The 64,221-nt window shown below is 41.3% G+C and overlaps 1 protein-coding gene across 4 annotated transcripts; it reads right to left on the bottom strand.

The window, feature by feature from the left end:
- Positions 1-31,371: 31,371 nt before the first annotated feature.
- ADCYAP1 (adenylate cyclase activating polypeptide 1) lies at positions 31,372-63,893 on the bottom strand. Of its 4 annotated transcripts, none has more exons than XM_067547018.1 (5): positions 63,683-63,893; positions 37,124-37,231; positions 34,452-34,586; positions 33,851-33,946; positions 31,372-32,963 (listed from the first exon to the last, which is right to left on the bottom strand). In XM_067547018.1, the coding sequence occupies exons 1-5, from the start codon at positions 63,688-63,690 to the stop codon at positions 32,780-32,782; spliced, it is 531 nt and encodes a 176-aa protein (XP_067403119.1). In that variant the 5' UTR covers positions 63,691-63,893; the 3' UTR covers positions 31,372-32,779. The 4 variants fall into 4 exon arrangements, with proteins under 4 accessions (XP_067403119.1, XP_067403126.1, XP_067403134.1 ...); XM_067547025.1 differs by lacking the exon at positions 63,683-63,893 and adding an exon at positions 37,568-38,021; XM_067547033.1 differs by lacking the exon at positions 63,683-63,893 and adding an exon at positions 37,341-37,357.
- Positions 63,894-64,221: the final 328 nt, after the last annotated feature.

The raw sequence follows: 64,221 nt of genomic DNA, 5'->3' as shown, positions 1-64,221 counted from the left end.
AGCATGTGGCATTTCCTGAGATTCTTTGGGAAAAAACGGCCTTAAGACCCCAATTCAGGAAAGTATCCCTATTCAGGATGGTTGCATAGACTAAAGCACGTTTGAAGTTAAGAATGCATTTAAGTGCTTTTTCTGAATAGCTGTGGACTTCATCATGTGCTTACCTCAGTTGCACAGTATAGTCTCAGTGCACTGTTGATTCATGACTGACAGATATTAGGGACTTTGTGAGTAAGTAGCGGTGGGCTGAGAACCTGTATCTGTAGAGTCTGAGGCACAAGGAGGGGTTCTGAGCTAACAGCACTGGCTGCAGACATGTAACAGGGCACACACCTCAGGGACACACACACTGCAGAAGGTGTTGCCTACACAGGCCTGATGGGTCCAGACATACTATTTTAGCCTAAGGAGGCTACAGGCAGTTTCCTCATGCAGACCCTGATTCCTCATGCTACTCTTGATCCCTAGTTCCTGATCTTAGCTTTAGCTCTTGGCTCTATACCCAGTTTCTGACCTGGCTTTGTCTCCTGCTTCTGACTTCCAGTTCCTCACCTTAGCCTTACGTTCTGGCACCAACTCCCAGCTTGTGATTCAGCCTTGACTCCTGAGTCTGGCCCCTCATTCCTGAGCCCCAGATCAACCCACAACTCTGATTCCTGATATCTGACTCTGGCGTTAGCTACTAGGCTGGCCACCCATGACACGGCCCTGACATATTATGACATCAGTTTTTAAACAAAACTCCCCAGTGATTTCAGTGATCATGTCAATGGTGAGGGGAACCGTAGAAATGCTAATTAATTAATTAACTAACATATTCAGGAGAAATAAAGAAGTGTTGCACGTTGATTTTGAGCTAAAGCTTTCATCTTTATGTTCTGAGACGGTAAAAAATATATACTTTTCATCCAAAGCTTTCACTAACACTTCTTAAACAAAATTGGAAGATTTCCAGTCCCTGGAGCTATGAACTTTAATTTCTACTTAATTAAATATCCCTATCATATTTAATTCTAAATGGTTAAATCAATACATAAAGTCCTTCAGGGAGGTAGGACAAGAAATAATGGGCATAATCTCCAGCAAGGGAGATTTAGGACAGCTATCAGGAAAAATTTTGACTCTAAGGGTAGTTAAGCTCAGAAACAGGTTTCCAAGGGAGGTTGTGGAATCGCCATCATTAGAGGTTTTTAGGAACAGGATGGACAAACACCTGTCAAGTATGGTCTAGAGTTTTCTTGGTCTTGCCACTGCACAGGAGACTGGACTTGATGGCTTCTTGAGGTCCCTTCCAGGCTTCCATTTTTTTTGATTCTACGATAAGTAACTCAAACAAAGGATATTTGGAGGAGCAAATGTGGGCATGTTGTTAAAGTATAACCTATATACTAGGCTGCAATAACTCCTGAAGTCTGACATTACACCACTTGGCTTTGTCTGGTGGGAAACTGCAACATGGGCTTTAAACTGGTATTGGTCTCATGACAGATGTATGGAGAGTAAGAGGAAGAAGTGCTGCTGCTTTAGTCAATTTTTACTTTGTATGTCCTATGTTTTAATTGTCAAGCATACCCAGGGCTCTGTTTAGGCACCCTTTGATGTGACATTTATATAAGACCAAAATCATTTTTAAATATTCCCATTATGCTGGTATCTGAAGGCCTTATGCTCTTTGAAGTATTTATACTTGCAACACCCCTGTGAAATACTATTATTGCCTTTTTATAGATGAGAAATTGAAGCCCAGAGAGGCCATCTGACTTGCCCGTGGTCACGCTGAAAGTTTGGGGTAAATCAGGGACTTAAACCCAGGGCATCTAAGTGCTAGGCTAATCACCTAACTACTAAACAATCCTTCTTCTCGGTCCTGCAGAAAGAGAATAATCAGTATAGTCTGGATGAGGCTGAATTTCCCTCATAGCTTCTTATGAATCTAGAAGAAATTTAACAGTCTGCTACAAAAGGACATCTGAAATCTTGTTTACCTTTCCATAGAGAAGTCTTTCATGGTGGGTTCATCTTGGACACAATCCAACAAGGATTTCTGACGTGCTTTCCCACCTGTTAGAGTTTTAGTGGATAAATGAATGTGTGATGGGTGGATAGCAGATAGTCCAAATCCACAAATCTACTTGTTTATTACCTCTAGGATAGACTACTGTAAAGTACTTCCCTTGAAGAGCCCTGGAAAGCTTCCACTAGTGCAGAATGCAGCGCTTCACCGTCTAAGTTGTGTTCACTATTATGAGACGGTAACACTTGTACTTGCTTTCTCCTCTCTTCCAACTGCAGGGCTTTATTTTCCTCTCATTTACAAAGATGCAAAGCAGGAATAATTCCATTACAGCCAGTGGCGTTAGACTAATGTAAAACCAGTGTGAGTTTAGAATCAGGCCCACTGTATCTAATGTGGCCCCTTTGATAGTCACCATCAAGAATGCTATGCAATTGCATCTAAAATCTAGGCGACACAATGGACATAAGACTGGAAATCTGGCTGGAAAGCTTGCAAAACACAGGAGCCAAGATTTTCCAACTGTGATTTTGAGTGATGAGATCTTTGCGTGCTCAGCTTGAGATACCTTAAAGAGGCCAGATTTTCAAAAAAGTGCTAAGTGCTCTGAATATCAGGCCCTTTTAAAGAATCTTCAGTTGGGAATCCAAGAACTGTGGCACCTAAAATCACTAGTTGTTTTTGAAAAATCTTAGCCAGGATTTCTCATGATATAATGATTTCTGTTCTTATACCCTTGGACCGTGTGTGTGAGGATAGTGCCTAACATTGTGGGCTATCAAAGGACAAATAAAAAGTAACAATAGTAATAATTGTGTGAATACTGTTAAACAGCTTTCTCCTGATATTTCAAGAAGTCCTTCTCTCTGAATGCAGGCAGTGAAAGAATGAACCATAAATTGAACTTTTTCAAATCTAATAAAAGATTTAGATCAGGTCTGAGGAAAATTCAGGTCAATTTGCCCATCCATCAATATCCCCAGGAGGTTTGTTCAAAAAAGTAGAATGAGCTCCTGTCAATTCTGAATATCATATGGAGAGGGTTAAAGAAACTTTCACTAATTAGAAACTAGTAAATCTCTAAAATACTCCATAGGGATCACAGATCCTATACATCTCATGGTTTCTCTCCTAGAGATTGCATCCTGTAGAGAGTAAATGGAAAATGACAGTAATCTATCACTATATTTTGCCAAGAAAACCATTTACTTAATATTTTTATTACAGAAGAATTGGATATATAAAGAGAGAAACTGTCTGGCTTACAAGGTTTAGCCATAAAATCTAAATAAAGATGATGATTCATCTCCAAACCAAATGTTTGGCTCTAAAAACACACCTGCTACTACTGCTTTGCATGAGTTGCATTATCACCTCCACCATCATTGCAGAACTGATCAGCCGTGCTGGCCAGTGCATGGCTTAGTGAGCCAGGGCTCTGACACACCTTCTCTGCCCTTCCTGCCCTGTTTGGGGCATGGCACAACCCAGGGGAATAGGAACAGAGCAGCTCCTGTGCTCATCTGAATGCAGGTGTTGCAGTTTTGCCTGGCCTTTTTGCAGGCCTCACAAAAGAGCAGAGATTTATTATTCCTCTTTCTCCATGATTAAGGGTCAGGTAGACTCCAGCCTACAGTAAGAGATTGTCCCAGAGCCAAAGAGCTTAGAATGTATGAGCCTATTCATGATGATGAGTACCACTGAACCCAGTACAACTGCTTGCATACTAACAAAGTACATTTTTCTCACTCACAGAGGTGACAGAATCTGGCTGTATATGGCAGACATGCAACCAAAAAGGCTTAGAAGTTGTCATAATAATAATTTGTATTGCAGCAGCAGTCGGAGAACCTAATCAGAGACCAAGACACTAGACACACATGTAATGCAAAGTTGGTCCCTGCACCCAGGAATTTACTATCTAAATACGTGGCAAAAGCCAACAAGTGGATCCAGGAAACAGACAGAGGTGACAGTGAAACAACTGATGAGAACTAAATAGCCACTACAAATTCTACAGATCAAAATATATTTACTCGGTATAGTTTCAAAGCAAAACATGATGCACTCATCCCACACTCTATTCACGGCATAAAACCTCTAGGGGATAAATCAGGCTTTTGTATCCATACTTGGATAATGGTCCCATTGTCTTGGCACTTGAGCAATATATAATAACTACTGGTGGTTTTATATTAGCTATTGATTGTGTTAACAGATGGAAGTATTTTAAAATAAGACAAATCATCTTCCATGTACTAAATGGAACCCCTCTGTACCTCACTATTTCAAATTATTTATGGGCAGTCAAAGGTGCGAATGAAGAGACAAGTCATATGTTATGCCCAGAAGCTCCCCAAATTCAGTCTCTACTAAACTGCCAGAGTAAGTTATGAGTAGGGCTGGCTGAGACCTTTGACTAAATGTTTGAGTTGGGTAGGCCAGCAGAGGGGGTGGAAAATGCCAATTTGTTGAAACTTTTCATGGGAACATACCAATTTCAGCTAAACTTTCATTAGGAAGGTTTATCAGGCCCAGAATAGAATTTCTGGCCAAAACAAGGGAAACAGATCCACCTACAATACCCTGATGATTGGGGCTTTCTGACCCAATTATTATTTATACAAACAGGACCACCTCTAACAGAAGAGATTGAGAGAGACCTCTAAAATAGTCAATAAGGGCACTCACCTGGGATTCAGGTGCTCCAAATCAGGCAGAGCAAGGATTTGATCTCGAGTCTCCCACATGGTAAACCACCAGGCACCTAGCCACAGTCATAAGTTTGTAGTTTCACCTGTTATTGAACAGCTGCTTTTTTACTCTTGAAGATGTTTGTAGGACTGGAACTCTCTTTCCCACCCTGCACTAATAACTGCCTGCCACTGGTCCTGGAGAGCTGAGACCAGCACAAGAGAGATCTTATGGAGCACAGATACTAAGCAGCACTATAGAATGAGAAGCTATTTTGCGCTTTGTGGATTGTTACCATAGCAAAAGTGAACAGAAAGACAACACAACACATAGGCTGGAAAGCACATAATTCCAATAATCTATCAAAGCTCTGAATTTCATTTACATTAAAGATACATTTATGCTGCAAAAAAAAAAAAAAGACCCATGGCAGTGAGTCTCAGGACCAAGACCAACGGACTTTGGCTCGAGGGGCTCACAATACAGGGCTAAAAATAGCGGTGTAGAAGTTTGGACTTGGGGAGGGGAGAGCCTGAGCTCTAAAACCTGGTGAGGGTGAGGGTCTCTGAGCCCAGGCTCCAGCCCTAGAGGGAACATCTATACTGCTATTTTTAGTCCCATAACACAAGCCCCATAAGCTCAAGTCAGTTAACCCGGGTTCTAAGACTCACTGCTGTGGTGTTTTTTTGGGGCAGTTGTTTGGGTTTTTTTGGCAGTGTAGATATACGCTAATGCCTCTTTACATGATACTCGCAGTGTGAAGGGGCCTTGAAGTGAGTGTAAATGTAATTTATTCCCACTTGCTGAATATATCCACCATGTATTAACTTTATAGAGTGTTTGAGTCTCCTTTGCATTTGCTTTCCTAGTAAAAATAAAAACAAGTCCAGAACCAAATGAAGACATAAGAAAAAAATCTATTTCTGTTTTTAACATTATCCTTGTTCTTATAGCATTTGTAAGAATTTTATTTAGGGTTTCTGTTAGGAGACATATATATTAATACATGGTAACTATTTATTTAAACTCTCCTTTTTGATTGCTTAGCCACACACTAAAGACTTAAGCTAGTACATCATTCAGTAACCTCATTATTTTCAAGTTTTAAGGAGCCTATAGATATAAACAAGTATTTTGTATCCATTGCATTAAAAAGATTGCATTCTGAGAAGGAGATTAATGTGAGCCCCTAGAAAAATACTGTAATATATTATATAGGACCATTTTGAATTTTGGAAGGAAATCTAGGATACTAATAGGTAACATTAATCTAACATTATAATGAGACTCAATGATACCGAACATTCTAAAAGCCACCTCATTATCAGCTGATGTATCACAAAGTTACAGCCTTACTAAGAAAATATTCCAGCCAATTTACAAGTATTGCACTTGCATTGCATCTACCAATTCTGGACAACTTTCCTTTCAGATTTACACTCCTGGCTCTCTCTTCTTCTCCTTTCAATCCCCCTCACTCATCCTCTGTGACTTCAGCTTCCACACTGAGGACACATCCAACACCTTAACTATATGTCTTTTCACCCTCAGCTCCTCATTCAACCTGCAGCCTGGTTCAACATTCCGACTAACCAAAGGAGTTAGTCACTTGATTTGGTCCTCACCAAACACTTCTCTCACTCTGATCTCTGTGGATAAGCCCCATATCTTACCCTTCTCCTCAACCTCTCATTTTCCTCTGGTTCTTTCCCCTTGCAATACAAACATGCTTTAACCTCTCATTAAAAAAAACAAAAAACACTCTTGACCCCACTTTCCTCTCCAAATTCCATCCCATCTCCCTTTCATCTCTAAGCTTACTGAACTTGCTGTTTAAACACTGTCTTGAGTTCCCCTACTCTAGGGGAAGGTTCCAACCTTGACCCTCTTCAATCTGGCTTCCACCCCTTGCACTCCACTGAAAGCACTCTCACCAAAGTCTCTAATGACTTCTTCTTGGCCAAAGCCCAGAACCAATACTGCATTCTCATCCTGCTCAACCTAACAGCCACCTTTGACACTCTTGACCACAATCTCCCTTTTGAAATCATGTCCTCCCTTGGCTTCCAGGACTCAGTCATCTCCTGGTTCTCCTCCTATCCCTCCTTCAGTGGATCTTCCTTATCCCCTCTCCAACTTTCTGTGGAAGTTCCACAATGCTCTATTGTTGGTCCTCTTCTCTTCTACCTCTACCCCTCATCTCTGGCTAATCTCATTCACAGAACATAAATTCAGCTATCATCTCTATGCTGATAACTTATCCTTTCTACTCTGGACCTGTCTTCTTCTGTCCAAACTAAAATCTCAGCCTGTCTCTCTAATATGAATGAATGTCCAGTCATCAATTTAAGTCCAGCATAGCCAAAAGAGAGCTCTTAATCTCCCCCCCCCCCCCCAAGATCATCCACCTTTTTCAATCATTGAGGACAACATCTCCATCCACCCTGACACTTGGGCCCATAACCTGGCCATCCTCTTCAACTCAACCCTTTCTCTAGATCCTAATATCCAAGCTGTGTCTAAGTCTTCCTGCCTAACATCTATAGGATATGGCCTTTCCTATAAGTCCACAAAACTAAAACGCTTTGTCTAGGATCTCATCATCTCACATCTCAATTACGGCAATAGCCTCTTTTCTGACCTTGTTAAATGTAGTCTTGTCCCACTCGTGCCCATTCAAAACACTGCTGCAGGGATCATTTTCCTAGCTCATTGCATTGACCATGTCATCTCTGTCTTTGCATCCTTTCCCTTTTTCCATCATAGCAGCCATAAGCTACTTGTCTTTACTTTCAAGGCCCTTCATGCCCTATCCCCAGACAACCTATGTAATAGAATACCTCTATATTCACACTTTACACACTATGGTAATAATCTTTGTACAAGGTAAGCTTTGTAAGGTATCATTGGAAAACTCCTCATTTGCTGGTCATAATGATCCTAAAAAAATGTGTGGCAACATTATATGTGAAGTTATAAGATTCCCCTATAAGAAGTAATTAACACATGTTCCAAACCCCACAGCCCTGCCCAGATAGAAGTCGGCAAACAGGCCTATCCTAAACAAAGGAATGTGTGTTTTCCTTAATTTGCATTTAAGCAGTAAACAGAGTCATCAGGAAGAAAGGGAAAACAAAGGAAGCTCAAACAGGTGAAAAAAACCAGCAGAGAACATCCTTCCACATAGACTCTTTGCGTCCAGGTTCTCAGCTGGAAATGTTTTTCAAGAAGGGACTGAAACTATAAAAAGGAGGCGCAAACACCCCCCAGGCACCCCTCTCTCTATCCCTGGCCATCACATTCTCTGCCCCTGGGAAGACAAAGGAAACAGCTGTTGGACTCTGGGGGCAAGGTCCTGACTCAAAAAGTTTGGTCAGTAATCTTGCTGGAAGCATGTGGTGAGAAGTTTCACTTGAATCTAATATCGTTTGTTAAGATTGGCACTAGAAGGTGATTTATCTTCATTTTTCTTGTATCCATTTCTGACTCTTATGCCTTATTAGTCATTACTTGTACTCACTTAAAATCTCTCTTTGCAGTTAATAAGATTGTTTTATCTAATCCAGAGTGTTTAAAATTAGTGTCTGGGTAACTCCATTTAAGGTAATATGCTGGTGTATTATTCCCTTAAAAGAATATGGACTTTGTATGGACTTATTTACTCCATTTTGTTAAAACCCCCAAAAAGTAACCCATAAGCATACTCAGTGACGCTCCCCCATTCCCATATACTCCCTTGTACCCTTTAACGCCCACACCATCACCCCCCATCCAGGACCCCGCAGATTATCCGTCGTTATTCTCCCCGGACTTCCAGCCACTCCCCTCACCTCCCGATAACCTGCACATAGTCCCTGGATGTTATATTACTTCGCCCCTTTAAAAATCTATGGGTTACCTGTTTGTTATTTTTTCTGAAATATTTCCTCAATAAAAACTTCCCTTAAAAGAATAAGGGATTGTAACAGGCTGCTTGGAGGGCTAGGCAGCCTAGTAGCTGGCACACTTGACTTTCAGCATCTTGTTTCCCTGGGCAGTGAGGGTAGGTGGACCTATGCCCTCCCACTCCACCAGGTCCCAGCCCAGGGCCCTGGATGAGTAGATCACTGAACAGGGCACACTCCAAGTAGAGAGTGTAAAGCCACTGCCCTGGGCTACTTCCTACCAGAGTCCTTCAGTTTGGAGCATGGCCCCTATAGTCCATGTGCTGAGGTAGCTGGCCATCCATGGCACCCTCTCATGGACCTTGGGCAGCACCCTGCCACAGTCCCAGCTTCTTTGGGTGGGGGAGCGGTACATTTGATGCAGCTAGACCTCACAGTGTTTCTGGGCTGCAGTCAGAGCCAATCGATTAGAGCCTCAAGCAACTCAAGCCGGCCCCCTATTCACTTTTTATTATAAGAACTTGCCTGTTTTAGTATGGGGGGGCCAAAATATTCCTGCTTAGGGCCCCCAAAGAGCTAGCATTGGTTTTGCCCTACAGTCACTCATTGACCTCCATTATTGCAGGCTGCATTGGCTGGGAGACAGAACATGTTCCCTGGTGACTGTATTGCTGGCAGACTAGAAATCCTTCCTTTCCAGTTGGGCAGCAGATAACTCCTACCTCTTCATCAGTCAGCCCCGAACTGGGCCTGGCTATTTCCTTTTCTCCCCACTCCAGACCTGGCATTGGCTGCAGGTATAGGAGGGCGGGATAACTAGGCCCAAAGGCTCTTCTTAACCCCTGCCATGCTGGTGGGCAGCTTCTCCGCTTCATCACATGGACTTAATATATTTGGACTGTCCAGGAGAGGGCTGAGCAGCACAAGGCATACATTTCTAGTGGCAAGTCCAGGACTGGGCGTGTGTTGGAGTCACCTGCAATGTAACCATGGCTAATAAGAGCCAGAGTGTGACTGGCAGGCTGCAGTTACACAGATCCATCTGGGAGTAACCTGCATGCTGGTGGTTGTTTGTGAGCAGTCCAGGTTGGAGGCTACAGCAGCAAGGCATAGCAAGGCATCCCAGGTCACAGGGCAGGGTGACAGAGCCCCCCCACTGATCTGGATTATATCTCAGCATATCACAACCTATTGTCTCTCATTTGCTATCAAAATATTAACTCTTGCCTCCACTCTGTCAATGATGCCGGCCTTCATCACCCACCGGTTACATTTGCAAACGAGCACCATCATGCTTTCTCCTCACACGTGGAAGGAGCTCCCCATAAACACCCACCAAATCCCGATTGCCCTCCTTCAAATCCTTCCTTAAAACACTCCTTTGCTGTGATACCTACAAAACATGATTGACAATGATTAGGCAGCTGGTGTCGGACTGCCACCTATCATGCTGACAAATATTGCCCACACAAGAGAGTAATGGCTCCTCATGGCCCTTGCTCCCCCATGCAGACACATGACTGGGCTCATGACTGAGACCTTAATGAGTAAAAGCGCTCAAAACAAGAAACCTGATCTAGTGCTCTTTTGCTGAAACAAGCTTATGCAATAAGCGCCCTCTCACTGAAAGCAGGCAGCATTTCCCAGACCACTCTGAGCGCTACTCAAAGTCCGGCCTCCGAAGTTTTTAGCAACACAGTAATTACTCCACAAAGAGACTTTTATAGTGTTATTGCCCTCCAGCCCAATCCTCAGCTGGGCATTCCAGCGGTTCTCTCAGGGAGCTCAGGTTTCAAGCTTTGTCAATATCCCCTCATCAATGGACAGCAAGTGCAGCAGCCATCTGGGATTTGCTATGCACCAGTACCTTCCACTAGCATATGCATTTTTTTTTCAAGATATGTGACGATAATATGTGACAATAAATTCCACTGGCTAATTAGCAGGAACAAGGGCTCAAGGCCAAATTCAGAGGTGAAATTAATTCCTTGACACTAAATTAGATTGCCTTACATCTAAACTTCCTTAGTTCCACTTTTACTAACTCTGCTGCCCTGGAAAGGAATTTACATTGCTGTAGAGCTGAAGAGCCAAAAGTAAGCTTAAATCATGCAAGATAAAGTAGGCTGATAACACCTCTGAAATTGACTTTCAGCAAAAGGTAGAACACTATTAAGGACTGACTCTGCTGGTTGGAGATAATGAACAGTTGGATTAACATGACTTGAAGGTATCAGCCTTTGCTCAGTTACAAACTTTATCCTTCATGTATCAGCACTATCCCTAAAAGGCAAAAGATTAAAATGGATGAAACTAGAAGATCTTTGAGAAGTACATTTTTATATTAACATGGCCTCAGGTTAAGTGTTGTATGAAACAGGTCAATACAATGCTCCAAAGGATTTCCTACACCAAATTAACAAAAATCTAATAGATCAACAAGGTCAGCAGACAAAGTTCTCAGAGCAGGAATTGACGGAACACCACTATTGAAGAGTTATTCACTCCCCAAAAGCCTTTTTCCATTGCAAATTAAAATTTCAGCCTTATAGCTTCTTCATGTACATATTCTTGGGAAAAGTCTTCTTTTTAAACAATCCTTCTGTAAATCCACAGAGGATGACAGCCAAACAGCACCCATCATACTGCAGAAAAATGAGTGGAGGTGGGGGAAATTCTAACCCAGAAACATTTTCTCTCTTACAAACGCTGCCATAGGAATCTATAGGATCAAATTTTTGAAGGGTCCTCACCCTGACTCCTAATTTTAAGCCTTCAGATTTTGGGGAGTAATTAATTGCCTGTCTACTTGACATCATTTAGCCATCTAACTACCTGATCTATAGATGCATTCAGACACAACAGTTGGAAATTTAGATGCTGCCATTTGCCCTTGAAAATTTGAGTTGGTTTGTAAAAATGTGGGGCATAATGGCCACTCATAGCAAATGGTATCTTGGGTAAAAAGTCTCATCCAAAAGAGATGGGAGTTTTCTCTAAGTAAATACTGAATGAGGACTCTGGAGTTTGCCTTATTTTGGTGGTGATGGTTGTTTTTCATTCATTTTTTTTTCAATTAAAAGCCTTATAGTAGAATGCGGGGAAACCAGGGATGGGCATATGATTTTGTGGGTTCCAAGGTGTTGGAATAGATCAGCCTAATCTATCTGTATAGGTCCTCCCACTAAAAAGAGATAGAAAGTTACCTGTGAAAAAAGGATCTGACTTATAACAAAGAAAACTGAGAGAAGTTCTCTGATTCTCCCCTAGAGGAATGGAATGTCATGGTGTAAAAGGGAGCAGATTGTCTCATTCAGAAGTGTAAATATGAGGGAGTCACATTTCTCTATTGGAAAAGAAAGTATATCACATACTGAATGAAACATTTGACAGAAATAGGAATCTCTTGAACAACCTGTGTAATGCAATAACCCTGGATGAGTCATCAGCAGTAAGGGCTAGAACCCAGGACCTATGGCTCTAAAAGTTTAAGGCTTTATTGGCTAAACTCACTATTTCAGAATCCTTTGTTTCAAGGGCAGTGGTAAGGCTCATAAATGTTCCACGTGGACTAACCACTAGAGAGGGACAAAGAGCCACATGATAAGTGCATGTGGGAGCCAAGGCCCTTCAAGGCATCTCACTCCCAATGTGGAGGATCTGGGCCAAAGTATCTTTGAGTGGGGTGGAGTGTGCAGTTGGGACAGACCAATATTGACGGTAGATATCCGGAGAAGTGTACATGAGAAGTTTTCTTCACTGGGTGGAGTGTCTAGAGAAAGTGTATATGGGAGAAAGTTTCAGGGAGGTGTGACTGCACTGTACCACACCTACTCCACAAGCATAGTGTCTTCAGAAAGAGTGGAGATCCTCTCTGCAAAGATCACTGCCACAGCAGCGTTTGGTAGCGCATACCACTCCCATTGGGCTCTTCTTTTTTCAATATGATTCTTGAGTGCTGGGGGCCGACATCTTTTTAATATGTATTACATGTCTATTTTATTGTTGTAATAGGATATATAGTTTCATGAATGAAACAGACAATACTAGATGCTTTTCTTTTTCAAATAATAAGATACAATGGAGAGAGAGTGAGTACATAGAATTCCCCTTGGAGGGGATGCAAGAGAAATTTACAGAGTGAGAAAAAGCAATAGACAAAGTTATGAATCAACATTCTTTTGAAGTGAAGATGCAGACAACATTTAAGAAGATCACTGCTCTGTGTAATCTTCATCTGATACTGAGTCCTCCTGGGTTTCTCAGGCTGGCATTTTCTTTTGGAGGATCACCAACTTTTCTTCTTAATTAATATGAAAATTCCTGTAAAACAATGGTGAGATTATGCAGACAGAAATATTAATATTAATATTCTCCTTTGTTCACTTCAAATTCACTACTTATGCAAACATCCCTGCTAGTAAACTCAGTTACTAGAATAAGCATGGAAGGCAAACTCAAAAGGGATGGGAACACAGTTAATGGCTGATTCCATGGGGCAGTTAAAGTCAATTCATTTCAAAATTCAAACAAATATTTGTAGGAGAGTAGTTAGAAGCTGGACAAGTAATCAGGCCTAAGCTACAGGGAATGAAGTCATGGCACAGGCAAACCCTTGTTTCTGTTACTTGGTGTGAATTTTAGCTAGAGTCTGTTATCTCTCTTCTTTCCCTCCCTTCCTAGCCATTTGCACAAGGAATGAGACTAACAAATAATTATTCTCCCTTCTGTTCAAGGTCTTTGGTAGGAATACAGCATTATCTTCTTTCCCTCCCTTGCATACAGTATATTTTAAAGAATGCTAGTAAGTTTCAAGGTAATGTGCCTGCATTCTGTGCAATAATCCTGTAAACAACAAACAGGGGCAGGTATAATTGTATTCATTATGTAGTTATTAATATTCATTTTATAGGTGTCAATGTAACCAAATAAGGGTCTATGGGGAGTTGCTGGAAATGTATACAGTTACATACCGATATGGATAAAAGGATTGTAAAGAAACCCCCTCGTCGCTCACTTGTGGCGTCGAGGTGGAACGAGCAGGCAATAAAGAGATCTGTCTTCCCAATCCACCCCCGAGACAACCTGTTTGATTATTTCTAACAATATTAATAGAAAACTTTTTGAAGTACTTGCCCAAATACAGTCATGTGTAAGGTCTCTTAGAAGTTTGGCCCATGGAATTAGCCAAAACAGTTCATGACCTAAGTGAACTGAACGTTTGAAAGCAGCGTTTTATACTTTTTATACCAATAGATTCTAACTACTTGGGGAATGCACAGGTAAGAGCTTTGTGGAATGTGACAAAGTATGTTTGGTGTCCTTAAACTTGAGTACTATGGAAGTGCCAGGTCTGTAAGTTAATAAAAAGCCTCTCTGTTATGTAATGAAAAAACTTGTTTCTGCACTTTACATTGATGTAACTCCATCAAGTGCAATAGAGTTCCTTCCGATTTAAACCATTGTGAGTAGAGAACAGGGCCCTATGACTTTTTTTATCTTCATGGACACTGTGTGCAAGATCATTGTTCACTTTTCATAAGGCTTGTCGTATCATAAACATGAATTTACAGAGTAGCAATTGTGCTCCTTATATAACTGTATGAGCAGTTATACACCCATTATTGCCAAGTCCACTAGTTAAATCTTGCTTCTGCTAAGTCTTGTTGCTGATTTCATCATGCTGTACACCACGGTAAATTACATTTGGAGCAGTAGAATGTCATTCCTCTCACCTACAGAAATGATAAACAAAGACTTTCTTTGTGTTCCTTCTGCCTGGGAAGCAGACACCAGCTTGTGTGGGGCTTAGCTGGACAGAAAAGTAAAGCAAATAATTTGTCTACCAAACCATCAGCTGGCGAATACAATCATCATGACCCAAGAGATAAACTGGTAAGTGTAAAATGGCATAGTGCTGGCAGCCAGAAGTAAGGTCCATGTATATTTGCTGTTTTGAGGTAGATTTCTCTCTAGTTTTGCATGAAACTTTTCAAAAGGTCTCTGATGTGGAACACAACCAAATATCAAATATCAAAGCCACAACCAAATATCAAAAGACAAATATCAAAGAAATGGCCTGTTCTATTACGACATAATTTTTTATGAAATTGAATTCTTGCATCCGGAATATCCTCCACTCACTCTTGCACTGAATTCAACAACTTTGCATATCACCACACCCTGCTGCAACTCATTGCCACATTATGGCCTTGATCCTGCCAGTCTTTGTGCTGTGCACCTCTCCTCACTCAAGCAGCCATGACAGTTGCAATCCCCTGAGGCTTTCAAGTTAACAGTCCCCAAGGTGAAATGCTAGGAGGCTGGTGTCTGGTTTCGCAATAGGGTCCTTAATTCTGGAATTCCTTCCCTTGACAGTGTGCCATAGCCTAAGTATGTTCCCTTTAAGGGCCTGGTTCAAAGTCCATCTCTTTCCTCGGGTTTTTTCCAGAGGAGATTGGAAGGACTTGGATGGGTGAATATCCAATAATAATTGAGAGTCTTTTTTTTTTTTACATTGTAATTTATTTTACTTTATTTATTTATTTACTTTTGTTTTAAGAGGTTGCAAGCTACTAAAGTGTTGTATTAAATTGTATACATGCCCCTGGAGACATTTTGCAATTGGAATAAGTGTACTTTATAAATAAGTTTTTTAAGCTTCTTGTGTCACGGACCATCATTTTGTTCTGTGTTTGGACAGCACCTAGCACAATGGGAGCCTAGTGCATGACTGGGGCGCCTAAGTGCTACCATAATACAAATAATAAATCGATATAAAATTGTATGATTTTCTAAGTGTACTCTTTATGATGGTACTAATAGTGCTTTCTGTGGAGTGGTGATACTAAGCAACACTTCCACATTAGGGAATTGAAAATACTTGTCCATTGGTGTCATGACTTATTCACCCTATGGGATGGTTGTAATAATATAGCCTCACCACATCCATGGGTGAATTATTTACAGCACTGCACTATATCTTTGATTCTGCATCAAGCCTTTATTTGGGGAGTGGGCTGCACTGGATTTAGAAGGGAGATTAATTCAGACCTTGTATACATCCTTCTATGAGCTTCACAGGACTGCCTGTCTAGACCTATATTGTAACCTATACTATCTAAGCACATTGTGCTTGATTCCCGTTTACACTAAGGCCCGTTTACACTGCTCTAGCTGTGTAAGGGGGCCTTGATGTAAGTATAAATTACATTTACTCAATTTAAATTTAGTATAAATTACATTTAAATTGAAATTTAAATATACATTTAAATAGAAATATAAATTACATTAAATTGAGTAAAAATTACATTTATTCAATTTAAGGCCCCCCTACTTTGCAAACTGATATAGAGGGGCCTTAATGCAAATGAGAGTCAGGCCCATTGGGTATAGATTTTGTTTTGCTCTATTGTAACAGTGGACATTAACAGCTATATCTAGAACTTACCATTTCAATTGTTTCACACATTTTCTTTGTGTGTATATATGTATATCTTCTCTGTTGCAGCAGACTCTTTCCTCCAAACCACTACCATAGGCATATGACCTGCAATAACATACATTTTAACAATATATCAAACACTGTTTAAAAGGAAAAGTTACAGAGGAATAAGTTCAATTAATAAGGAAATTGGCAATTTGGCCGCAAGGAAAACTGGGTTCTGCTCTCACAAGTCCTGCAGGTTATTCACGTTTTTCTTTTTCTTTTCTTTTTTTAATAAGAAAACCTGAATTGAGGAACACTCTCCAACCTTTGCTGTTACTGTTGCTCTTCCGCCACCTCACCCCTACCTTAACGTCATGTCAATTAATTTTCAATAACATTGGCGTACAGATCTCACAAGATGAGACACTGAAAAACTAAGACCATCCTCTTCTGAAGAATTCACCCCAATGTGAATCGTAACCGCTGAGCAGAGAGATACAGTCCCATTAGGCATCACCAACAATTGAAGCCCTGGATGCCTATTTCCTTCTTCTCCTCTTTCACTGGGACAACTGTTATGAAAAGACTAAAGAGCTGCTGTGGAGAAACACATATCTGACTCCCGCTGCAGTTCCCCACTGAGACTTCTTACACTGTATGCCAAAGCCAAAATCCAGGGGAAAAGGAAGAGAACACAACTACTGAAAGAGGTATCTGCTGTCTCTGCCAGTGTCCTCCTCATCCTGAAGGGAAAAAAACATTCAGTTTAAAGGAAGTTAATGGAAGTTTTGTAAATGAAATGACATGTTCTATTATGACATAATATAATATTCAAAATATTATATTAATTTATTTTATTTTTAAACTCATTAAGGGCAGCTGCTTCTTAGTGCTGACTGAAACATCTTATCTTATTTTCTAGATTAAAGTGTCACAGTACCAAACTGCTTCATTACAACACAAATCGCAGAGGCTTTGATCTAGAAAACAGGATAAGATGTTTCAGTTCTAAGTAGTAGCTGCCCTTGAGTTTAAAAATAAAATAAATTAATAGAATATTTTGACTATTGTATTGTCATAACATGACGTACTATTGTGCACTGCTACAGATATGTTATGAAATAACATAAAGATAATGTAAAATATAGCAAAAGCAATATAATATAAAAAATAAAAGACATTTCAAAATGAAAATTTGGTTTTGCAATGAAATTTTGAAATTTTTCCAATGACATTTGGAATTTCCATTTCACGGGAAATTTCTAAACAGAATAAAAACCAATTTCAAAACATCTAAAATTGAAATTCTGAGTTTCCACCATCTCCATTTACACTTCCCAGGTTTGGTGTTATTTAGAATTTAACATGAAGTGCAACCCACACCTTCTCCCTAGGTTTGGTTGCTCCTTGGGTTCATTCCTGGGGACTGTTCAACCCAGACTCTGTCTATCCAGAGAGCCACTTGCAGTTCCTTTAGATCCCTGGTGGAAGTACTGAGCAGCTCCTGCTGCAATGAGTCATCAGAAATCCTTCAGGAGTTTCCTAAAGGGTTCAACCACTTGCTAAGAGGGTGAGTCAGCTAAAGAACACTGCCACCCTGTTAAATTCCATGTCAGCATCAACATCATGTCCACTTCTAAAAAGTAGTATATTTGCCACAATATGCAACTGGTTTCTAACCTCTGAAAACTAGTAACTGTCAGGAAAATCCCCACTATCACTTCCTTCTCTTCCACTGAGTAAACTGTAAGAAGACCAACTTGTGTAACGTGTGAAGCTATGGAAATTTGCTAAGGGGCTCATTAAAGAACTTACTGCAGCTGGTATCACAGTGCCTATCGTATTCTGTTCCAAACAACCCGCCACTTGGTTGAATTGAATTTGATAGTGACTCAGGATTGTCAGGTAAGGGTAGTGAAAATGGCAGCTTTGCGGCTCATCCATAGGATCTGTTTTGGGGCTCTGGGTCATTATTACAATTATTTCGTGGTGGAATTGCAACCCTGAGCCCCCACCTTTCGCTGCAACAGCTACAAGGAAATCCTCCCCCGCTGCCCCCAAAAAATCTGTCATTTTCCTGCTGGCTTGAAAATAAAATGGAATACCAGCTTCCAAGTTACCTCCATGTACAGTATGTGTATAACACGGCTGATTTAGCTGGTGTGTGTGCAAGCTTTCTAAAATATAAACATAAATCCATTATAGAAAATAAACCCATGTTGCTGTCAGGAAATATTTTATTAACAATGGTGTTGGCATAATAAAGGATCGTGGAACTCTTTGTGCCCATGAATCTGGGTGTTGCTTCTAAATGGTGTTCAGTACTGAAATCACAATACTTAGCCAGTCTTAACAATTTTATCTAAAGTTTTTCATGCTGATATTTCTTGTTTGTTGGTACAGCATGTCCATTGACTGGGTCCAGTTCTCTCTGTTGTTGAAGCATCAGCTCATCCTCCAGCATTATTTTTCTCTCTGAACACTATCATAAACCCTCAGAGTAATTAGCTAAATATCACTCAGCTTTGCTGGTGATCATCAGAGATCCTTTGTCATGGAACCTACGCTGGCACCAACACAGGTGGCAGGCTGTGGAAGCAGCTCTGATGTGGAGTCATTTCTCATCACAGGGAAGGACACAGCTCTTTTATTTTTAGCCAGACTCACTTCATACACCCATTTGGATATCTTCAGTTTACCAAACACATTTCTGATCAAGGCTGCCAGGCTCTGACAAACTCCTGTTGGCTTATGTCTTTCACGGTGATACCAGGTATCTTAATACCGGAGTGGCCAAAGAAAGGCGGTTATTTTAGAAAAATTTCAGTGACTTCCATATTTCTATGTGTATTAGAGCAATCCAATTGTTCAGCATACAACACCCATCTCAAATCAATGGGAATTTTGCATTTGACGAGACTTCATCACTGAATTCTATTGGCCTCATTTTCAAAGGCGCAGAGCATTCACGGTTCCTTCAGGGTGGCTTCAATGGGAGTCAGAGGCGCTCAGTGCTTCTGAAAAACAGGCCATATCCTGAATACTCTGAATCTATGCTAGTATTTTGATGGTGCCTGAAAATACTTGGTTGTCTATGGTATTTCAATACCCACTCATCTCTATTAATATATACCAGGCTGTGTATTTATGTGTGTAATTACATAGATATATACAGATATAGATATATTGCCAGTGACTATATATATTAGATATTTACGATTTCATGATCAAGAGACTTTAGCAGAAAAAAAGACATATCTGCAAGTTTCTATACATTTTGGCAAAAATTCCATTCAGTGCATGAGGCTGTACTTTCCTTGATATTTTAATGAAACTGTTAAAAAGATCTTTATTAAAGTTACAGAACACCTCAGGCTGGAATTCAAATGTTTGTCTTCAGTTTATAGAGGAGAAGCTTGAAACACTGGATGACTTCATCATGTCTTAGCTGAAGACGCTCAGTGCTAACCTTCAAAATGAGACAGCTGCATTAGCTTAGAATGTTTTCTACAGACATTTGTTTCAGGATGCATTGTTATAAAAACAAAAGTCAGTGTTCCAAATACAGCAAAATATCTGCCTTGGGTATGTATACCAAGTAAAATAATTTGTAAGTCATAGTGAAAAATCTAAATTATCTCTAAAAAGTAAACAACCATGTCTGAATGAAAAGCGAATAATGACTAAAATAAGATTTTTCTTTTTTTATTAGCATTATTATTAGATCATGTTGTTTCCACTGTTTTCCCCATTCTTCACTGGTTGTTAATATATGATAATGAAAAGGTCACTTGTGACTTTCCCATAAACCCCAGGTTAGAGGTAGCACATGGATGCACAGCCACAGGAGCAGACCAGAGACTAGATTCACAGAGACTCAGTCTCTCCAGGGTCAGTAATCTGCACCAGCCTTATATCATGCACAAAGTTCAGCTGCACTAAAGGGTGGGTGCCTTGCAGAGGGCAGAACAAAAGTTCCACCCACTGCCTGTCCACTCCCCACTCACCTATACAGGAGAAAGATTAGCAGTCCCATAGAGGCCACGCTTAACCACCCTCACTGCTATCTGTAGTAAGTGTAGCCATGTCAGGGAGTCAGCAAGCATTGACATCCCCTTAAATCCTCTGCCTCAGCCGGTAGACAGGGTCACAAATGTGTCCAAAGGAAGTGTATTTCCCGTGTGGTCAGAGACTCATGTTGGGTTGGAATTACAGAGAATCATAGAATATTAGAGTTGCAAGGGACCTCAGGAAGTCATCTAGTCCAACCCCCTGCTCAAAGCAGGACTAACCTGAGCTAAATCATCCCAGCCACAGCTTAAAAACCTTTAAAGATGGAGATTCCATCACCTCCCTAGGTAACCCATTCCAGTGCTTCATCACCGTCCTAGTGAAAAAGTTTTTCCTAGTATCCAACCTAGACCTCCCGCACTGCAACTTGAGACCATTGCTCCTTGTTCTGTCACCTGCCACCATTGAGAACAGCCTAGCTCCATCCTCCCTGGAACCCCCTTTCAGGTAGTTAAAGGCTGATATCAAATCCCCCCTCATTCTTTTCTTCTGCAGACTAAACAAGCCTTGTTCCCTGAGCCTCTCCTCATAAGTCTTGTGCTCCAGCCCCTAATCATTTTGTTGCCCTCCGCTGGACCCTCTCCAACTTCTCCACATCCTTTTTGTAGTGGGGAGCCCAAAACTGGACACAATACTCCAAATGCGGCCTCACTAATGCTGAATAGAGGGGAATAATCACTTCCCTCAATCTGCTGGCAATGCTCCTACTAATGCAGCCCAATATGCTATTGGCCTTCTTGGCAACCAGGGCACATTGCTGACTCATATCCAGCTTCTTTTCCACTATAACCCCAGGTCCTTTTCTGCAGAACTGCTGCCAAGCCCGTCGGTTCCCAATCTGTAGCTGTGCATGGGATTCTTCTGTCCTAAGTGCAGGACTCTGCACTTGTCCTTGTTGAACCTCATCAGATTTCTTTTGGCTCAGTCCTCCAATTTGTCTAGGTCACTCTGTATCCTATCCCTACCTTCCAGGATATCTACCACTTCCCCTAGCTTAGTGTCATCTGCAAACTTGCTGAGGGTGCAATCTACCCCATCCTCCAGATCATTAATGAAGATGTTGAACAAAACTGGCCCAGGACTGACTCCTGGGGCACTCCACTTGTGACCAGCTGCCAGCTAGACATGGAGCCATTGATCACTACCTGTTAAACCTGATGATTTAGCCAGCTCTCTATCCATTTTATAGTCCATTCATCCAACCTATATTTCTTTAGACACATCAATAAAAAAAGAACAGTAACAGTAGTTTATAAGAGGAGGCATTTATCTTATCACACTGCTATCAGCTCACTATGATATTACAAGGGAGTACTGCACTTCTCCAACTCGGTAACCCACAGTTTGTGAACCATTGTTGCAAAAGAAGAAAATATAGCACACATTCAAAATGCTGCACTTGATAAGATAGGGTCAGATTCGGATGCCCTTATGCATGTTGAGTGGCCCCATTGATTTCAGTGGGATTACTATTTGTGGAGTAAAGTACTATTCACCATGAGTCAGGATATCACAGCTTGGCTGTGACTGTAATTATAATTATAGAGTAGTTACTCTGTGTGAATGCTATTTGATAACTAATTATTACTTATTCACATGGGCCAGATTCTGCTATTTGTACTCTCACTGAGATCACCTTACTCTACAAGTGTCCTATTCAATTAAATGGGATTATTTTTTAAATTCCCATGAGCAAGGGTGTCAGATTCTGGACCATTACAGATAGGGTTAATACATGACAGAACAATCTACTATTTACACTTTGGTTTATACTAAATCCAGGTATTTTTAGATTCCAGCTACATTAATTGCATTATATTGACTCTGCAATTTCTATCAGGGATGTAGTTAGCTCTGTGGTTATGAGATTTAGCAATGACTGCAGTTAACAAAAAGCATAAGCAATAGTGTAATTACACTGTAATTGCAGTGTAACTTGCAGTATAATTGCAACCACTGTGTTATAAAATGTAATTGCAACTTATCATAACCAAATCAAATGGGATGCTTGCTTTCAATGGAAACCACTGTACATGAAAAGAGGAATTTTTTTTTAAATCACAAAGTCACTGGTTTAATGACCTTTTAGCTAAGTTATGATTGCCACAACTTGATACAAAATATAGAAGTGCTTCCAATAAGCTAATAAAATCAAAGATGTATAAACATACATATTCTTAAATTGTATCACATTTTTGTAAAATTTTCTTGTGAGTATTTATTGCCCTGAAAAAGTAGGAAAGGTTGGACAAGCCCAAGGATGGACCAGGACATAATCATCTGTCCTGAAAATAGAGGCTAATGCTGGCCACGTCCTGCACTACATGCCGGCAATATCAAGCTGAGGGAGAGTCCTCGCTGTCTGAAAGGAACATACAGGGAGAAGGCAGGTTAAGAACCAGACTATATTGACAAAGGGACCTTAGAACTAAAGCAGAGAAGACCTAGGGCTTATATAGGAGCAGCCAACCTGGGAAGAAAGACTGGACTGGACTTTATTGTCTTATTGTTTATTTGTTTGTTAAAGGCACATCCCAGGAAGGAAGGAAGGAAGTTTTACCTTACACAGCATATGTAGACTTTCTCTTAGAGCATACAGAAAAGTAATTTGCTCACAAGAAGGCTTGTAGGTTGGTGAGTAAGAGGGGTTGAGCACGATTTGTTGTTTGGTTTTCTGTTAGGCAGGCAATGTGATTTTTTTTTACCCACAAAAATGTCTCTCGGCTGTCAGCACCAACGGGATAATTCACAGCTTTTTTCATTTTCATTTTTATTAGAGTTCTAGAAAAACACACAGACATATCAAAGTATCATCTTTAAAGTACCACAGTAACTTCCTTTAAAAAAACAAAATTAGTGTATTAAATGAAACTTCCTAATTTACAAAATAAAAAAAATTAAAAAAAAAAAACCAAGATGTATGAAATCAACCAAGAGGAACAAGGAAATGTGACAAGACTTTTCTTAAATAAACAAAGAGAATATTTTAAAAAGGGAGAAAAAGAGAGAGGAAAAGAGATGTAATGGTAAAACTTAGAACCAGAAGATCCTAACTTCCCTTTGATTCTAAACTTAGCTCAGCCAGTGGCCACAGTGCAGATGACTCACCAACTTCCTTGGACTTAAATCATCCCTCTTATAAAACTGTTAAAGAAATACGTCACTGTAAATTAGATGTTGTATCTAAGTTTAGCTATGCCCAATACATAAATATTTTAACTTATACCAGTTCCTATAATTTGCCAAATTTAGATAGATAGATAGACAGACAGACAGACAGACAAACAGATTTCTTTCCTTATACTGTTTTTGTAGTTTTACTCACATGTATTGTTATTTTGCTGATGATATAAATCACATCTGATTAAAAGTTTGACCATTTTTAGAAACATCTAATTCGACGCAAGCACTTTCCTTCTGTCAGTGATGTTTCAACCCAGCAGAGTGGTATGGGTAGAGGGAGTGGTTTTATGTATATAACATAGGTAACGGTTATCTCATATGACACTAATCTTCACTCCTGAGGGCAATACAACATAACTCACTCATAGCTAACCACTCAAAAATAACCTCTCTTCTTACCATTAAGATAAATGTCAGAACAGAGCTCAGTCATGGTGTCAGTCTAATCTGTCATAACAGGTGGCATAGTGACATGGGAGCACCACTATAGTTAAGTTGGAGTCAAGACATCTGTTTGAAGGTCAGCATGTCCAAGTCCTCTAAAATTGACATGGTTTGTCAGAAATCTTTGAAATTTGGTGAGCCTCATGAAGATGCAGGTAGGGTTAGTGACCCAAATTTGGAATAACTGGAGCCAGTGTTTCCAGAGATATAAGCCTGGGGTTAAAAATAGCCATTTTTGTCAAATTTCTAGGTGGGCAGAGGGTTGAGGAGATCTAGAGAACAAATGAATGATGTGATGTGGGTCAAAATGGTCTCAGTCTCTCAAGTTGTACCTGAGATAGTTCATGGCACCCACTAAATCTTTGGAGGACCAATTTGAGAACAATATTTATGAAAATGTATGGTTTTACACTGCACATACGCCAACAGAGACATACGGCTAGAGGGTTTCCAGTCCACAGCCATTGTATATGCTTTATAGTTCAACTCTTGTAAGTGCTCTAAAATCTGAACAATTCATGGGATTCTCTTAAAACTTGCTGGGCCTCATGAGGGAGCAGGGTAGAATGAGGTGTCCATATTTGGGGTCAGTTAGCCAAGGGGTTCCTGAATTACAGGTCCCCACCCAAAAAAATGGTTTCCTTCTGCTGCCTCCTACTGTTAAACTGAGAGAATATAATGAATGGATGAATCACAGACCTTTGGACTACTGTGAAGTCACCCTTCAATTAACATAACTAAGGATGAGTTAACCACAAGCCTCTATCTAAGACCAAAGGAGTTTTGTACTAAATGGCAGAAGGTTGCTACAATTTGTGAGTCAGGGGGTGGCAGTTTTGTTTTGGGGGGAATGTAATCAAAGAATTTAGTGGGGGTAGGAATTACTCATGTGAATGTTTCCTGGGAGGGGAGGGGTATTAGGCTGTGGAGGAGTTGTTTAATGGGGGGAAAGGATTTGGGACTTCAATAAGGGGAGAGGTGTTATGAAAGGGGGGATGGTAGGGAAGGTGAGAGAGGTTTTGTGCTCAGGTGAGAAAGCATGGCACCTTCCTGCCCTGCCCCCCACTCAGCTCTGCCAGTGCACCTCAACCACCTTGCCCCCCAACCTGCCTCCACCACTCAGCTCTGCCAGTACCACACAACCAACCCACACTCAACTTGCATCCCAATCCCCCACCTCTGCCAGTGCCCCTCAATCATTCTGAAGCCCCAGCTCTGTCAGTGCAGCTCCAACACCCCTGCACCTCTAGGTCTGCCAATGCACCCCAGACACTCTGTACCCCAACCTTCCTGCACCCCAACACTATTGCACTGTAACATAGTTGCCCTTTGCTCCAGGTGCTGCATGTGACTCAGGTTTTAGGAGGTGGTAAGTAACAGCAGTAGAGATGTTTGCATACCAAGGAATGAAGACTTCAGGGAGATCAGTTCCCTGCTTGCAGTGGGGAGGCCTAGGTACAGTCAGGGGAGAGCACCGGGTTAGAGGAGGAAATGCACTGATTAAATCAGGGACATGGCTTGGAAGATGTGCCGAAGCAAGGCTGGTATAGCACAGCGGATGTGCAGTGGGACAGGCTGATTGCTCAGTTTGCTCAATTGGGACATGATAAGAACAGCTGCCTAAATGACTACTAATGCCTAACAACAGCATGTTTTCTCCTGTTAAAAAATAAAAACAGGAAATTCAATGGCAAAAAACCACATTAATGCAAAGGTAAGGTTGGTTGGTGGTATGTCATCCCCTTGCAGACCGCTGAGTTGAGCAAAACTCAAAAGGTCTGAAAACCTGGAAATGCACAGGTAAGTTTGCCCATGTAACTTTAACTCTGACCTCTTTCTACAATGTCCCAGTATGCTCTGTTAATACGCACTCCTTTTTTCTGCCAACCCCACAGTTGCTGAAATGTACAAGTTCTTCACTCCCTTTTACAACCCATTTACTCTTACCCAAAGGATTCCATCTAACCCCACTAAAGAACAAAAAGGGGGGAAAAGCCCTTAACACCTTCCTTCTGGCTCCTAGAGCTGGCAGTAGGAGCACACTAGCCCTACAAAAACTGACAGCATACTATGTTGACCAATCCTCAGGATGTGAGATAAGGGGAGTAGAAAGAATATGTTCCCAGACCATGATCAAAGACTAGGAGCTTGAGATCTGCCACAGATAGGAGTGAAAAGTAGAGAATGTATGGTCATTAATTCCCTGCCCCTTCACACCTCTGTACAAACCTGGGGTCCATTTTTCCACAGAGATGACTCCAGTGGAGAAAAGAGGTAGGATGAGACCTGGATCCCTATAGTCTGAGAGTATCAGTGGGAAAAGGGGAGAGGAGTCATCTCTCCCTTTGCTGCTGAATGTTCAGCTTCATAAGGACCATCTTCATTCCCTGGCTAACGTTTCCATTTTGAAGATGGAGCTGTGAGCTCTGCAATCATGGTGAATAGATACTTTCCAATATAGTGTATCTATGTAATTCTTCATAGCATACTAGGAAATCTTCTATAGTATATTTTATAGAAATAATAAAATCTTAATAGCATGAGACCTCACTACAGCATTTTGCTGTTAAATTGTTGCAAACATTTAGGCCATTTTTGTATCCACATTGTGGAAAGTACATCGTAGTTACATGGATATGAATGAGGTTCTATTGCACTGGGCTAACTGAAGTAACAAGTAACTTGTTTCATAACCTGAATCAAGCCAGGTCGACTTTCTATGAGTCACTTAAAGAAATTATACTGTTACGGAGATGGATACAAATATCTATCTCAGCTAATACTTAAGTGTCTATCATAAGGGGGCCTGTCCACCATAGTGGGTAACAATAATGTTTTTATAAACCTCAAACACAAGACACCAGCCTTCATAACTATCCCAACTTTTAATCTGGCATCTTTATCAGGTTCTTCAATTTGCTTGTTCAAAATGAAGTCTATTTGTTAGGTCCAGGCAAACCTCTCGGTAACTAGTAAACTAATTATTGTCAAAGATTGTGTAATTTTCATTAAGACTGAGCTTTTCAGTTGGTTGTCTGTATAGGGTCATGTCCTGTTTGCCACCTACACGTAAATAGTCCCATTGATGTTCAAGAGCTAAACTCAACCCTGGCAAAACATTCAGCATTCAAATTCACTTCACACATTATTTCAGTGTGAATGACACCTCGCTTACACCAGGGCCGAATTTACTTGACGAGGACTGCTCATGTAAAATGAACATGATCTGGGCCACACTTAAGCACATGCCAAGAAAGTTAGCTTCTTCTCTGTGTTACTTGCTCCCCTGTTTATCTCTGCCCCAATATTCCCATTAAGGGCCCGGTGTTGCACTTTTAAGTATATTGGGCCAAATCTATCCCTCGTGTACCTCAGTAGAGAAACATCAGAAGGGAATATGGCCCATTGATTACCACCATATACACAAGTGTTCCCATTGATTTCAGTGGGACTGTTCACAGAATAAGCTGCTACTCAGCCTGAGAAAGGGTGACTGAAGCGGGTGCTAAATAATAAAGTTTGCAGATGGTACAAAAATTGGTGGAGCAGTAAATAATTACTTGGACAAGTCAATTCTGCAGAGCAATCTGGATTGCATGGACAACATGTGCTTTAATACAGCTAAATGCCAGGATATACATCTAGGAACCACGGCTGTTGATCTACTGATAAGATGGGGGACACTGTATTTTTTAAATGATTTAGGTGTCATGGTAGATAACCAGCTGAACATGAACTCCCAGCATGATATGGTCGCTAAAAAAAAAGCAAACATGATACTTGGATGTACAAGTAGGAGATAATCAAGTAGATAGGTGGTACTGCCTTTGTATATGGCATTAGTATGACCGTTACTGAATAGTGTGTCCAGTTCTGCTCTCCACACTTTAAAAAGGTCACTGATACATTTGAAAGTGTTCAGAAAAGAGCTACAAGAATGATTTGAGGTCTGGAAAGTCTGCTTTACAGTGAGAGGCTAAATAATCTCAATCTATTTATTTTAAAACAGAGGTTAAGAAGTTATTTGATCTGCAAGAACTACAAGGAAAGCATATTTCTCATTGTAAAGGGTATTTAATCTAGCAGAAAAAGGCATAACAAGATCCCATACTGAGAAGCTGAAGCTAGAAAAACTCTGATTAGTAAAAAGGCTCAATTTTTAACAGTTGGAACAATTTACCAAGGATATATAATAGATTCTCCATCACTTATAATCTTTAAATCAAGACTGGCTGTCCTTTTAAAAGACATGATATAGCTCAATCAGAAGTTAAGGGCTTGATACAGGACTCATGCATTTTTGGGGCATGACTCTGCAGCCCTTGCTCAGATGAAACTTCCATTTTGGATTTTCACTGGGAGTTTTGCCTGAAGAAGACTGCATGATGAAGCCAGACTGCATGATGAAGCCTAAAATGTAGTTCTGAAGTTACCTCGTAGCCAGCAAAGAATAGTGGCTGCAGATTTCGAATTTTTCCTAGACATTAGACAAAAATGTGTAAGCTCTACCGATAAAACTGAAAAGTAGAGAACTAGAAACAGCTTCCAAAACCAAGGGGAACAAATTTCAGTATGTTCAAAACCAGGACCTCATCAGATGGCTCTCAGAAGTCAGGAAGGAGTTCTGCTGCTTTATTTCTTGTTCTAAAAAAATACTGTTGTCTGCATTCTGGGAAACAACTGCGAGATTTGGACTGTGCTTCCAAGTGCACTCAGTTTCTAAGCTTTGCAGGTGTTTACAGTGTTATTTGCAATCAGAAACTTTGTACTGTGTGCCACCTCTCCTTAGAAGTTTGTCCTGTGAAAAATACATTGGGCCATAATCATCTCTGGTGTAACTCTGCTGAAGGCAACAGAGTTATATCAGGGATGACTTTGTCCCATGAGCTCAGCACTTTTCGCTAAATGGAATTTGAGGTAGCCACAGAATGTCAACAATGCACTTTAATCTTAACAAGCCGAGATCCCAGGACTATATCCTATTTATTATTTCTGCTTTTTTCTCTCCATATCTATATTTTGTAAAGTGTCTAACATTTAACAAGCTTTTGCAATACGAAGAATTTGCACAAACTCATCATTCATAAGTATTGTGTAATATTATATAAGTGTATTTTTAATATTTATGTTTAAATAATTAGGTTGAACTTCTTAATGTAGCAATCTTTGTTTTGACAAAGAGATCCTTGGATGCATATTACAATTATAAGTCTAATACCAGCTCTATCATTTAAGACTATCCACTCCTTTATTTTACATCTTAAACTAGTGTTGATGCCATGTTGAGTGAGATGGTGGTTTTTAACTGATAGACCAATCCCAAATTTCACCTTCTAAGCCACTATTCCCAAAAGATTTTAACTTTATTACTATTTTCCAGTGAAGACTGCCTTTGGGAAACAGTGATTTCATTCACTTTCTCTATCAGTTTGAGAAACCAATTTCATAAACTACATTTTCCTTTGCATTTCTGTCCCTAACCTATGAATGAGATGTAAAAAAAATTATACTTGTAGCCATTCCTCATGCTAGAAAATTGACACTACCATCTTGTCTGCATTATCTCAGAATTTCCTATTTATTAGAGAAATGTTGTTGCCTAAACTAAACCTGGAAACTGAGTAAAACCGACACTGGACACAGAGGTTCTAAGAAATCTTTTATAGGCACTGGCTTTATGGTTAAAAAAAATGAAAGATCTTGGAGATTCATTTTAAAATTTTGCTGGGAATTTGTAATTTATTCCCATGTCTTAATCTTTTTTATTTAAGAACCTCTTCTGTGGTTTGACCAGCACATTTGTGCATTCTAAGAAAGAAAACTTTAGTTTAAACTACATTGCTGGACCTTTCCCAAAAGTTTTAAGTACAGTCAAGGAATCATAGAAATGTAGGACTAGAAGGGACCTCAATAGGTCCGTGGGCTACTATAGCAATAGTAATCATAGGCATGCACAAAGTGATGTCAGCATTTCCAGTTATTCTTGAAACATTTAACTGAAGCTTTCCCTATAGACTTTGTACTGACAAACTAGCCTGCAAATACCTTTTTTTTTTTTCTCTCTCTATCTAGAAGATATATTTCTGCTTAAGAAACCTAATTAACTCTTCATATGCTACAGTATACTTATTTTAGCACAGCCAAGTTTTAACTTGGTATAATTTAAACCCAGTATAAGGGCATCGCCCTCCCCCAAGACAGGTGATATTACAAAGTGTGTACCAAAATGTTCATTAGAGAAGTTTAATGAAAGTTCCATTAAGCTTTTCCTCTTTGGTAAGTGTAAGCAGTTCCTAAGTATAGGAATTGTTAGGGTATTATGGAGGGAAAAAAGTATTCTAGAACATTGATTGGGTTTTGTCTGTATATTTTAAGAAAGCTTATTTATCTAGTGTGTATGAATATAGATTTTTCTACTTCAGCTGTTACTTTTTAAACTACTTGAATATAGAAGTAAGCTGTCAATAAAAGGTTAGAGGATATTTGATGAAAATATGTGGAGGCTTAGTAAAAAAGATATTTCAATTCCAGACATGAGAAAAATGTTAGAAAATATTGCTTAAAAATAAGCTAATTAAATAGATTTTAAATGAAATACAGCTTTCACTGTTAAGTGCTAGATCTCTATCCCAAACATTAGACGAAGTTGCATTGTTTACAAAAATTTATTAATACAAACTTTACACACTTTATATAACAGTTATCAAAGTCCTAGTTATAGATATCATGTGTGTAATAATACTTTAAGTTATTTTTATATTCAGTTGCACACAAAATAAGATCTCCAAGACTAACATCTACCTAAATTATCACTGTTCTCAAATCTGCTCAGTTTTAGTAAGGCTGCTGGCTTTTCTAAAAATTATACAGAGGATAACCTATGTGATCATTTTATAATGCTTGCAACTAGCCACTGAACTCTAAATGATAGTTCATAAATAAAACGTCAATAGAGCCCTATTTCATTATACCACAGCTGACACAAATACAGCAAAGTCTGCCTATTATCAAAGAACATATAATTAAGACTAAAATGCAAGCTGATGTGTTGCAGCATTGTAGGGCCACTAAATAGCCATCTGTGAATTCGTGGCGATTTAAAAGGCGAAGAAAGGCACGAAAAGCTGCAAACTGCATCCTGCGTCACATTGCCTGAGGAGAATGCAAAATTAAAGTAAGATGGATTTCAGACACACTACTCAGGCATAGATCGAATGCCTGTGTGCTACCACTGTTTGAAATAAGCTCCCACGGCACACGCTATCCCGCCTGGGATTGCAAACTCAATTCTGTTTTCTTTGATTTATTACTTTACACTGATCAGACTGGTAAAGGAAAATGAAAAGTCTTTTAAATTTTACAAGTGGCTTTTTTTTTTTAAGCAACCGAAGACTGTAATTTAGGGTTTGTTATTTTCCTTCAAAAGATTCCCCTACAACATGTTAAGTGCTCTGAAAGGAAACATACGGACATGTCCTCTTTAGTCACCTTTAAAGCAGAAGGCATGGGAAGTTCCCGCGGGCTGGTTTGATTTGTCTTTTCCCCAGAAAGTAAAATATTAATCCGTACATATAAAGATGAGGTTTAAATGATTTATCGATTATCAGAAACTCAACCGCATGTGAACACTACACATTCTATTATGACAAAAGTTTGTTTCTGAAATAATTTTTACTAAGCAATAAGCCATAATGTAGAAAAATACATTTTACCTCTAAACTCAATAAACAAGAACAAAACTTTAGTAGTAGTGCATAATTATTTAGTGGTAGCTACAACAGGGGTTCCTAAACTTTTACAATAAGAGCTTGCATCAAACAGAACAAAAGAGTAAGTGAGAGAGGCGTTCACAACCTTAAATCGAAGGAAAAGGAAAAGAAAGTGACTCAGATGGGTAACCGTGCTTAAATAGTGCAAGACAGGTTGGGAGGAGGAAGGGTCTACAAGAAAGCAACAAAGGAAAGGAGCAACTCCGATTGAAAAATTCAAAGGAGAGAATCCTGGTCATTTCACATGATGAGAGGCATGGACAGCACTGGAGAGTAACACATTATACTTTGTATCAAGTTCCAAAACCGAGCTGCCCACGGTCAGTTAGGTAGTGGATCTAAAGTGGAATTAATTGTCTCATGTTACCCAGACCTTCTGGCAGCCTAATACCACACATTCCTTAGGGGCGCCTCCTCTCTGATCTGGGCTCTATCGCTTCCCGTATCTAAATTTCAAACTTTTTCCAATAGATTTAATTTCCGGTTTGCTTTGTTCTGTGGCTATGCCCAATCAATTAGAAAAATAATGAATGGGGCTATTATTTTTTCCCCTCCAATAATCAGAGATGCACAATTTTGACAGAGCTGTTGTTTCACCACAGGGGAATTATCTTCTAAGCTCAGTGTTTGAGGAGACACAAATACATATAAAAGTGGAATCAAAGAAAGCAGAAAAATTGAAATCTTTAGCAGGGGGGGACAGTGCCCCTTAACATAAGCTAGTGGTAAAGGAGCCTGTCTTTAGACTCACCGGGGGAAGAACCTGCTTCAACAATTCTTCCAAATCATTATCACCATAATCCCCTTGTAGCAGGGCATCAGTATCTATGTACAGTAGCAAATGGTGAATATTAATGTCTTCAACCCTGTCGTGGATAAAAATACTATCCTTTTAATTTCAGTTACAAAAATAGGAGCAATATTCAAAACAATGATTGTCTTTTTTTCTATTTATTTTATATAAAAACATAAACAGCTCAGGCGAATTTTTGTTCTTGTGCACGCTTTATATGAAGAATTGTTCTCTATTATTAGTATTTATATATATATATTTATATATTATATATAACTTAATGATTGGTCCACAAAGTAGATCTGTGCGTTTCTCTAGTGCTTTTATACAAAAAGAAAAACAATATTATTATCAAAATATTCATTTAATGGCTTTACTTCATACATAAATACATGTTTAGATAACACAGGAGCGGTGATTGTTCAGTCAGTTTGGAAATGACTCTGGTTTTTCTTTTTTTAGGGCTTTGTATACACAGGAGTGGTGGGTTACTCATCGCTACAAATACGCTACTCGGCGTCCTTTGTTTTTAATTCTTTGTTTATACCTTTTCCCCAGGACTGCTGCCAAGTATTTCTTGACAGCCATTTGTTTCCGGTAGCGGCTGTAGCTGTCTGTGAAGATGCCATCCGAGTGCCGTTTGGATAGCGGTTCCGAATCGTCCTCCAGGCCGCTGGCACCGCTGCGAAAAGCAAAGGACAGTTTCAACATCTGGATCCACTACCCTGTCCTGCCTACACCGTGGAGGCCTTTTCTGATTTGCATTGAGGCTCTAATAGCCCCCGGGCTCCTTTAACCTTTCGAGATTATTATGACTGTTTGTCATTTAGGGGTTGGTTTGTTTATTTTTCCGAAGCTATTCGATGGGGGCGGGGGCAGAAAGGGGGTGAAGCAACTAAAGCAACATGTAGACATCAGGGCCTGGGGAAGGCAGAGAGAAACAAAGAATCTAACTGAACAAAGCCGTGAAGTTGAAATCTGATCATAATATAAGTCGACAGTCGGGAGACAATATATTCATCGCATGAATTATTCATTATGAAAATGTAATCTATTTCCCCAGGAGCTTTATTAACATGTTACCTTCTGCCGAAATAATCTTCATTACACAGGGCTCGCCTCGTGCCGGGGTGTCTGATTTTAAACGAGTTTTGTTTAAGCATCGGGGCACTGAGCTGTTGTGGATTCTAGTCTTTGCAATGGATAGCTCTATTAAAATACCTAGGTCTACACTTCCACCACTGATCTCTCCTTGCGATTTCTCCCACAGGCTACCGCCTGAATCTGTGGGCTACTGAATCTGTGGGCTACTGAACTTTCTTTAAAATAACCCGATTTTTTTCATCTACTAGTCCTCTGGGTTTCTCACTGTCCCTTTCACTTGGGGTCAGAGAATGAGATCGAGCAAAAACCATAGTGGATGTTGACACCTCAGCTGGGTGTGCCTCGGGCAACCTATGGGCAAGCAACACCAACAACACAGCGCAGCGTAACATACATACAGCGACGGACGGTACACGAAGGTGATTTCTGTCTACCCCGAAGCGAAATAAACTAAACAAATCTTACCCCACCCGTTTTGCCATCAAAGAATGCAGGTATTTCCTGGCGGACAGCTGACCCAGGACTTTCCTGTAGGCTTTGTTAAATATCCCATCGGCGTGCCTAAGTGGGGAAACAAAGATCAGAGACAAGAAGACAGATCAGTGTCCAAGCCTGAGGACAGGATCTCAGAACAGCCCCTCACACCAAGGCGGGCTGGCGGAAGGAGGCCCCTGGCTGGCTGGTGGCTTTATATGTTCCCTGAGTGCAGAGGGCGGCCTCCGCCTTATGGCCCCCCAGGGACAGCAGGGCCCGGCCCTCCCAGCTCACTGGCCCTCCCAGCCTCATTTCCTGCGCGCAGCGCTCGCCTGGCGTTGTCTGGTCAGTGTCACCGAGTGCCACAACCAGCCCTTCTGCAGCCGGCGGCCGGCCGGCCGGCTTCCCCACCCCTGCCCCGCACGGTTGGAGGTAAGGCTGCTTTTCCTCTCCGCCTGCCTTCATTCGGGCGGCCGGGCAGGAAGAGAGAGGTTTGTTGCTGCCGTTTGTAATGCTATTGACCCGGGATCGCTTTGCTCCAGCTCGAGTCATTCTCCCACCAGGGGACTCCCCCCTCCCCCCAGTCACCCACCTCTTCTCCGGTGGGTAATACAGGGTGTACATGTCGCCTGTCATCGATGAAGGGTTCGCTATGCCAAGGGGGTCGTTGTCAAAGGCGAAGTCCTGCAGCGTGTTTCCGTCCTCGTCATACACTTCATCTTCCAGCCTAACAAGGAAAGCAGAGGGCAAGCCTTCAGGCGCCTGCCGTGACTCCTGCTGACGAACCCTACCGAGGTGTGAGCATTGGGTCAGTGTTGCTCGGGGCTTTTCCTTTGCCGGGGACCTATTGGATTTTAATAGGATCACTTCCCAGGCTGGACTGAAGGCCCCGATACAAGGGAGCCCAGAGACACGATGTCCACCTACCCCTCTATCCCTTTCCTCTCCCCGCCCCCCCTTCAGTGTAGGACCAGGCGCGAGAGAAATACACAAGCAAACCAACCTGCTGCTATGCTGGGGCCAGAAACAAGTCCGGGGGCTGCCAAGTGAGCAGCTGATCGCTACCCAACTCTCCCAGCACGGATTCTGATCGCTTTCCAAGCTACATACACGGGCGCGGAGGGGAGGGAGGAGAAGGGACATCTACAAGAGTTAGGCAAGACGAGGAGAACAGCACTTCCCATGGAAAGGCACCAGCTTTTCTAGTCCCCCTCCTCCCACCCCCATCCCCCCTGGAGGAATCAGAAGCTCTGCCGCTAGCAAATGACTGCTCCTCCTTTCCCACCGCCAGTCGGGTTGGGGTGGGGCTTGTGTTTGTTTATGGTTTTCGTTGAATGGTGTCTCTGCCCTTTAAGATCGCTTGAGTTTTGTTTCCCCCTCTCCCTCTCTCCCTCTGCGGCAGGATGTAGGTCACTGAATGTTTCAGGCAGCTATTTTGGTCCCGGAGCTCTGGCAGGGATATTAATAATAGATGCGTCTAAAGTGTTTCACTCCTGCTAATTCAGGCGCTCGAATGAACCGAGCCAGATCCCCCCTGCCCCCCGCCAAAATTAATGGCCCCTCACCCCACCACCATTTATACCTGGGCAGGCAAGCGGGGGCCGGACCCTGCGGCGAGGCTGCCGTTCACTAGCCTGGCCTGAATTCCAAAGCCCAGAGGGAAGCTTTGGTTCGCGTAAGGCCATTCCGGAGCGTGTGAGCTGCTCCGCACCCGAGGGCAGGGCCCTGAACGTTCACACGCTTTCCTTCCAGAGCCAGTTTTGCAGCGAAGATGTTTCCACGCACATTAGTGCTGAACAACAAGAGTGACCCCAGTAGGACTGGGGGGAATAAATAGAGCAAAGATGGGTGGCTCGGAAAGCTGCCCCGTTCTTCTGTTACAAGAAGCGCCGCCCGTTAAAGGACTCCAGATTGACAGCAGGCTAGAGCCAGATTAATTGCCTCTATATAAAGCTTCACTCTCTCCTGTTAAGTGCTGGGCAATCGTCCTTTGTTTTATAGGTTTGGACTGGACGCTGCTCCTACTCTCGGCTCAGCAGGTGACTCTAGTTCCGAAATCCTGGCGGCTCGGCTCCGCTGTGTGAACAATCCTGCTCCGAATCAAGTGAGCGCAAGGGAGTCCTATGGAATCCTGAACCTAAATCTCAGTAAGAGTCAGACCGATCGTGCTCTGCCCAACCCTAAGTACTTCAGTACCTCCCGCTCATGTCCAGTGCATTACAAAAAAAGTTGGAAAATAGTACTTAAACTACTTTAACCAATAACACAGTTTGGGACAGATTCTATCCTGCTATAACACAAGAACTTAGTTCTAGAACATATCTAGAGATATATTTGAGAAATCATATAGAGGGATATTATATGGGTGTTATAGTTATCTCTATCTACATATATTCTTTAATACCTGGTAAGCCTCTTCTGCCATAAATGGGACGTTACAATCTTTCACTAACTGCAGTAAAATTCAAAACGCTTTCATCTGGGTACCTGTCTCTCCAGTGAATACCTGTCAGCCCAATTTTAGCAGGTTATCCCCAAATTAGGCTCAGCGATGGCCGGAAATATATAAATCATGCGTTTATGCGCTATAGTGTATATAGAAAAATGGATGCACTAAAATGCCCCTCAGCTTTCTCCTTATGCTGCTCCTACTGAGAACTATGCTTCATTCAGGACCCCAGATAACAGAAATCGAATAATTTCCCCAAGATCAAAGTCAGAGGAATCCCTTATTATTTAGGAGACAGGGGATTAAGACTAAGGCATACGTGTGTAGGAAATAATATAGCCTAATCAAACCCTGATGGAAGAAAAGGGTTAAAGTCCATTAAACCCTCGATCTCCTGGAGAACATAAGAATCTATCATATTTTCTCTACCACGTGAACTTAATTTGGACTTTTAATCGAGCAGCCTCAGTCCCCAGTCTCTTTTCCCCGCTCCCCAAGAAGGTAGAGGGAGTCTGTAAATAAGAGGCGGTGGGGTTTTGCTCTATAGTTTTTTTTTTTTTTTTTGGGGGGGGGGGGGGGTCTAGATGCTTTCCATTCCTTAGAAGCTCTCTAGTCCGTTAGCAAGAGAGGGAGAATAAAAGCTATCAGACACACAACGCGTCCAGGAAACAGCTAACTGCCAATGCTTCCTGGCTACCTGCGTGCTGTTTCTTACCAAGATGCAGTAGCATAACGGACGGGGAACCCAAAAGGGAAAGCAAGCGATGCGAGTCTTGCCGTGACTGGGAAGAGGGAGGGATAAAGAAGACACCTACCTTAGCGCGGGGTATTGAAGTCCAGCCGCAGGTGAGCAGTAGACGCTGCAGTGCATTATTATCCCATAGACCAGTAATGCTAGGACCGCTTTGCTACACATTGCCACGCTGTGCATGAGGAAAGAAAAGCCAGTGGTCAGAAAGCTCCCCTCACTCTCTCTTTCCCCTCTAGCTTTGCCCACCAGCACAAACTACCCCGGTAGAAATCAAGGCTTACGTGTGCCCGATTTAACAACAACAACAACAACACAACGTGGGTGCGATTGGTGTGGATCCGTTTAGCTTCAATTACCAACCACCAGACACGACCCCCCACTTCCCAGCACACAGACGCGCGCGCACACACACACACACACACACACACACCAGTGTGTGTGCTAACGAACCCCGATCTCTGCAATTAAAGCGGCTGAGATACCGGCCATCCAACTAAATGTTCCTTACCATTCAACTCTCAACACCCGGCAGTCAGAGCGTTTGGCTGCACAATTAAAGGGTAGATTTTTTTTTCAAACAAAACAAAACAAAACAAAAAAAACCCCAAAACTGTCTCCCAAGTTTCAGCCGAAATAGTTAAAACTCTTGTGACATCGCCTCTCTGATGCGCAAAGGAGCCGAAGGCAGAAGAGCCGCAGCTACTGGGTCTGTTGGTTTAAGGGGATCCGCTCAAAACAAAAGTTTGTAGGCAGCTGCACAGATCTGGAGTGGAGTCTGTCGGGGAAGGGACGGCAAGAAAGAGGGAGGAAGGGAAAGAGGCAGATTCCACAGAGGGAGAGAGAGAAAGGACCACAAGGACGGGAAAGGGGGAGCTAGGGAGGAGGGGAGCCGGGAGGCAGAAGCAGGCAGCGCTGTCGCTCCTGTCAGTGAGATGTTCTCTTCCCCAGATCTTTTCCTTCACTGAGACGCTTCTCGCTTCAGCTGCTGCTTTCTTCTTCTTCTTCTTGCTCGGTGACTCCAAAGTTGACCAGCCTTCCGCAGCTCGTTTTTGTGCAATTAGCCGCAAAATCTTTGCAAAGACCCTGCTTTATCGAGAGCCCTCTTTGTAAACATCGGTCTGCATGTTACCTTTGAGGACGGCAGTGTTCTTTGTTGCACTGTTCTGGCGTTCGGATTTTTATTCATGAATCAAATGAGAGTGGGTTTTTTTTTTTTCCTCTCTCTCTCAGTCACGTAATAATCGGGTATCAGAAAAGACGTCACCACCCCAATTCCTCAAGGAACAAAACAATTCTGAACCGTCCTCCCGGATGATCTGATCGAGAGTCATAAGCTTCTCAGAAACACTTAAACTCACACTTTTTTTAAAAAAACTTTTTTTTTTTTTTACACTGAGGTCTAAAAGATTTGATGCGTGTCGAGTTCCACCTGATTCAAGTTGTGGGGAGGGATGACAGGGCTGCTGAGGAAATTTTAGGGTTTTACGGACCCCATCCTCCAGCCTCAATGGTGGCCCCAGCAGCCTAACCAGAGAGCAGATTTGTCTGGCAAGATTAGATCTGACGTGATAACTTCTATATAAATTCGTTTGACAAATGCAAGGGTTCGAAAGCGGTACATATGTTCCCTTCAGTGGGGCAATTAAATAAAGAAATGCGTTAATGTTGTTGTTGATTTAGAGGTTGTTTGAAGTCTTGGAGGCTTCTCAGTAATTTTCTAATTAGCGTTTGTAATTGACAGTTGCTGGCTGGTGGGTGGATTGATTAGCTGAAGTCTCCCTGTGTGGAGCTGTCCAAACTCTGCCGTGCTGAACTGGGAACATGGCCACCAAAGGACTGACTTGGAATAACATTTTCACCATTTGTTTTTTATTCGGAGCTCCCATATGGGGAGAGGAAAATTAGCAATGTCATAATTCAGCCTAGACAATGTCTCTCAATCACTGTAGCAACAAAATAGTTGCAGCAAGCTATAGCCAGTTCTGAGCGTATCCGTATATTTTTCTGAGGGTAGGAATAGAAAACCTCCTTTATTATTTGGGAACACATGCCACAGGGTCTATATTGTCCTTAGGCTTTATTTGATGATACATAATAATTTCGGCCATTCCCATTAAAGGACTGAAATGATCCGAAATTCGCAAGCCCTGATTCACTTGTAACTGACAAGAAAGGATCGCAGCAAATGTTACTTTTTATGTCTCATTTTCCCTGTGTCCCCCTTTTTCTTCGTGTCTTGTGTAAAACCACGTCTGGGATTTGTGCTCCTTGCACACACAGACTGGAAAGGGGAGAGGATTTCCATTAAAAGTTCATTTGCTGAGGGACTCTTCAGGGAATCCCTCCTTTGGGAGTTTCAAGCCACTGATATTATTTTACTGAAAATGACGTGGAAGCATGAAAACGATGTGGGAAGACCACCATCTGGCTTCCAAACCTCTTGATACTTCGATGATCTTCTTGCTCTCGCTCAGTGGCAGAAATTCAGATTCATTTCCGAGAATTATCCAAAGAAATACAGACTGCAGGAGCCATTACTGTGCATTTTAATTATTTGGATCATCAGCAGAGAATTCAGGAAGCAACAATAATTTAGTCCTCCTGTTTCCTATTTCAATGGTTTTGGTGTAACATGTTTAAATGAGCTATTTGAGCTCAAATCGATTTCTCAAAAACATACAATTACATTCCTATTACGATCATTAAAGATTTCAGTATTTTTCCGGGGGCGAAGGAAATATAACTTGAATGGATTATTCCCTTAGAAATTATGAGCTATGCGATTATGGAAAGTCTCAATATATAATATAACATGTGTAAATACAATTATGTTTATAACCACTATGTTAAATATTGAAATATTCCTTTGGCATTTGGCAAACAACTAAAAAGCTAACATTTAAATGGCCAAATACTACAAAAATAATTTTTTCCCTAAGGGGAAAGAATAGCAGCTGCTGATTCTGATGACCGGGTTTGTCATAATAATGTTTGGGTGAACCTATTAAAACTTCTAATCTTGCTTCTCCAATGAATTCCAAACTGTTGGATTTAGAGAAATACCGGAATACGTTTAAGACTCTCTGGTAAAGGCCACTCAATTTAAGTAAAGAGTGCCACCGTGTGGGGATTTTGTTGTCTTCATAACCTATTAAAGAAAAATATATCTGGGGCCAAATCCTGAAGCTCTCATTCAGTCTTTGCTCGATACCTATTCAGGTAAAACTCAATGAGAACAGAGGAGTTAAAAATAAAAGCTGAGTGAGAGCTTCAGGGTTTGATTTGCAGCGATTATACTTATGCATAAACTCCCTTTAATTTATTTTTGCCCTCCAGATCCCTCAGCAGCTTGGAACAGATGTCATATTATTAAATCAACCTGCCAGGGAAATGTTTCCTCATTATCCCCTCCCACCTCAAATGTGGAATTTTTCTTCAAAATTACCCTGGCCCCTAGAGTAGGATGGCAAAATCCAGGCTTGGGCTAATGACAGCTTTTCTAGACACAAGAATGTCAGGGTTTTAAGCCTTGTATCTCTCATCCTTCAGAGATTGAACAAGGAGTTCTATATGGTTGGGAAAAGAAGATTTCCTCTGTTCCAAAATGACAAGAATCCACTATATTAGATTTTAAAGATATTTTAGTTATTTTTTATTTATATGTATTCATTTGCTTTTCCCCCTCTGACTCTGCAGTGGTGCTCCAGGTAATTAAAATAATCTACCAATACAGAGCGAGGGATACAAGAAATAGTCCAAATGAAAAAAAGTTATTCCCCAGAACATTTTTCTCCCTGTAATCTATATGATATATCCAGAATAAACATCAGCATGCTATGGTAAAAAGGTTTATGGACATTCATTTAAAGGGAGCTACACAACTCTTTGCCTCACCAGAGAAATCCAGTTATCCCATATTCATACCAATGAAAATCTTTACAACACAATGCTCCATCTTGCAGTCCATTTGTGTACATGCAAATAATGTATACATATTACATTACCAGTGTAGTTTGCAACAACAATAAAGGTTTGATTTTGGCCTGCAGAAGAAAGTAAATTGCAAGCTAACTGTAATTTGAAAGGGATTTAAGATTCACAATACTTGATCTTAGGTATCATATATAAAGCAACATCTGCACGCAAACAGGTAAGCTAAGATTTTGATGGCAGAATTTCCTTCACCTTCCTCCTATTATCTTAAATTAGTCATTTAATTAATGTGAATGTACCCTTTGTTTTTTCAATATTTTTTCAAAGTATATTTTTAAGTTTCCATATATATTGTAGAGGAATTATAGATCCCTCCAAGCCTGACACAATATGAAAGTACTAACTAACAATCTTAGGTTGATGGCTTTAACGTGGTGGTGTTGTCATAGATTTGCATTCAAGCGTGCATACGTCATATTTGCCTACATATGTCAGCTGGTGCTTGAGGGGTAAATCTATTCATTTTTTCAACCCTCTCTTAGATCTAAAGGTACAGAATTTATTAAAACATCAGAAGCAAGACATTATCAGTCTACAAGCTAGGAAGAAATTGTATGCATGTATGGAGACCCAGCCATGCTTTCTCAGCAAGCCTCCCCTTTGCTATGTTTTCCACAGAAACGTGGAAGACTGCAGTACTTGGAGCCTCTGGAAAAATCGCATTCAGCAGCAACTCAAGCTAATCCAAGGGTGTTTCATGCATAAAGGCTTACAACTCTGTTTTTCACCCATAAGATCAGACATTCTGACCTTTAATACAAGCTACCCAGCAGGACACTAACAATCCATTAGTGCCCCATCCATTTCCTATGGAGCTGAGAATACAAAGAATCTAGGCACAGGTCTGATAAGGCATCCTTAGTTGCTTCAGTGCCTTTCTCCAGTGTTACTGCTTTCCTCTGTCTCAACCTCAGTATCTTTAACAAGATTACTCTTAGCTACAGGGGCTTAGATATCAGTGCAGCCATCTGGGCACCTGCTGATTTTTTCCCTTTCTTTTCCTACTGTTCATATACATCACGTATAAAGAAATGTATTTGTTATGTGTATTTGTAAAAGGTTTCAATAAGTTTTGTACAAACAAAAGGCCAGAGACTGAAATTTCAAGTACTATAAGAAGACATCTAGGCCAACAGTGATGGAGGTCCAGTAGATGGGGTGGAATAATGAGAAGTTTAATAATTATCTTTAATGTGCACTAACAGCTATCAGGCTTAAACTAGATCCTAAATAATGATCCATTCTCTAGGACCTGATCCTATGGGGAAGCTGAGCACTTTCATTGGGGTTCTGCATGTCATCAACCATCCCTGCAAAGATACGGAAAGACGAAAGATGGGCAGAGAAAGAAGAGGGCTGTCTGGGTTTTTACTGAACTGCATTTCCATTCTAAGAATTTCAGAACATACATAAAGTGAGAATAAACTGTAATAGTGAAAATCTGCACATAACAACAAGGTATGGCAATACTAAACTGCTTCACTTCTTTTCAGTGGACTTTCACTTGTCTTAGAATGAAATTCAGTCCTGTGCAGAGGTCCAGCACAAGACCTATGCACCATCAAAGTCCCATTCAAACACTCAAAAAAGTCTTACGTGGAATTTTAGTGATGTACTACTCTTGGGACAGCCCTCAGGGTTGATATCTACTCATACTGAAGATTCACTCTGCTTGTATGGACCTTCTTTTGGAGCCCAACTTTGTAAGTAGCTAAACATCTATACAAAGTACTGAGCTTTTTAAGCTCTCATTGAATTTTCCCAGTGGCTCTGCTATATTGCCAGAGACTCCCCTCACCAAGGTTGTTTCATAATCCTACTTAAAGGAGAGTGATAACCACAGGAGGTGGTTATCTCAGAAAATAGTACTGCCTTTTTCCACCATATGATGGGGGAGGAATGCATCCTACCTCCCCAGCCACTTCCAGTCTTCCTCCCCTCACCAAGTCCATCCGCTGTCTGTCACCTACCTGCATAGATCCCTGAACTGATCGAAAGGTGGAATGCTTCTCTGGAGACACCTGAGGCCCCTACTTCCATGTGAGCTTGGTAGATCTGCAGACAGAAGAGTTCCTCTCTATACATATCTTTGGGGCATGAATTGGCCCTTAACTGGTTCACTTTTCTGTAAATTAATACTGCCGTGGCCTCGTTTACACTTAGGTTGGCAACCTACAAAATATCACTAACCCTATTCTCAGTCAGCAGAGCAGAAAAAGTACCTGGCAGCATTAAAGCCAATGATGCAACTCGCAGTGACTTCTGCATTTAGGATCAAGCCTAAAGACACTGGGACAGACCCTTGGCTGGTGGAAATCAGCATAATTCTACCAACGTCAATGGAGCAGCATCAAATGGCACCAGCTGCAAATGATCCATCATTTGTTGGTTCCTCCTTTAAAAAAAAAATGATTGCCAAAAAGACTTGTGTTCCAAGACGTTGCATACCAAACTGTAATCCAATGTGAACCAAAAGTGCCACTCTCTACACCCAGTTTATAAAAGAATTTCAGACAAACTTTTATCAGTGGGGCTTCCTTGTCCTTTTGGAGAAAAATCCTTTGCAGTCAGAGTTTTGAATTAACGGCATATCTGCAGTTATTTATAGTTTAGAATGACCAGATATAGTTGGAACAAATTACTAAATTAATCACTTCAGGAGAAAAAAATAGAAATCATTTATATATGCCTGTTCCAAAATTTTTTATTTCCTGTTACTAAACATTAATCATCGGTGTTTCTTATGATCTCACTTAGAAGGATAATGTCAAAGGCCCTCTTGCTTCTGAAGTAGCTGATTTGCATTGTCAGAGTTTAAAAGGTGCTTTCAACCTGGGATTATCCCAGGCTGACATAAAGACAATCTACTCAGTACTGCCAGTATTGAGATGGGTCATGTACATCCCAAGAAATACAAATCACAACTGCATCTTATGAGTGTTTCAGTTCTAGCTTGTCACTTAATATGCATGTATGCTGCCACAGGAAGGAATGCTAAGTGGTCTAAGCCCTTTGTCTGAAAAAAACACAGATTCAAAGCAAGACAGGATCAGTTCAAACACCTGTGTGATGATAAACAGTCCTCCAAGAAGTTTACAAGGCAAAGGATTTTTTGGATGAGACTTTAAAAAAGTCTCTGAGTGTGACGGGCCAGATTTTCAAAGAGGATTTTTGCACCCATACAATTGTGGGTACCTACCTTATGTGTGCACATATGTATTTGCATACACATATAAGCAGCTAGATGAATAACTTGTCACTTGTGCACAAAACTGTTCTCTCTATTGCACGGCAATAGAGTACTGCACATAAATTAGATGCACAGCCATCCCTGAAAATCTGGCCCTTTTATAGCATTTTTGTAAGAGCAGATATTTGTTCCAGTGTTTTTAGCCAAAATTTCACCTCCCACACTAGTGTGACAGTAAGCTGTTACCCTCCCACCTCAATGATGGCTTCATTCCAGTGCTGCTGTATTCATATGATGTCTAAAGCACTTAGATACCCTTAGGGATGAAAGGAATGATAAATAGAAAATATTATTATCCTCTCCTGCTCTCTGGGAGAAACTAGATTTGAAGCACTTACACTTAACTTAGACACCAGTAAAAAAATCTAGGAGAGATATTCTGGTAGACACAGAGACTTTAAGGCCATAGAGGACAATTTTGATCATCTAGTCTGACCTCCTGCACACCTCAAGCCACAGAACCTCACCCACTCACTCCCATAGTAGGTTCATAACCTCTGGCTGAGTTACTGTAGTCCTCAAATCTTGATTTAAAGATTTCAAGTTACAGAAAATCCACTATGTACTCTAGTTCAAACCCACAAGCAGCCTGTGCCCCATGCTGCATAGGAAGGCAAAAAAACCCAAAACCAGGGTCTCGGCCAATCTGATCTTGGAGAAAATTCCTTTCTGTCCTCATATATGGCAATCAGTTAGACCCTGAGCATGTGGACAAGACCCAGCCAGACACCTGGGAAAGAATTCTCTGTAGTAACTCAGAGCCCTACCCATCAAGCATCCTGTCTCCAGCCATTGGAGATATTTGCTAATAGCACACTCAGATGGGCCATAACTTAATCATACCATCTGTAGGAGAGTAAAGAGTTAAAAGCTGGACAAGTAGTTAGGCCTAAATTATAGGGAACGGGGTTATGGCAAGGGCAAATTTTGTTTCTGTTAATTGGTATAAATTTTAGTTAGAGTCTTCTTCTCCTCCCTTTCTGGCCATCTGTGCTGGGAATGAGGCACTATCACCACTTCTAAGTAAGGCCTTGGTGGGAAAGCAATATTATCTTTCTTCTCCCCCTGGCATGCCTTTACTTCAAAGAATGTTAGTGTAAAATGTATAGGTTTTAAGGTGATGTGCCTGACCTCTGTATGGTAATCCTGTAAACAACAAACAGGGGCAGGTATAATTATATTCATTATGTAGTTGTTAATATTCATTTTGTAGGTGTCAATGAAACCAAATAAGGGTCTATGTGGAGTTTCTGGAAATGTATACAGTTACATACTGTTATGGATAAAAGAATTGTAAAGTAACCCCCTCATTGCTCACTCCCGGCGTGGAGGTGGAACGAGCAGGCAATAAAGGGTTCCGTCTCCCCAGTCTGCCCCCAGGACAACCTGTTTGATTATTTCTAACACCATCTCCCCCATAAACTTATCAAGCTCAGTCTATTCCAGTGGTCTCCAAACTTTCCCTCTCACATCCCCCCTTGCCAGTAACAGTATGTGTCCGTACCCCCCTGGGCTGGGAGAGAAGTTGCGGCTGAGAATGGGGGCTGGTGGCTGAGAGCAGGGGTCGGGGGATGAGCAATGCTTGGGACCCCCAGGTGAGCCAGCGCCATAGCTGCAGCCAGGGGAGGGGTCGGAGTGGAGCTGGGAGGCAAAGCAGAGCTGGGTAGCGCTCCCTTCCCACTCCCTTGTGGGGCCTGACCCGGGCCCTGCCACACCTTCCATAGATGTTCCCCTGAGCCCCCCCTAGGGGGGCACAGCACAGAGTTTGGGGACTACTGGTCTATTCAAAGGAACAAGTGGCAGTTAGGTACCCAACTACAATTGATTTGTGGCAGGAGTAGGTCACTTTCTTGCTATTTGTGGTTTTGAAAATCTTCCCCTAAATTTTTGTCAAAGGTGTTTAAAGTTAGAGTTAATGACACAAATAAACAAAAGCTGAGGTAGTATGTGGCCTCTTCCATCTTTAGGGGCCTGTCTTCATGTACAGCATTACAGCTGCACCGGTGCAACTGCACCACCATAGTGCTTTAGTGAAGACGCTACTACGCTAACGGGAAACCTTTTCCTGTCAGCATAGTTAATCCACCTCCTCAAGAGGCAGTAGCTACGTGGGCAGGAGAAGCTCTCCCATCGACATAGCACTGTCTACACTGGGGGTTAGGTCAGTATAACTACATTGCTCAGGGGCGTGGCTTGATACAGGGCTGTAGTGTAGACCTGGCCTAAACTACCATGTTGTGCCTAAGTATTGCTAATGATTATTAATTATATTAAATTGTACATTTAGATTTACAAAAGTCTCTGTATTCTTCAGTCTGCTCTGGGCACCAATTCCATGATTTAAGTTTATGCTATATGAACTTTGTCATTTATAGACTTCTGTCCTTTGTAGTGCCCAGGCTGCACCATAGTCAAACAGATTGATTAAAGAACACCGTTTCAGTTGTAGGGGTATTTTCTGTTTTTAGATTCTGATCTTGCACCATGGAAGGCAATGAGAGCTTTGCCAGGAACTTCAGCAGGCATCAAACCAGATCACAAACATGTGCATATAACCCCTTGAATGTTAATAGACACAAGCACATTCAAGGTGAAATTCACCCATGGTGTGGAGGGTGAGCTCAAGCCCTGCAAACTACTAAGCTGCATGTTGAGAGTGTGCAAGGGAGCCTGGGGTGTCTGCGCACCCTCTACATGGCACGGAAGGAGTCTTTGCTTAGGTCCCACTTAAGTCAAATCCAGCAGATCCAGTGGCCCCCACATCTCACATGGAGCATCTGACACAGGAACTCTGGACTTTATTTTCTGGTCTCAATCACATGATCTGGGTCAGGATAGCAAATATCAATGACAGGAGTCAGTATACACCACAGTGGCTACTGTTACAGTGGCGGTCAAGTAGCAACATGGAAGCTGCGTTGTTACTCCATGCCTGGACCACACATCTCCATCCCATGCACATTTCCCCTGCACAGGGTGTGATTGCTCAGGCTTTATGTGGGAAAAGTGGATTTCACCCTCAGAGAATAACACAGTCCTTAACTTACCTCACCTTTCATGCAGTGAAGACAAATCCATTAACAGAAATTTGATCTGTTCAAACTTCTCTTTTCTCTAAGAAGAATATTAACCTCTCTCTTTTGAATAAATTGGCAAACCTCAAACCAGTTCTATTGGTTTTGAGCCAAGAACCATTGCATGTATACAGTTCACTTTCAGCTGAGCCCAGTTTCTTATGTAGATAATTTGTATGTAGATTATTCCACAATTTGCACATCTAATTAACTATAAGATTACTGACTTTTAGTCTATTTCTCAGAATAAGACATGGTCTGTGACACACTCAGTCAGAAAGTTGCCTTTCCATTTGCAACCAATAAATTAATGAAGAATTTGTTTAATTCTTTTTTTTTTTAAAGCACACTTTGGAATCTTTAATCAGTAATGAATCCTTCTAATTGTTTTCAAAAACAAAAAATCCTGAGTATTATTATTTGATATTTATTCAGAAACATGGATTTGTATTATTACAACAAAGTAACATTCTACATATCTATTGAACCTTTCATCGAAGAATTTTAATCAATATTGAACTTCACAACATCCTTCTGAGGACGATGGTGTGCATACATATATGTACACACAGAGCAACTTTAGTGACTTCCCTAAGGAAACACAGTTCAGCAGCAGAAAAAAACTACTATTAGAGTTCTGGAGTAAAATCAAAATTTCCATTGACGTCAATGGGACCAGGATTTCACCCCTGAAGTGCCGATTCTCAGTTCCCCGCTACTAGTGGAGACTTACTGTTCAAAAGTAACTTGCCCATAAAAACTGCTGTACTTCATAGGTGAATGTGGCTTCCTGCTTTATTCTACATATTTATTAGGCGTAAGATTATTCAATCCCTTTAGTCCATATGAGCAGTACATATCCCGAGGGGAGTTCTCTCATAGTCCTCATAATGTGATTTTTAGTCAAAGAAAAACATCATGTCCCTGAAAAAAAGCAGTTGCTGAGAGACAACATCCACTGATCTTCATAGCAATCAGTGTCACTTAGAAAGACAAAACTACAAATGCAAAAAGAAAATATATAGTGAATTATATGAAACTTTTGACAGCAGTTGATTTGAAAATGATTACATTGATAACCTTGAACTACACTAAAAATAATTAAACCCACATTACTCATCCACAGAGACTAGAATACTTGAAAGAGATTTCGCACCTGCACAAAAGATGTCCTTCAAAATACATTTCTTTCCCCCACCCTTTCTATGTTGATTTCATGAACGATGCTTAGTTAGTCATCCCACTCAATGCAGCCTTTATTGGTTGGACTGGTGTCCTTCCATTACTTTAATGGGGAAAAATTTGAATCACTGATCCTCTAAATAGTTTTCTTTCTTATTGAACAAAAGTGTGCATTGCTGTCCTAAGGAATAGTGATGTGATACAGCGCAGTCATCCTAGTGCACTGACAAGTTCACACGCTATTGACAGCATAGGGCAGTAGCTCCCAAACTGTGGTTTGTAGACTACCAGTAGTCCTTGGAGAACTTGCTGGTAGTCTAAAGGGAACTGGCTGGTCTCATGATGCTGGCTCCTTCTCTTTGTTTGCATCTGCTAAATTACATTAAAAGTAACTGCATATACATGAAATACTTCCCTAAAGTTAATTTTCCAATTTCTGTAGTTGCTACAGGGATGTTGTTGCATCACTGATTGGAAGGGAGATGACTCCTCAGCATAATACTGCTGTTGAGATATAGCCCACACTATGAAAAGGTTCAAAAACTGTTGGCATAGGGAACACTTCACATGACCAAATACTTGTAGTATTCTGTCGAATGTGAAATGACTTCAATAGGGGAATGAGTCTCCTGTGAAAAGGAAGTCACCTAAAAAAGAAAATACCCCTCCACTCTTCTTAGACAACATAAAATGTAAGGGCCACAAATATTTTAAGCTGAGTTCTTCTGACCTACTAAAAAGTGTGGAAAAGGTGAGATTGCTCTGTACAAATACTTGTGAAATTAACCAAGTGGAACAAATTAAAATATGGCTAATACTTTGGAGACTTGTGAGTTTAGCTTCAAAGTGTCATATTCACAACCATTGCTTTAATTCAGCTTTAAGGGCCTGATTCCCATATTCACTGCATACCAGCAACTCCAACTGAAATCATGATATATTTCTAATGTGCATATAAAAGCTCCGCGCCCTGGAGAGGCACTTTAAAACAAATTTAAATAGCTAAATACAATGAATGGGAGTTGTGAATGCTCAGAACCTCTCAGGATCAGGCCATTAGTGGGATAAACACAGCATCATGGGGTTTGCAATATTGATTTCAGATAATACTATATTAACTTACACTCCCTGATTATCTTATAAGTGGCAAATTTAAGCTGAATAAGAAGAAAACTTGCTGATGATGAGTTCTGTGCAATTCTCTCCCAAGAGAATGAGTGAAAGCCTTATCCTGGATAGAGATTTTGAAACTAGATTGGACAAAGCACATCACAATATATTATAGGAACCAATCTGTCACAGGCAGAGGCAATATTACACTGAACATAGTAACACTCACTGGACATAAACATATCTTAAAAAACATTGTGATGGAGCCTTTAAGACTTTAGGGTAAGATTCACTGAGTCTATGCCAGTTTCTGATGGCACAGACAGTGGCAGAGATCCCCCAGAGATGAAATATCCACCTGGGAAGGGCTGCAGCAACACAAGATGTCTCCAAACCTCCTCCCCCCACACCAGGCTGCCCACAGCCTCCCAGTGCAGCCCCAAAAGTGAGCAGAACTGAGGGAACATTGGGGGATGTGCTTATTCATTGCACCGCCACCGCAGTCTCAGCTAGTAGAACTCTCAGTGGTGATTAAAACTGTCCTCCCTTAGAGGCAAAAGCCTCCAGGTTGCAAAAACCATCACTGCAGCAGGTGTCACAAGACTTGTTCAGGATGCTATACCTAATAGGAAAATCACCACCACCTGCCAGGGGAGTCCAGGTAAGAAGGAACAGGACTCAGGAAAGGGTGAATGAAACTGAGAAGGTATTAATTAGGACAACTTAGAGCTACCTAGTAAAGGGGTGTGTCTGTGAGGGCAGGCCTGTCAAGAAGGAAGCCAGCAGAGTACTGAGAGTGCCATGTCTGAAGCAGTAAGACCTAGGTAGTAGAGAGAGCCAGACCTTGAAGGGCTGAGGCCTGGGGACAGGATCCTTAGGCTAGGAAGCCTGCAAAGCATGAAAGAGGGCATGAGAAAGGCCTGGAGCTGAGTCCATAAAACAGCCAGCAGGGTTATGAGAGACACTCACTGTGGGAAGGGGCTGTGTGTTTGAAATGGAAGCCTAATTACCTTTGAAGATCTGGACCTAAGGGACTGGAATAGGACCTGAGTAGGGAGTTAGCTAGAGTGGAAAATATTTGAATTAATATTGATAAGTGATGCATGTTGCAGTGAACGCAGCAGAAGACCTGAGGGCCCTGGAACCCAGGAAACAGAGCCTGAAGATAGAAAAATCAATACCTACAGTCACACTATTTTGGACATGGGACTTTGATATCCTGAAAGGAGGGCCCTGACCAGGCAGGAGGGCCAACTCACCAGAATGGTAAGGGGACCCTGGACATCCAGAGGGAGTGCTTGAGAGGTAGAAACTCAACTTAATTGTGTCTGGGTGCTAGGGGGTGCTCAAACTGATGAGTTGCCCCCTTGACACACAGATTTAAATCTAGCATTTTACAGGAGTGAATGTAGTCCCTATTCTGTGCATTTCCTCTGTGCTCTGAGCAGATTTCTATATACAACAGAGCTTTAACCATGCTTCAAAGTACTCAAAATAAGCATCTGCTTGGATTTCCAAGGTGAATAGGGGGACACACAAATACACAATCTCCCATCTCTACTTGTGTGAAGGCACTAAAATCTAGTCTCAGTTTGGGTACATGAAGTTCTCAGTAAGCTCTATGGCTGGCCATGGTGAGAAAAATGTTCTTTCATGGTGCATTATGGAAACCCCCTAAAAGAAGCTTTTCACACCACAAGGTCTTCTAAAAGGATTCTGTCAACATGAAAGCAAATTTTGACAGTAGTTGCCTTTACAAATACTCAGTTCGCCAAACTCTGAAATACATTTCCTTATTTAAACATTTTTTAGTGTTTTGGATCAATTCTACTATCTCTGTCCAGGGGGACCATAACAGTAACTGTATGGACAAAAAAAAGTGTTTTATTAAAATACTGGGTTTTTTAAAAAAAACAATATTTTATCCTTCACATTAAGGTATTAATGCCTATGGAAATTTCATATTAAAAAACCTTGTGAATCAATGGGACTTTATCTCAGAGTTAATATGTCATTTTTAAGCTGCACAGAGATTACTTTTCTCTGCTTATTGCACATACAAAGAAACAGTTGCTCCTGCACTTGGTCCAGATATACAAACAATATACACCTATCTCATGTACTTCAGATTAGATGCTGGAACTGCTGTTTTTGGAATAATACATACAAATTAGGCTCTTACAACTCATGGTAATTAGAGACCTAAGTCACTTTTCTTAAAAGTAGGGGTTCCTAAGTAATTACATACTGCCTTCTGAAAATTAACGCTTTAGTTTTATGCAGATTATATTATATGATGTAAGGAGTCCACACCAGCTAACTTCTGCAGAGGACTTTGCAAGTCAAAATAACTGTTTAACTGTAAATCAGCATTCCTGCATTGTTTTGAGATTACTTTAAACCCCAGCCTTTGCAACAGACTGTAGCAAAACAGAGGGGAAGAACTAGAAGTTTTACTGTTAATACAACTGGCAGAGAATCTTGTGATATGTTCAGTTTTCATAATAAAAGAAACCACTGTTAAAGTCAGAGCAGGTGGTTTGGGAAGGGCACTGATTATGAGTTTGATTATTTGATGATACCAAGGACATGTTCATGTTAAATCAGTTGGAAAAGTCAGTAACATTAATAGCTACAAATTAGTCACTTGTGCTGAAATAATCAGCTTCCTAAAGTAAATATGCACACAAATGTTAAAATTGTGGGTGCTTTGAGCCTTCAAAGAGTTTTTAAAGTCTAAGAAGAGGGCAATCTGCAGATGAGAACAATGTGTCTTGGAGGGATGGAGTGGAAGCCATCTTGGTCAGGCAGCTAGTGAAAATTCAGATGTCTAGTAACTAGTGTCTAGTAACTCTATTACAGTTGGTAATTATCGTGTAAAATTACAGATTGTTTGAATTGGCAACCCATTTTACCACCTATAGGTGATCATTCATTACACTCTAATGGTATGGCATAATGGACCCCAAAGGGATAATAGTTGGGATATGAGGGTGAAGGAGACAGACACAAGAAAGGATTTAAGCAGCTGGCAGAAATTTGTTAATTTAACACCGCAGAGTGACACTATCAGCCCTGACTCCTTGTGCCATGTATTTAAATAGGTCCAGTGGGGGAGGGGGTTTACAGACTGAATATCCCACAACTCAGGGTAGAGACTCCTCAGCCTGCCCCAAGGATTCAGCTCACACGGCTGAATCCTCTCACCCTCCTCATGTGAAGGGGACAGAAAGTGCTAAAGAGGGAAGAGTTCAAGTCTCTCCTTTTCCTAAGGTCCAACTGAGAAATCCCAGGTCTCTTATTTCTGGGAGCTGGCCTGTTCGGTCATTTTTATCCACTCTCGACACCTTCTGCAAGTAGTGATGAACTAAACATTCATACAAAATTACTACTGTTTTCTAAGCTACTCTTTTCATGGAGGAAATGCCACTTCCCCTACCAACTCCTTCATTACTATGACTCTGTGATTCAAAGTCCTACTCCTATTTAACTGAACTGTGCCTCCATCATGATGTGAGCAAGGCAAAAAAAATGACTAGGCCTCGGCCAATTTGGCCCCAAAGAGAAAAATTCCTTTCTGACCCACACCCAACCCAAACAGCTACTTTGCCAAACCCACAGCATCCTGGTCCTTTTGGACCCTCTTACCCCATTTTAGCTGCCCTAGCTTTGCTCCCTGTAGTTGTTGTACAAGAGTTGTGTTTTTAGGATGCTGTGGGTTTGGCAAAGTAGCTATTTGGGTGGTGGGGAGGGGGAAAGGAGGGGAGCAGTGACAGACTGGGACTAAAAATTGGCCCTGGCATTGAAAGCGCACCGGCCCATGTTCAGGCTGTGGCCTCTATTATACCTCCTTCCCCCACCCCCAATAACACAGCAGCCTGGCCTGCAAAGTTAATTCAGTCGGGGAGAGTCTGTGGTGCCCCACACCATGAATGTGCCGTGCAACAAGACCAGGTTGTCCGCAAGCTCCGTGCCACAGTCTGCCACCCTCGATGCCAGATCAGGGCAGCCCAGCCCAGGCTGCAACCCCCATTACCACGAGGAAAAAAATGTTCATGGCTCATAAGATTGTATGCATGGGACGAGGGATTGTGGTATGTGTGTGGGAGGGGGCCCGTGTTACAAGTTTGTATTGGGACCGAAAAAATTATGCTTGGGCCCTGGCACCAGGCACTGGGGAACCTGCATGGAACATAAAAACTTCTGCCTTCCCAGCATGGAGGGCAGGGAAAGAGGCTGGGCCACCATGGCCCTATGCTTTCAGCAGCAGCAGCGGCTCTTCGGGAAGGCTCAGCCTTCCCCCGCCTTTAGTGGCAGCTCTTTTCCCTGCCTTTAATACGGGCCGCCCATGCAGCCCACCTGCCCTTGAGTGCACTGGTTCCTCTGGCATTTGCCAGAACTGCCAGATGACCAGTCCGCCCCAGGAGGGGAGAGAGTACATGCTGGAGAAATGCAAGGCTGGACCTAGAGCCACCACATGGGTGGGAAAAAGGGTACATTTTACTGGGGCCCGGAGGCCCTGACCCAGGCTGCAACCCCCATGGGTATGTGTGTGGGAGGGGGCCCATGTTACAAGTTTGTACTGGACCCGAAAAAATTATGCTTGGGTCCTGGTTGGACCCTTCCTCCTCCATGGGCTTGCTGCCTCCCATTGACCAGCCTGAGGGAGACGAGCTCTCTCCCCTCCTTTCTTTTCAAGACTGCCCACAAGCATGCAGCCCTTTAGCCAGTTTCCCACCTGTTGAGCTGGGTGGGTGGCATTTCATTTGATGCCACAGTCTGAGAAGTGAGCAATGAAAGAGACAATGCATCCTTTTTACAAGTATTTCTCAATAACTTTAAAACTCTAGTCAACTGCACTCTGTTTTTGAAATGCTTTTTAATTATGTTTCCAAGGACAAATAGTACTTCATATCTGTGTAATAAACCCATTAAAAACCATACAAGGACAATAGCATACTTTGCCTTGAAGCATAAAAGATCCATATGGGACTTCTTTACATCTTGGAAACAATAGAAACTCCAGATCACATGGAAAAGACTGAAATAAAAGCATGACTAAGCCATGCTCCTTAATGACTATTGAAGGAAACAAAGTGGAAAATATCCATCCATCCATCTAGCCATCACCTCAGCCAGTGGCCTGGAAAAATAAACCTATGACAGCAAGAATCAGCCTTTCCTGTGTTATCTGATGACATGCCCAATTGTTTTAACCTCCAAAATTTGGGCTATCTTAGGTCTAACTTTCTTTATTGTAAAGTTGTTTTTCAACAATCCTAAAATCCAGTCTCATTTTTCAAAGGCATTGCTGCAGGAAAATCTGTAGCCTTCCATTTCATCAGAATTGCTTCATTGTCCAACATCAGTGCCACTAATCATTTTTAAGCCAGATTTATTTGTAACCCTGAGGCAACCCCTAAAATGACAAAGATTCTTTTACCTTGATGTAGCAAAACTTTATGCCACTTATGTATAAGCTGAATTACATTTTCAAATCCACAGATGTGTGTATAAGTTAAACCATTGTACTGCCAATATTGCTGTGTATATCTTATTAGTGTGCTACATGATGATATGTACAACACAGAAGGAACACTTACCAAAAGCACTCCTTTTTTTGATAATTTTCTCTTTCCTACTAACTCTCCCAGTGCATGTTGCCCCTGTAGAGAATTATTTTCCACAGCATGCCTCCCAGGGTCAGGAGCTGGCCCTTTAAATTTGGTAATGCCAATTAGCTTTATCTCTTAAAATAGTCATTTTGAAAGTGTTACTTGCTATATCTTTGAGGAATATAATATATATATATAAAATCAATATATAATTAATTGATGCTTTTATCCAATTTTTCTTCACTTATTCTTAAAGACATGGTACATTCTCACACATAATTAAAAATCCAAGATGGATAAATTACAATGATTTCCAGTATTGTTAGCCCCAGACAGTCAAAAATAATGAGCCAGGCCTCCCAAAATCATGAGATTGGCTTTAAAATAATGAAATTTAAACAAATAGTACATTGGAGGAGGAGGATATTTGCCTCCTGGGTGGGGTTTTGTTTGTTTTGTTTTTTGAGACTTTAAAGTAAACCAGGGTCACATTTTCATACTTTTCTCTTCAATTATGAGGGCTAAAATTTATTCTCCCTCTCAAAAAAATGAAAATTCAGGTTCCCCCTTATTAATTTGATTCTAGGAGCTGGTTTTTAAGGAAAACACTAATCATCATGAGAATCATAATAAAATTGCAAGAGTTGGCAATGCTGGTTTCTGTACCCACATGTAATCTTGCAACCATAGTCAGAAGGAGAAAGAAAGAAAATTCAGTTCTTCACTTGCATGAGGTACTCTTGAAAATACACTGAATTTGCACCATCCAAAAATAATTGATATTATTTTTAATATTGAAGCCCCTTTGTGTGTGGCACTGTACAAGCATACGTGAGACAGTCCCTGTCCCTAAGAGCTCCCAATCTAAATAGAAAAGACAGACCATGAGTGGGGAAACGGAGACACAGGGAGGTGAAATGATTTGCCCGTGGTCACATAGCAGGTCATCGACAGAGCTGGGAATAGAATTCAAGTTTCTCAGTCCTTTTTTCACTAATTTGTCTTAACCTGGTCCAGCTAAGATTTAAGGGTATGATCTTTCATAGGTTGAGGCATAGTCTTTATACTAACACAACTTTTGCCTACAAATTGTAGTGCAGGGTACATTTGATTATGTTAACTATTCAAATTTGTGCCCACAACTGCATTGTAGGCATCGAAAAGTAGGCACAAAAGGGGCAGAATTTGCACCTACCACCATTCTGAAAATGTGCACTTCATATCTTATGTCTGCCTACAATCCCTTGGCAGGTTGAATTCAACGGTCTTCTTCCCTTCCATTCCATTCTAAACCGTTGGGTAGTTGCTGTGTGCTGTTTCATTTCATACCAGAGTGGCTGCATTTCAGTAGTGGATAAGGTGATTCCACTGTCCCTTGGTGTCTGCGCTTTGTTGTGGTGGGACAGCTTGCATGTGCTAATGATCCTCAGAGTCTGTGTTGGCGAGGGCTTTTTTGCTCCTGGTAGGTTTAACCATGGCAGATTGGTTTGGGGGGGGGGGGAGAGGCCGGACAAAAACAGACACCCGGATCCTCCAGGTTGGGGGTTAGGCACAAGGTTAACAACCTTGTCCTGTAAGAAACAAAATATGTTACAGAAACAACGGTGGAGAAATCAACCATTACTTTGTGTGATGGCCTTCAGGAGTCAATGACCCATATGACAACCAGTGGTGAAAGCCGAAAGGAAACCGCTGGCATGAAAACTGAAGTGCTCAACATCAAGATAAAAACCAAACTTGGTTTTTGGAACAAACGGACAACATACGAAACAGGGAAGCTAGTTCAGGTCACAGCAGAGATGAGACACTACACATCCTGGATGTTAGTGAGAGTAGATGGACAAGATCAGGAAGATTTACAACAGCTCAGGAGAAACTTTGCTGTATTCTGGATGGGATGATGAACAACATTATGTCATGTGTTTCGGATGGCAGTGGATTCCAATCACCAGAATAACAATAAGATGGATACCTGAAGGCAGGCGAAAACAAGGTCACCCGAAAACAACATGGCGAGGGCTGTGGAAGCTGAGCAGAAAAACCTGGGGCACATCTGGGGAACCTTTGAAAGACTTGCCAGAAATAGGAGTGGAGGTGCTTCATCAGTGCCCTAACACCAGAGGCATAATGGGAGATTAATTTAATTAATTAATTAATTTAACTAAGGTGATTCCTATTTACAAGCTCATAAAGGACTTTGGTATCCTTCTGGATGAATGCAAGTTATTATCAGAAATCTCATATTAAATTTGTTTTTAAAACTGCAGTGTGATTGGCTTAAACTAGAGATGGTATCTATAACTACCCATATTTCAGCATCCCACTTGCTCATTAAGACTCATTGTTATGAGCTCAGAGAAAAATATACACTCTTCTGCCTGTACTTTGAACTTATTCCTCCACTCCAAATCCTGATGCACATAAACTTTGAGAATAAAGATCTCAAAAGAGGGATCAATTAGTTTGTAAAGTGCTTTGACTCAGAAAAGTACTATGTAAATATAAATTTTTATTAATTGTTATAATTACATTGTAAAATATGTTTATTCTGCTGGAATGGAAGTTAAACTTAGAAACTTTTAGCTCTGAATGTTTTTATCCACTCTCAGTAAAAGCCTGCATCCCAGGGTGATGAAATCATCCTGGATGCCACATGTAGATGCTGCCATTCATTAAGCAGTGATTTTCTAGCTGGAAAGACCATGGAAGTAATTTGTGGCCTTTTACATATTTAATGCAGGACAGTGTTTAGTCATTTTGGATAGAGATAGATTAGATCTGTCTGGGTCAGTACCTTGAGGGCTATTCATTAGTTAGGAAGACCACACAGCTGTGCTCAGGTGAAATGAGGAAGAAAATACTTGTGGATGCATGACTTTCGCACAAATGACTCTCACTGTCAGATGTTTGTGTTCATACTATCATTAAAGGATGGCATTATTCCACAAACTAATAAACAATTTAATTTTTCAGGACTCGGAAAGTCGCAACAGAGTCTTTTGTAACTGGAGATGGCCCTGGGCCACACAGCTGGGATCCCTCTTTCCAACTCCTCAAAGCTGAGACTGGGGATGTTTGTTCGGCTCATTTCAGAGAGAAGGATAACCATGAAATTTGAATCTGGATCCAGATGTGTTTTCTGAACCCCCCTACCTTCTTCTGGATCCAAAGTCTGGGTACAGAGCCATAAGCAATATAAAAGATCACAATAAGCAGTAAAAAGGGACTAGGAAATGAAGATGCTTCCATGATACGGATAAGTATTTTGTGCTATTTCTTAGTTTCCATAGGTGTTTTATTGTATGAGAATGCTCACAGAAATCCTGTTTAACTTACAGAGCCTGACTAATGAATGAGGTTGCCCTTGACACCATTTCTTATTCTACAAAGAAAATAATCATTTAGAAACTGCAAATAAAGAAACTCTTTGATTTCAAATGTTTTTAAACATCATGGGAGAGGAGAAGAGGAAGGATTCACAGTACAGTGTGCACTCATAAAATTACTTTTTTCTGCTACAGTTTATCTACTTTTACTCAGAAGCCTGTAAACATTTTATTTAAGCTTGCAATTAATTTCATTACCCACAGTTGTAAAAGATGTTGGGAAAGTGAAAAGTAAATAGTTAAGCAAACAGAATTCTCTGTGCTTATCATGAAAATTAAACATTGTGTCCATATTTTCCTCTTGCATTCTGCAAATGAAAAGCCCTTGTTATTCAAATTCAGGCAATTGTTTTTAATGTCTTACTCACAGTCCTGATCAGAGGTTCCAAATAGAGTGATGGGAACTAGAAACTTTGAGCTGGCTGACTTTCTACAGATTATTAATGTACGAGAGTTTATACCCAAAGAATATTAATAAAAAATAACTGTTAATGCAGTAAAGTTGACAGCAAGAGGAAATAACGTTATGTTTCTATTGGTAAAAGAATGATACTATGGTACCATGCCTCCTTAAAGTGATCAGGATTCTATTGTCTATTCTAGAGGAACTCTGACATTTAGCTCTGACTGTTCCAGGTGAAAAGTCGAGTGACACGGTGGATGAGGTAATATTTTATTGGACCAACTTCTGCTGGTGAGAGAGACTACTTTTCAGTCATACAGAGCAGGTGAAAAGTGTCAGCTAGGCTAGAAAACCAGACAAATAGCTCATGCCCTTGGTCTCTCACATCCATTCATTAGCCAGCATTTTCATCTGGGACAGTTATAAGTGTGCTCTAGCATGCAACTGTTATGGAGGGGATGGGGAGGAATTCTATTCAAATGGACTCTGCTGTAGTGCAGTGCTTTATATTTAAGTGCCCTGGCCTTGTAACTTCTTTTGCTGCATTGTCTGGTCTGCATCATCTGAGTACCTTTTCACAATTGGGATGGAAATAAAGTCACATCTCAACATTTGAACCTTTGACTGTTATAAGAATAGGCTTGGGGTCTGAACCATTAATTCTGGTTGCTAGGGATACATTTTTTGACACAATCACATAAAATGAGAGAGACCTTGGTAAATGACTGTGTAACAAATGAATAGAATTTTACACTGAGATTTCCTTTGTCCTATTGTTTTTCAAACTCTGTTTTAAGCTACATCTTATCCCTATGAATGCAACAAGCCTAACTTGCTCAAACTAGTTCTGAAAAGTTAAACAGAAAATGTGCAGCCTGATTTTTATTTTTTAAAGGTTAGATCAGCATTTCATTTAACAGGGCTTCACTGTCTCTGTTGCATCAGTAATGTGGAATAAGGATTTAGGCTATGTCTGCACTACAGCCTAACTTGGCAAAACTTATGTCACTCAGGGATGTGGAAATCCCCTCCCACAAGCAATGTAAGTTACACTGACATGAGCTCTTGTATGCACAGAGCTATGTCTCCCACCGACAGCTTCTGCTGCTTGCAGATGTGTTTTTTTGATATTGATGAAAGAGATCTTTCCCATCAGCATAGAGCATCTTCACCAGATGTACTGCAGTGGCACAGCTGTATCAATACAGCTGCTCTGCTGCAGCTCTGTACATATAGACATGGTCTAAGTTAAAATTAGTGCTTTTGTACTTCTTAAACCTTGGTATACAACACCAAGTGAACATGATTTTTATGGTTTCTTCCTACTTTCCATTTGCTACACCTCACAAAACCCCGGGAGAATTAGACATGATTGACAGTCAGTCTCAGAGAGGCCCAGAACTGAAATAGCAGGGATATTAAAGGTCAGGACTAAGGTGTGTTGGCAGAGCTGATACTTACACATCTGATGAAAGCCAGTGCTTTTAATCTCTCTTTCTGGAGTCACTCTGACAACAATACATACTTAGAATGCCAGAGTTTCTGATGCTTCCTGTGCACTGGAACAAAATGTTCTTATTCTTTGTAGACTCCAGGGATCTTTTTTTATTAAACAACTGTAAATTATTGTAAATGAGTGTCTAATATCAAACATCACATCTATTGCTTTAGAGGCCTGACCAAAGCTCACTGAAGTCAATGGAAAGACCCTTTGGGCCAAAATTCAAAAGAGCACATCTCCCATTCATCAAAATAGGTAGATTTCAAGAGTGTGAGATATGAGTGCTGAGGTCTTTTGAAAATCTACTTTTTATTTAGGTGCCTAAAGCCCACCCCATCACATCTACACTGCTATTTTTAGCCATGCTAGTGTGGATAAAGATAGCTTAGGTACGTCTACCCAAGCTGCAATCACACTTCAGATCACAGGAAACCCTTAATGCAAGCATTCTCAAATGCTTTTTGCTGGGACCCCCTTTGAAAATATTTCAGTCTGTGAGAACCCCCTCAGAAAAAGTGATGAGCCCCCCATGCCATGCCACCCTTACCAGCTTGCGTGGGGGCTAACAGCTTGTGGGCCCCTCTCCCCCCCCCCCCCCCCATAATAATCTCACAACCCCATGAGGGGTAACAACCCCCAGTTCGAGAACCCCTGCCTTAATGGGAGCTGAGCTCTTTTGATAATTCAGTTTAAAAAGCAAAATATATCTCCTATTTTATAAGATTCTAAAAGTCTGAATGCTCAATAAGCTGTGTAAGAAACTGCACTGCAGAAAATGTAGATGATAAATCTAGTCCTTTTTGACCTGAGCAGCTAGTCAAAGTTCAGGGTGCTGGGGATGTTCCAGCTGGAAGTAGAAATTGATGATGGAATCTGATATTCTCTTTTATGCAATCTTGTTTATTTACAAGGAATATACAAAGCCCTGCTTTTCTGAATGCAGGAGGAACCAAAACCAATAGATAGCTTCTTTGCTTATAGCTCATGCTTCTTTCAACCACCAGCCCGGACCCAGAGCCTTCCTCTAGGCTTCTCTCAGTATCATATCGTGCTTACAGGCTGCTCCTTGGCTTTCTTGCTGCCTCTGCATCTCCCTCAGTTTCTTTTCAGCCTCCTCTCCCCCCAACTAGACTTCTTCCACACCCACAGACACACCACCCAACTGGTCAGAACCATACACAGTGGAACACTCCACCCACACATGGTACTAGTCTCTGGGCCAACTCCATTTTGCGTTGTTTCAGGTATGGCTCCTTAACTGTCTCTTACAACTACCTTAAATGAAGGAAATGTTCACACGTCAGCTTCAACAAGGATTTAACTCAATCTATAACAAATAACAGCTCATAAGAGCAACATATATTTTATTGGAAGACTAGTTTGACTTTAGTGATACACGGGCATGCACAGAAAGTATCCATTCAGATATCTCCCTCTGCTACAAATATTTGACCAGTTAGGAACTTTGAATGTAATGCTAACTACCAATTTTTATATTAATCTCAAAACAGAGTCACACAGAATATAACTTAGTGGTCAATTAGCATGCAGTGAAGAGGAGAGAATGCCAGCGAAGAAAAAAGTTATAAAAAAGAATAATCAAAAAATGAAAATAATGCCTATAAAGAAATCAGAATCTTTTAACAAATGTGACTCTTAAGGCTCTATTCTCATAGAGAGGCACGTAAGATTTAGCTATGTAAGTTTCCCATGAATTTATGGGAGAACGGATGTTTAAAACCAGTCACAGAAACCCTTCAGATACTGTAGTTACGCTGGTGTAGTTTGGATGGATTTTTGGTTATCAATTTTGAACCTGTCAGGATGATAAATAAAACCTTTGGCAGGATGTAAAACTGCAATAACTTAAAGGAGTAATTCCTGGAGGAAATCTGAGAGACCGAACAGATGTTCCATTTATCAGGTGAAATGTGTTTAGCAACATCACGTATTCGCTATCGTTTAATTGAAAATCAGTCCTTCCTCCATTTTCACAATGTAAAGGCGACATTTGGTTATTTGCAAACAGAAAAGAGTTAATGGGTCCTCCATTTTTAATAAATATTTCATGATATAACTACAAAGAGTGACAAATGAAACCGCCAACACAAGCTAATAGGTCCAAAGCTTAATGGTTCTTTACAAAGCAGAGGACATATGACAGTTCTTTCCCACATTTGCTTAGAGATGATTAAGTACCAAGCTTCCAGGAAAGAATTCTATTCTGGTAAATTACTTTTGTGATATCATAAAAACTAAATCTCTTCTCTGCTGAGATATAATAGTGTCTAAAAGCAAGATATTTACTTCCAAAGTGAATGTACATGAACAAGAAGAAAAACTTAGAGTTTAGATGATTCCCAGTTCATTTCAACTAACAAAGCCAAGCATCAAGGTAAAAAGAAGAAAAACCCAGAAGACCACATACAATAGCCTAATCAAAGTAATGTCTTTGGAACTTGAAGGGGAAAATTTTCAAAGGGGCTCCATTTGGATCCCTGGCTTGATCCTACAATATTGAAGCCAGTGGCAGTTTTGCCATTGCACCCACAGTCATAGGGAAAGAAGGATAATCTTATGGTTCATACATAATCGGGCAGGCAGGAGGGGACTAAGATTCTATATCCGACTTTTTGTCAGTGGGTAAGCCCTGCCCGTCAATCCCAGCAGGGAAGTTCCAGGGGGTAATGAGGAGAATGGGGCACCCCCCGCAAGTGCAGCCGACAAGACTCTGTCTCCTTGGCCCTGCATCCTGCAGATCCAAGGCCTATTGACTGGTTCACATGACGGATAATATGGCCTAGTGATCAGAGCTAATAGTTGCCCTCAGGTCGGGGCGGTACGGCCTACTGGCCAGAGTCAATAGTTGCCCTCAGGTCAGGCCAGTGTGCTCTGGCAGTCCATTGGGGTAGTGGGGCTCCCCCTTTGGGGGGATAGTGCCCAGGGTAGGAGGGTTCAGGCCCTCCCAGCCCCTCTGAGCCTCAGCCCAGGGCCCTATTGGTGTCCCGGTAGCCCGACACCGGGTCAGTGGGGATCCTCCCGATACACGCTGACGGGTGCCTCTCTCCACCCTCGGTTACACCATGCCAGCCCCTGGGCTACTTCGTACCTGGTCATCGAGGGAGTCGTCCCTTCTCCCCTTCCTGCTCAGCTGCTGCTCGTGTCTCCCCTGGGTTGTGGAGCCCCCTGGCAAAAGCGTCTCCTTGGGTGTCTGGCTCCGGGCAGCTGACAAAGGGTGGCCGGTCTCCGGCGAGGTCTCCCAGATTCTTGGCTCCCACCATCAGGGGCTGAAGCAGCTCCTGGATCTGCGCCTCCTGCACGCGTCCTCTCTTCTCAGTGGTCAGCTTAGAATGAGCTGGGCTGCTCCTTTTTATGCTAGGGCAGCCATTGGAGCATGCCCAGCAGTGCCTGAGGGGGCAGGACTTCTGCAGTCCATAGAGCCAGCTTAACTCCTTCAGTGCAGGGTAAGTCCACCCTGTCACACTCTCCGATACATTTTCTATATTCATAGATTCTGAGAGTTTAAGGCCAGAAGGCCCCATTAGATCATCTTGTCTGACATCCTTCATATCACAGACCATTCAATTTCACACAGTTACCCCTTTATTGAGCCCAATAATCTGGGTTTGACTAAAACCTAACTTCTGT

The sequence above is a fragment of the Emydura macquarii genome, unplaced genomic scaffold (genome assembly GCF_026122565.2).
Source record: "Emydura macquarii macquarii isolate MOO-44397 ecotype Brisbane River unplaced genomic scaffold, CSIRO-AGI_Emac_v2 contig_212, whole genome shotgun sequence".
NCBI lineage: Eukaryota > Metazoa > Chordata > Testudines > Chelidae > Emydura > Emydura macquarii.
The sequence above is the reverse complement of the archived record's forward strand: the minus strand, read 5'-3'. Positions and strand labels throughout refer to the sequence as shown.

Excerpts from the sequence above, each read along its gene's own strand:
- ADCYAP1 (XM_067547014.1), bottom strand. The coding sequence starts at position 35,002 with ATGTCCCTTCTCCTCCCTCCCCTCCGCGCCCGTGTATGTAGCTTGGAA. Across the intron at positions 34,587-34,862 it reads TGGCCCCAGCATAGCAGCAG|GCTGGAAGATGAAGTGTATG; the intron begins GTTGGTTTGCTT and ends TTTCCTTGTTAG. Across the intron at positions 32,964-33,850 it reads TTGATGGCAAAACGGGTGGG|CGGTGCCAGCGGCCTGGAGG; the intron begins GTAAGATTTGTT and ends TGCTTTTCGCAG.